Source organism: Ammospiza nelsoni, chromosome 6 (assembly GCF_027579445.1).
Source record: "Ammospiza nelsoni isolate bAmmNel1 chromosome 6, bAmmNel1.pri, whole genome shotgun sequence".
Classification (NCBI taxonomy): Eukaryota; Metazoa; Chordata; class Aves; order Passeriformes; family Passerellidae; genus Ammospiza; species Ammospiza nelsoni.
Genome location: NC_080638.1, coordinates 55868719 through 55940118, shown reverse-complemented (window position 1 = coordinate 55940118; position 71400 = coordinate 55868719). Strand labels below are relative to the sequence as shown.

General features: G+C 43.4%; 2 protein-coding genes across 4 annotated transcripts; one reads left to right on the top strand and one right to left on the bottom strand.

The window, feature by feature from the left end:
- Positions 1-21412: 21412 nt before the first annotated feature.
- On the top strand, positions 21413-36699 carry TMEM179 (transmembrane protein 179). The gene is made up of 4 exons (XM_059474749.1): positions 21413-21714; positions 25753-25890; positions 27407-27485; positions 28423-36699. Exons 1-4 carry the CDS (start codon positions 21413-21415, stop codon positions 28600-28602), a joined length of 699 nt encoding a protein of 232 aa, XP_059330732.1. The 3' UTR covers positions 28603-36699.
- A 2344-nt stretch (positions 36700-39043) lies between these two features.
- On the bottom strand, positions 39044-57357 carry C6H14orf180 (chromosome 6 C14orf180 homolog). Of its 3 annotated transcripts, XM_059475426.1 has the most exons (5): positions 57144-57357; positions 49139-49246; positions 45381-45507; positions 43629-43655; positions 39044-40915 (listed from the first exon to the last, which is right to left on the bottom strand). In XM_059475426.1, the coding sequence occupies exons 2-5, from the start codon at positions 49154-49156 to the stop codon at positions 40713-40715; spliced, it is 375 nt and encodes a 124-aa protein (XP_059331409.1). In that variant the 5' UTR covers positions 49157-49246; positions 57144-57357; the 3' UTR covers positions 39044-40712. The 3 variants fall into 3 exon arrangements, with proteins under 3 accessions (XP_059331409.1, XP_059331406.1, XP_059331408.1); XM_059475423.1 differs by lacking the exons at positions 49139-49246; positions 57144-57357 and adding an exon at positions 47779-48002; XM_059475425.1 differs by lacking the exons at positions 49139-49246; positions 57144-57357 and adding an exon at positions 47779-48002 and having other exon boundaries at positions 39044-40912.
- Positions 57358-71400: the final 14043 nt, after the last annotated feature.

Below are 71400 nucleotides of genomic sequence, written 5' to 3'. Positions count from 1 at the left end.
CTTTTCCCCTGGTGGGGTGTCGGGATCTCTGCTTGGTCAGAGTGACCCCGAGAAAAGTTGGAAAGTCTCTTTTCCCAGCCCGGCTTGAAGAAGGAGTCAGGGCTCTTCAGTTCTCGGTCTCAAGGTTGTTTATTGTATCTTATCTGTAAAAAAATTTCTCCTGTCCAGCTGAGGTCTGCTCAGCAGGACAGTTCCAGGCACTCTGCCTGCCCCCAGGGCAGGGTTATGTCTTTATACTAAAAACTACCTATACAATGTTTACAATTACTTCCCAATACCTATCACCTATGTCAGACAGTGAGCTTCTACTCTAAACCAATCTGTAAGTGCCAACATCACAGCAGAAGATGGAGGCCAAGAAGAAGAGGGAGAAAGGCTGGACACGCCCAGTCCCCTCCATCTTGCCTCCTGAACCCCCATACCAAAAACCCGAAAATCTACTTTTTCACCTCGTGATAACTTCACTACTATTCTACCTAAACTGTTGTGGCTTGCTGATTTTCATATAAAGTTGGTAACTTGCTCCACGGGTCATAATCAAACCCACAGGTGTTTTGGGCTCTGTGCCAGGGTCTCTGAGCCCCTGGCAGGGGTCCTGGCTGCTCAGGACAGCCAGAGGGATGTTCTTGGTTCTGACAGTGGGGAATTTGGTGCATTTATCCCAGTGCAGGGCTCCAGCCCCCAGGCTGGGCTGAGTGAGTCACACACAGGGCCAGGAGGTTGGGGTGTGGTGCAAGGGGGAGCTGCCTGCCAAGAGTAGGGAATCCACTTTTAGCCAATGCTTTATATCCTTGTGAACCTGTTTTTCTCACCTCCCACTCCTGTCTCTGTAAACCAACCTAAGGGAGAACCTTTTCTCTGTGGGTTACCAGCAGGATTGAACTGGCTGGCTGCTGTTGTTGCTGTTGCTGCTGCTGGTAGACCCAGAGCTTGATCCACTCATCCAGAAACCTCCAAATATTGATGTATATCTATAAATTACCCAGCTTGATTTTCTGCCTGTTGTGTGAGATCAGCAAGAGATCCTCCCTGGAGCAGGAGAAAGGAGTCATGGGGTAGACATTGCAGGATCACCCCTTCCCAAGTCAGTGAACCACTGATGCAGCCCATCTGTGCTTTTGAACTATTTCTTACCCACTTGGAGGGCTGGGACTCAGACCTAGACGGAAAAGTCAATTGATCAGGTTATGTTTCATTTTCTTTTCCATTAGTAACTACAAAATCTGCAGGAAAGGAGAAAAATGGCAATACAAACTCCTTCACAAGAGACCTTTCTGCATGGGCAATGCTCTGTGGTCACTCTATGCCTCTACTGACTGATCGTAGAGATAAATATTCACCTTTAGCTCCTTCGTGGCACACGCTGCTGTGAAGGGGGTGATACAACACTGTCACAGACATCTTTTATGGAAAATCCTTTCCTTAGGATTTTTCCTCCTGAGAAGCTGAGAGGCCTCAGGAACAAAATGTAAACATTGATTATCTGCTGCTGTGGAATGCAACAGGTGGATCTGGGATTGGCCCATGTTGGTTGTTTCTAATTAATGGCCAATCACAGTCAGCTGGCTCAGACAGAGAGTCCGAGACGCAAGTCTTTGTTATCATTCTTTCTTTTTCTATTTTTAGCTAACCTTCTGAAGAAATCCTTTCTTCTATTCTTTTAGTATAGTTTTAAGAAATAATAAACCAAGCTTTCTGAAACATGGAGTCAGATCCTCGTCTCTTCCCTCAACCTGAACACCATCACACAACACCACAACCTGAAGGGTTATATATTCCTCCTTTTACAGGAAAAGCCTGTAGGGTGCAAAAGAAAAATCATTCAGTGGCTCTGGACATCAGTAAATGATGTGTGTCAGTCAGTCAGGTGCTGCCCAGTGCTCAGAACAGGACCTGGGGTCTCTCAGATGTGCTTGAGGAGTCTGTCACAGCTGTCCTGTTGCAGCAGAGATAACCCTGACTCTCTCTGAGTGCCTCTCTTCATCCTTTACAGCTGGAAAGGCTCCCAGAGCTTTGAAATTTTGATCTACAGTTCTTTTTTCCAACTTTCATAACCCATGGAAATGAGGGGATATTCTGTGTGAAGGGAGGCTTGCAGAATTCACCTTTCTCCTGCCAAAGGTGCCCTGTGTGGTCTGCCCTGGGGGGGTTGAAGGTTTAACTCTCAGCAGAGCTGCAAGAAGCTCTTTGGCATCACACAGCAAAACAACAAATTGAACCTGCCCACCCTCTGACCTGTGCAGCTCTGCTGGAATGAGAAGCAGTCAAATTCAGCATGCTGCAACTTTATTATCAGAAAACAGAACGAAATCTCTTTAGCAACACATTATTTACTTCAGAAATAACCTTGAGTTGTCAGCTGGGGAGAAATATGCTGCTTTTCTGTATCCACTTCACATTTCCCTGGCTTCCAAGGTTCAAATCTGAGGCAGTTTCTGCTGCTGTGGGAGAAACAATAGCCTGTGCTGAGTGCCTGGTAAAGGTATTTATAGGTGTACATTATAGTCAAAGAAAGTGCTGTAGCATTATGTTTTCTAGACACAAAGAACAGCTCCATGTTTTCAGCTAAAATGTTTTTTATTTGAAATGAAGACAGCATCATAAAAAGTACAAAAATCCAACTCACGCTGAGGAAGCTTGCAGAGCATTTTTCTTGTGAGCTCTGCTGCAGGAACAATGACAGCAAAATTGTTTCTTTGCCAGGAGTACAGGGAGACACTTTAGGAACTCAGTCCCCAGCTAGCAAAGGTAGTTACCTCATGGCTGCTTGTTAGAGCAGGTTGGAAAAGATGCTTGCTGTCATCCATGACATTTCTATTTCAAAAGAGTAGGTAACAAAATATCCTGAAGTTTTCACTGAAAATGGGGGAGATGGGAGGGATTCTGAAAGTGCCATCCTCTTGTTCACATCTCTTCCCCTCCTCTGTCTCCCTGCTGCCACTGCTGGGGTATCTGGGGTGGAAATAACCTTCCAGGCTGTCTTACTTTGCATGAAAGGTTTTGCATTTGTGCCCTGCATCCTACAGAGTAAGGAAGATTTATACAAAGAAAAGGAGAGTAGAAAAACAACTAAATAGACTGGAATCTGCCTGGATTGCCTTATGTAAAACAAACAAAACCCAATATGTGTCAATTGGGAATATTCTAAATTTAATGCATCCTTATGTGGTTTGAGTAAAGTCAACACAAACAGTTGACTATGGAGATTAAAACTTATAAAACACAAACCTCAGCTAGCAGAAATAATCACAACATTATTTTAAATGCTTCATATGTCGGGCTGAAGTGCAGCCATGTACTGTTATGGAGAAAATAAAAACACTGTGAGGCAGGATGCTGGGGGAAGCCTAGCAAGGTTTTATAGCTTCTCTATATGGACAATATGATTTTATGAGGCAAATTTTCCATTGCACATCTCAGCAAGTTGCCCCTTAGCCACTGACAGTCCTTGTAGCTTATATATTTTTCTCTCCTTCCACTTTCTTCCCCTCTAGGGAGAAGAAAATGTGACCTCTGAGCAGTTTAGTTGAGAACAGAACTTTTGGGATGCTGAGAGGCAGCCTTGTGGTGGAGTTGTTTTGATGGCCAAGGAAATGCACTGGGAGAAGGGACTTTACTGAGCCTTGTGGCCCTTTCCAGTCCTGGTGAATCTCTCCTGGAAGTTCTTGGAAGGGAAGAACAAACTGTGCCCTAAGGGGCTGTATGGGACCAATCTGCCCAATATTCACTAGATACACTGGGGGAAAGTCAAAGTTTCTGAGCTCAGGCAAATGGTTTCTAGCCTATGATCATTGCCTGGAAATTAAAAGGTTACAAGACAAACAGTGGCTTTTGGAAAATAATGTCCTGTTAAATACTAAAAATTTGGGCTAATTAAAGCTACACCATCCTTTGGGAATGGGTCATTTGTATGTTTGTTCCAAGACTAAATTTGGATTTTGGTGGCTGTTTGCCAGCAGTGATGAGTATGTTTTATATTTGTTTTAAAACATCTTCAGGATTTCAGCTCACAAATGGAAATGGAGAAAAGAGGCAGATTTTACTGGAATAAATAAAACCCTGTGGTCTAATGTGACATTTGAATAAATTACATTAATTACATAATGTCTTGGAAATTTTTTGTGCTGGGTTTTGACAGGGTTGGCCTCCAAATGATAAACTACACTGGAAAAGTTATCACTAGATTGAAGACCCTGAGTCACATTAGCAAAGCAAGATTACCAGCATCACATTTTTGTTAATTTCTGGTGCAAAGTCAAACAAAGCAGTAAAATTGCAGCATGGCAGGGGAAAGAAAGGCAATGGGAACAATCTCTGCAGTACTCACAGTGTCCATTTAGAAAAATACCTTTGGGGAAGTGGGAGGCGTTTGCCATGCCAGGTAATTCTTCTCCCAGTGGTCAGGTATTGACACAAGAGCAATGAAGTGCAGGGTGTTTTAATTCAGTCAAACAGCTCAAAAAACTCAATGCTCTGAGCTTTCAGGCATCCCATTCCCCCCTGCTCAGAGGCAGCACAGCCCCTGCCATGGAGCAGGCAATCCCACTGCTGGCTGGGCATCCAACACCTCCCTCACACTGCCTGGATCACTGAACATTGCTCCTTTAGGTCCCTCTCTTGGTTTCCGTCTTGGTTTGGAAAGACAAGAGTCTGCTAAGGAAGGCAGGAGCCTCCCCTGAAATGGAGAATGTAAACCCTCCCCACCCCTCCCAATTGCTATAAATTTTAAATTAAGACCTCTCAGGTAAAAATATGGGAGTAGAAATAACAGTTCCTTAATAGGGAAGGAAAAAATAAAAGGATAAAATAAACAATGCAGTACACTAGAATAACACTGACAGAGTCAGAACCCAACCTGACACCCTGTGGGGTGTTGGTGGCAGTCCCATTGGAAATGTGGCTGCAGTCCTTCTGCAGTGTCAGGGGTGGTTCTGTTGGAGCAAGGGGGTCCTGTAGAGAAGGATGTATTCTTCCTCTGAAGATCCAGTGGAAGGAGAGACTGCTGCTGTTCCTCTGGGGAATCCCCTGGAGAAAGCTGTGCTGGTGTCTCAAAACCCTCTGGATTATATCTGGGTAGCAATGCTTGGCTCCTCCCTCTGGGCTCAAATCTCCCAATGGGATGCTGTAATTCTTATCAGTCATGCAGTGCCATTCAATAGTCTGTTATCAGCAAATGTCCCCTCCCGAGGGAGGTTTGAATGTGGTCACTCAAAGAGAGAGATAAAGCAAACTGCCCACTTGACAAAGGTAATCTGCCATACAGATGGTAATTGAAAACATCTTGCATTGCAATCTTCAAAATTTCTTTCCAAAAAAAGTATCCACAACCTGAAATCCTGAATTGCTTTAGCAGGACAGGAAGGAAGGTGAGGCTGCCTTGGTTTGAAGCTGCTCTCCTGGTGCACTGTGGGGAGCAGAGGGAAACTCATGCAGTGAGAGCATCCTCACCCACAGAGCTCTCAGAGAGCAGAGAGGCTGAATTAGAGAATCCTAGTTGCAAAGTGTCCTCAAATATCCACTGACCTGGGCCTGTTTTATGCTTGCCATCTCTTCAGAGTTTCCTGCCTCCATCCTGGCAGCAGAGGGGTGATGGTGCTGAGAGCTGGCATGTGCTGGGACACTGGCAGCCAGCTCAGGGAGGGGAGCTGGCAGCATCCTCCCTGCTCCAGGGTGATGAGGCTGGAGTCGTTGTCATGGGATAAATAAAATATTCACGTGTTTGAGAGATGTATTTCCCTCACACTTGGGCACTGCAGGTCAGAGCTTGTTCTCAGTGGTGAGGCACAAATCCCAAACATCTGCTTTGCCTGTGAATGTGTGCATGAGATTCTTTTTGCATCAGTGTGAGGGGTACCAGGGAATCTGATGCCTTCTACAAACTGTTTGGAAGATGTTGATTCAAGAGGAGAACCATTGCCAGGCTTTAGGGATTGCTGTTTATACAAGTATTTTAAATAGCAGTTGTTCTTGGAAAATCTGATTTAAAAATAGCATTATGCCTTTGTATTCCTCTGATTGCCAGATGAGATGCTCTGTGTTCCCAAGGATTTGTTTGGGTTTACTCCTCTCTAAGTGCCAACACTAGAAATTCAATCTCAGTTCTGAGAGCAAACCACGTCCTTCTCTTCTCACATATCCTCAGCAGTAATAAAATCCTAAAGATCAAAGCATGCCCTTGGTGGCACTTCTGCAACCTCTTTATTTGCAGTGATCAGCTCTCAGCTGGAATCCTGTCAGCACTTCTGTCCTGGGTGCCTGAGGAAGGGCAGGACCCAGATTGCTCCTTGTGTTTTGTCTTCCTTGACAGCCAAAGAAAACCAAGTGCAAGACAATATCAAAAGGATGGGGATGTGACTACACGTGCTATACCTCACTGTTACTGGGTGTAATATTATGTCAGTGTTGTTGACCTGCTGAGAAAGTGCTGATTTTGTCTTTAGGGAAAAATTTTGCATTTTAGTGCACCTTTAGTGAACTGACAAATGCCAAAGTTGCTGTTCCCAACAAATGTCATTTAAGCCCAGGGAGCAGAGGAAACAAACTCTGAAGCCTCCAATCCATGGCTTTAAACCCGAGGAATTCAAACTCCAGTGACACTCCCTTAGGCTGTAGCTCATTCTCTCCCCTCACACCACTTTCCTGGCCCCAGAAGGACACCCCTGATGCTGTGGAGTCAGGGATGGCAACAAAAGACTCCAGTCTTCAGAAGGTAAATCAGAAGGCTTTAATGAAAAGTAGCACATCTTTTTATAATGTGACTCATTAAGGTGAGACTTGATTGGTCTCAAAATAAAAACCTCTCACACTATTGGTGAACCATGAACTCTGGAGAATCATGTCTATCAACAATGGCTACAGAAAGAGAGATAATAATTGTTTTAATTCTTTTCTCTAAGTTTCCCAAGCTTGGCCTGGGAGAAATTATCTCTGTTTCTTTGATTGAACTGAGAATATCCACACACCCCTGTGGTGGTGTTCACAGGGGTCTCAGGAAGAGGGAAGAGATGAGGATCTGACTCCATGTTTCAGAAGGCTTGATTTATTATTTTATGTTGTATATTATATTAAAGCTATAATAAAAGAATAGAAGAAAAGATTTCATCAGAAGGCTAGCTAAGAATAGAAAAAGAATGATAACAAAATTCTGTGACTGAGACAGTCCGGACAGCTGGACTGTGATTGGCCATTAATTAGAAACAACCACATGAGGCCAATGACAGATCCACCTGTTGCATTCCACAGCAGCAGATAACCATTGTTTACATTTTGTTCCTGAGGCCTCCAGCTTCTTAGGAGAAAAAATCCCAAGGAAAGGATTTTTCATAAAACATGTCTGTGACACACCCCCACAGAAAACAGACTGAGACACCCCATTACACAGACTGCTCAAGCAGTTCATGAGCATTTCAGACATGACACGCTCAAATTTAATAACTTATTGAAACAGGTTCTGCTGGCATCCAGGTTGTGCTTTCTGCCCTGGGGGTGGCAGGGAGGGCTTGCAGTGCCCCGTGGCCCTGAGCCATGCCTGGAGAGCCCTGCAGCTCACAAGGATGCCCGTCCTGTGCTGGCTGCAGCTTCCAGCCCTCATCTTGCTGGCACCAAAGCTGTGCCCAGCCTGGGATGTAAATTGAATCTTGTGGGAGCTAATGGAGTGAGGAATTTGACACACCTTTTCCTTCTCTCTAGATGGGAGCCATATGGCTCCTGACTCTTACAGCGTTCCTCAAACTGAAGATGAATGAGCATTAACATATGTTCCCTGGAGTAATTAAAAATGTGATCATAAACAGAGCCTGACTCACTGAAGGCAGATTGTTGTTATCAGGGAAAAACTGAATTGAGGGCAGTGCTTCAGAGGTGAGCACCTACCTGGGGTCCCAGGTGCAGGTAAGGGTGCAGGAGTTTGCATTCAGCATCAGTAACAAAGACACTGGGAAAAAGGAGGGAGATGTGTTTGATGTAAAACCCATCAGCTTAAAGCACTCTCAAGGAAATTTGAATTAAAGCATTTCAAGGGTTTGGGCAGATGTGGCTGGTGCAGCTTAGTTTGGTGAGGCAACTCACTGAGCCAGAGGATTTTAGTTCTGTGCCCAAGTCTTAAGAAATTCCAGCTGCTAAATTTGAGGGATGTTTGAGAATTTCCCTGGAATGCACGTGAGGAGACAGAGAAGCAATCTCTAATGCTGGGGGAAGAGGTTTTATGTGTCTCCGAAATGAGCTGTATTCCACAGCCTGGCTCTATCAGCAATAGAGACACAGAAATATTCAAGGGAAATTCAAGTAACCCATCATGGAAAGCTCTCTGAAAAAGGAAGAAGTTTCCTATTTTCCATCTCTCCTGAGAGGAAGAAGTGACTGGGTGTGAGGAGAAACCAAAATAGTTAATGGCTTAAACACTGTTAAGGTCATTGGAAGACTTTAGAGCAGAGGACAAATTTTAGGAAACCAAACTATGAAAGGCTAATCTGAACCCAAGGAGAGGTTTGGCAGTGCTGGGTTAATGGTTGAGTTTCATGAATTTAGAGATCTTTCCCACCTAAACTGTTCTATGATTTTGTGAAGGTGGTAAGAAAACTAATAATATCAAATGTAGGAGAATTTCACCTCAGGAAATACAATATTAATAAGGGCATAGGGTATTTTAGAGGTTTCAAAGTGAAAATTTTCAGTTGGTGTTCATGAATATTGCAAAACAGATGTTCTTCAACTGATTCAAGGTTCTCCTTGCTTATGACTGGGAAATTATAGACAAGGTGTGTTGACTTCTCCAAATCAATGAGATCTATTAACAGGAAAAAAATAAAAAAAGAAAGAAACAGGCTATTAAAACCAAGATAACATCAATAACCCCCCCATGATCAAACATATATCTTTGAATTCAATGCTTTATCTGATGGCACCAGCTACTTTATTTCCTGTTTTAGAGAGCAGATATTTTTATTTGAATTACTTTTGTAGAGAATTTCCAAATGTATCATAGGTCAAAAGGCAAGCAGAATAAAAGGCAAATTTGATATAAATCATTTATTGCAAATACTTTGCTTAGTGAATGATGAACCAGAATAACAGAATGGATTTAGATCTTCTGCCCTTCTAGGTCATGATTTATTACTGCCTGCAGGTCTTTTCTCATTCTTCACCCACTCATGTCTCCATAAAATGTCTTGAAAAAAAAGTGAATAATATCCCAAGTCCTGTTGTCCAGGGACTGTCAAATGGGTGGAGAAAAAAATGCATCAAATGTAAATGTAAACTCCACTCTGCAATGTAATGGTAGGGCATGATTTGCATAAATATTGTTTGCAAAGAGCAATTAGCACTTCATTTACATTCAGTGAAGTAGCAATTTGCACATTTTCAGGAAACAATTTCTTTACCCATATGTGCAAATTTTGTGCACTGCAATTGACACGCTAATAAAAAGATCTTAATAGACCAATTTTTTCTGAAATATTGATTCACCCTCCTGAAATATTGATTCGGTGGGCTATTTGTAAAAACAGAAAAATGCAGATTTGAATTTTTAAAACTTGCTTTCTAGAAAAAAAATCAGAATTAATTTCAGATGTCTGCAATCTTCATGGTCTTTAAGTGGTATTTTAATGGGTATCTTTGTCAGAGAAATATAATAAGCATTATTAAAAAGCATTAGCAAATTCAGTCTCCTAATCTGCAATAACAATGAGTGTATTTGCATATTGCAGTATGGAAATAATACAGTCCATTTCCTAGTGTCAATGACAAACTCAATTCTCCATTAAATGTTAATAAAAATATTTCACATTTTCTCCAGAATGAAGAAACTTCCTAATTAAGAGACAAATTTCATACTTACAGCAAATGCAGAGAATTTTTATAAACAAAAATTTACTGGAAGTTGGACATGAAAAGAGCAACACAGTGAGTTCAGCCAGCTGTTGTCAATGGCCATTTCTGGCCTCTGCAGCAGGAGAAATTGATGTTAAGTGATTTATTTAGACCTCCTGCAGCTGTGTCACTAACAATTGCCCTGTTTGTACAGTTTCCTTCACTATTTTGTCATTTCTCCTATAGATGCACATTTGGAGAGAGGTAGGGATTGGGGTTCCCACAGAAGTTGGGTTGTGCTGTGCTTGGTAGCTTTTGGAGGAGAGAAATCTTTTGGGCCAAGATTGCTGATATTTGGAACATTGCATTTTTCCATTCTCAGTCTGAGTTTCCTAGAAGGGTTTATTTTTGGAGGTTGTTCAGTTGCCCATTCTGGAAGGGTAAGCATGAGGACACAGCAGCAGAGGATGCAGATGTTCATGGATTTCCCTGCCAAGCAGGCTGGACACAGGCTGCCCCTGCTCTGCAAGCCTTGTCCCGACATGTCCTGGATGGCAGGTCCTAGCAGGAGACCCTCAAATGGAAATATTTGCTAAATTGTCCCTAGTTATGAGTTCAGGCAGTCAAATGCTCAAAATTCTGCCTGTTACTCTTCAGAGGCAGTGCAAGAGAAACATCCAAACATCACAGGGCACCTTTGAAAACCTTCCTCATACTGTGCATTTTAATAAAAGGCATTGTGTATCAATCTTTGAACAATCACAAGGAGAATGAATAGCAAATATGCCAACAAACAGCAAAGCCTCCACAAAGTCCCAGTTTTATGTGCTTATTAAAGTAATTGTTACAATAATGATCTTGTATTCTTTGCCTTTTCATCTCTGTCACAAGAGAAGGGATCATTATGGTTGCACCCAGGAGTGTGACATCCAGATCTATTTTGAGGTCTCATTATTGTTGGTGTTGTCTTTTTACTTCACAAATCACATATTTATATTTCATCTCCTGTGTCAGGTATTCAAAGCTCTGCTTTGATCAGTGTAAATTGCATGTGCCCCTCACATAAGGTGGGACCTCTGTTTGAACCTACAGAGTAGTTAATTTTGAGATCTCATGTGAATCTCTGAGTTACTCATCATTGATTTACTCTATTTTTATTTAGCCTTTTTTTTTTCTTTTTTCTGTTTTTTCCTATTTTTATTCTTCTTCCTCCTATCTTTCTTTGTCTTATTTTTTTTTCTAGCATTCTACAGAGCCTCTGAGACCTTTAGCAATATTAACTCCTAATGCAGTCGTGTCCCAGCCATGCAATAACTTCTGGGGTGCTCAGGATTTACCCAAGCAGTGGGTGTTTTCCTCCCTGTACAGACCTTTAAACTAAAAGTCCACCACATCATTTTGTACATTACAGACAAAAAACACCCTAATGAGAAGGGGCATAAATACCTGAATCTTTAATGTTTCTATAGCCTCAGTGGGACTACATTTTTCAAATGCCTCATAACACTACAAGAGAGGCTAATGATAAGAATGCAGTAATGACTCAAGAAATTTAGGGGTCCTCTGACCTTCAGCAAGCCCATGGGTTTATTGTTTGCAAAACAAATAGATTTATCCAATTTTCTGTTGATTAACAATAACTAAATCCAGTGACAGCAACTGATCCATGAGCAGGAACAGCTGTGGCCAGCCTGTGTGGGTACCTGGCAGGTAGCTGGGGCTTGGGCTGAAAGATGGAAATTGATCTCTGCAAAACCTGGATTTTGTGGTTTCATCTGCTGAGTTGAAAACTGCACCAAGCCAAGAATGTGATGATCTGGGGCTATTTAAAAAGAAATAGAAATAAAATTCCCCTTCTTTCTCAGTAGCCTTGAGAGATGATGCTCCAGGTCAGACCTGCTGGCTGTTTTAAGTTGGTACCAGCACCTTCAGCTGGGAAGCTGAGCTGAGGAATGTCTGTCTCCATCTCCCATATGAGCAATGTCACTAGTGAAGCCACCATACAAGACAGAGCTGTTTGAGGGCCACACCCATCTGATTTCCCACTAAATCTTTGTATCTGCTGTTTTACTGGGGCTGGCTCTCAGTTTCCACAGCCACCTGCCTAATGGGCATTTTGGTGGTGGGACTGAAGTTGAAAGTCTTTAAAATGCTGAGTGTGGGCTGTGACAGGATTGCATGATAAAGAAGCCACAAGACCCTTGTACTTCAACCTTTAGCTATGGTTCCAGAATCAGTCTAAATCTAGTTTTCCCCATTACAGCTGCAGTGCCCCATCTACAACCAGTAGAAAAACCACAGTTTAATGTTTTGGGTTTTTTCTTGCCGCCTCATCAGAAGTAAACAGTCACCATGAAGTTCCTCCTGTCTCCAGGAATTAAGGATGTGCTTCTGTCCTGATTTATTCACTTTTGAGACAGAGTTTAATTTTGCAAAACGTCTCTCTCCTCAGTCTTTGCATTTATTTTTGGCAGGAGCAGTTGCCTGCGGCACGAGCACCGAAGACTGGCTCAGTGTTAATAGTTGTCAGGGAAAATGAAGAGGCTATTTCTCACAGCAGACTTTCACCCTGCATGACAAATGCTGGTATGAGCAGATTAAAAATCAGTGCATGGTACAATATGTCACACATAAAGCAGCTCCATGTTATTAATTGGCATGCTACCCATTAGCTGCCCTCAGTGTGTGCCTCTGTGAGTGGAACAGGAGCTGCTGAAATCAGGTGGGTCAGAACATCCTCTGGTATGAAGGTTTGCAGCACTGATGGAACTAATTGAGGTGTTCTGATTCATAGCACCCAGTTGCTTGGATAAGGGTTTGAGATGCTTTTCCCCCCTCTAAAATGTGATTCAAGCTGCATTTTATTACAATGAACAGCAGAGATACTCTGTGATATGTGTTCCCCTGAACCCTAAACCCTTTTTAACCACAATGGGCCATTTAAAACCTTGATGTGATTTAGACAGTTTTTTTTTTTTTCCTTCTTTTCTGCTGTTTTGTGACAAATCCTAATTATTGAACTTGAAAATTTCCCAAGGAAGTTATTTGGTCTTAGGACACAAATTAGTTGCTACACACAAAAATGGGTTTACAAAGCAAAGCAAATCAGCAAAGGCTGAAGCTCATTTTCCAAGTCATATTAGGGCTGGGAATTTTTTCAATAATCTTCAGGAAAAACCCCAAAAGCTAGAACATAATTTTCAACAGGTTCAGAGTTGGAGTAGCAGTCTTGCAAGTGCTGGGCACCCCCTACACCAGACTTGGCGCCAGCCTCCCTTCTGCCAAGTTTCCATCACAAGTAGAGGCCTCAGGATAAAACAGCTTGGAGGTCTAACCTAACGTTGCTCCTAGGGTTCTGCATGCTGGGAGAGTTACCCTGATTAAAGAAACTTTTCCGTGAGGGGGGATCAGGGACAGCCCAAGGGACTCTGTAGCCCTTTGTGTGGCTGGTGAGGCACAGCCTCGCCTGCTCCTTCTGCTCAGTGCCTCTCAGAGCAGCAGGGACATTGCAAAGGGGCACAGCACAGCCTTTTTCCAGGGGAAATAGTTCCTTTCCAGTGATTGCACAGGCAGGAAAAAGCAGTTCAGACAGAGCAGGACACTGGAACAAACTGTTGCAGCACACAGGGGCTTTTGGGTGTGAATGTCTGCAGGTACACAAGGCACAAGCTCTGAAGAGTTTTGAGCAGACACAGGGCTGCTCAGACACATGAGACCTCAGTGACTGCTTGACTTGTGGTTGTGGTGATGTTGGAGTCCTTGGCAGTCACAGGTTAAGCTGCAGATGTAGGATGTTGATGTCATATGTAATGACCCCATTTAATCTGAAGTGGGGCAGAGTTGTATTTACCCTCAGGCTGGGATTTCTTGCTTGGACACTGTGGGCTCCTAATTTGCTGATCTCTCTTCGGTTATTTTTTTCCCCCCTCCCTTTCATTCCTTTTATTCTTTTAAACAGTCTCCAACTCTCCCTTGCTTCTCTAACATCTCCTTGGTGCCAGAAGAAAATTCACATTCACTCCTGAAGCCTGTTTGCCTGATGCACTCTCCACCTGTGCAGAACCTGGGATCAGAACCTTACAAGAGTTTGTCCTACCCTTGTCATTACCTCTATCATCCTCCAGAGAACAGCAGAGGCAGCATGACCAACTCATGTACCCTTTTGGGGACACATTCCTGCCAGATGTCACAGCTCTCACAGGCTGTAGGGTGCTGTGGAGTCTGACATGCACAAGTCACTCAGATTTGCATTAATAATGCTCTGAAAATCTCAAGCACCCTTTTTTATTATTATTACTATTATTCATTATTACTATTATTTTATTTAATTAAATTTTAGTTTAATTTAATTTATCATTATTATTTTATTTAGTTTTATTATTATTACTACTATTTTTAAATTTTATTATTATTTTATTTAATTTTCTAAATTTATGTCTTAGCCACAGCCTGGGCTTGCTTAGTTCAGAATGTGAATATGTTTGTTTTTCCTTGGCTATCAAAATAGAGAGGTTATTCTGTCTGGACACATTCATGATAGTCAGTTGTTTCCTGATAACTGCTCCATTAACATCTGTCAGCATGGCCCCCTCTGCTCATAACCTCCACACAGACCAGACAGCTTTCCTAGCAGAAGGGACATACAAGAAAATAAAAGGCAAAATGTCAGCATGTTCCCAAATGAGGTGCCCTGGGAGATTCATGACACAGTGGTAGCTGTGAAGAAATGCAGATGTGACAGGTGGCTGACAGTTTGCTACTTTGTCTATAATCCTTCTGAACTAGTGGCAGAGATTTTCTTAAATACAGTGATTACCATGAGAAACCTCTCCCCAAAAGTGTTGTTTACATCAACAATCATAAGATGATAAGTGACAGGCCTGGGTCCTTTCCATTATTTTCAGAGGACAAATACCACCATGGGTCAAGACTTTTGGAGGAATAATAATAATAATAATAATAATAATAATAATAATAATAATAATAATAATAATAATAATAATAATAATAATAATAATAATAATCATCATCATCATCATCATCATCATCATCATCATCATCAGCAGCAGCAGCAGCAGCAGCAGCAGCAGCAGCAGCAGCAGCAGCAGCAGCAGCAGCAGCAGCAGCAGCAGCAATGGATTAATATAATAATAAAACAGACCAGCAAGCCTGAATAAAATAGAACAGAGTCTGAATAAAACAGACTCCAAAGCCTGGGGCAAACTGCATTTGCTAAACCATTTGGTAAAATGGGCTGAGGCAGATATTTGCGCTAAAGTAAATCAGGCAGAAGTTGCCTTTGAGTGATTGAAGGACAGGCTCAAAAGCATTTGGACGGCCCAGAATACAGACATATTGCTCCCTGGGCATCCTTCTGCAGAGGAACTGCTGTGGCTCTGTGCTTCTCTGCAGAAATAAGCAGAGCATTACTGGTAGCAAGGTGGTAGCCACCTTCTAGACATGCTGCTGCTATTTTTCTTGGACCACAGAAATGATATATCCAAGGTAGAGTAAATATAAAAACAAATAAAACTGCTCTCAAAAATGTTTTTGTCTCAATAATTAATTCCTCAGCAAATTTTCTCATCATAAAACATGTCCTAATGAGCTACCAGGAGGAGAGGAAATTCATCACTTACCTCACAAATATCAACTTGAGAGCACTGCTCATGTCAGATGGCATAATTAATGACTTGAGAGGGAGCATGGAGCAGCACAGCCAAAAACACCATCCCCATCAGTCATTCCACATCAGCCCAACTCATCCATGATGCTTGATCTACAGAGGATTAGCCAGGCAGCTAGAAGGAGATATGGGGCTGAAGGGAATGCAGGCAAATGTGGTATATCTAATCTTGATTTATCCTAGCTGGTTTCCTGCTTGTCACCGAGGTGCCATGGCAGTTGGTCGTGCATTGTGTTTTGTTTTTGTGGTTTTTCTTTTTTTTCCCAGAGAAATAAGATTTAAAAACTTTGAACTTCACCCTCCCTGATGCTGAGCAAGCCATCTTCAGCCCCCTGTCAGAACAAGGTCCTCTTGGGGTTCAGCTCCTGTTCAGCAGGCCTGGGGGGTGCACAGAGCAGGTGAGACCTCTCTGTGCTGTGGTGAGAGTGTCACAGACATCTTTTGTGAAAAATCCTTTCTTTAGGATTTTTCCCTCTTCTGGGAAGCTGAGGCCCCAGAGAAAGAATGTAAACAATGGTTATCTGCTGCTGTGGAGTGCAACAGGTGCACCTGTGATTGACCCATGTTGCGTGTGTACAACTAAGGGCCAATCAAAGACCAAGCTCTCTCTGAGAGAATCAGAGAGAGCTCCTTTGTTGATTGATTCCTTTTCTCTTCTTAGCTTAGCAGCTTCTGAACTTCTCTCTCTATTCCTTTTAGTATAGTCTTAACGCAACATATATCATAAATTAATAAATCCAGCCTTCTGATCATGGAGTCAAGATTCTCGTCTATCTCTTCACCCCTGAGGAACCCTTGCAAGCCTGGCAACAGTGAGAGGGGATGCTGTGGTCAGGTGGATCACAGAATGCCAGAATTTCTAGGTTGGAAGAGACCTTTAAGATCATCGAGTCCAACCCATGTTCTAACACCTCAGCTAGATCATGGCACCAAGTGCCACATCCAGTCTTTTTTTAAACACATCGAGGGATGGTGACTGCACCACCTCCCTGGGCAGATGATTCCAGTATTTGACCACTCTTTCTGTGAAAAGCTTCCTCCTTAATTCTAGCCTGTATCTCCCTTGGCGCAGCTTGAGACTGTGTCCTCTTGTTCTGTCTGTTGTTGCCCGGAGAAAGAGACCGACCCCCAGCTCACCACAGCCACCCTTCAGGGAGTTGAAGAGAGTGATGAGGTCACCCCTTAGTCTCCTTTTCTCCAGGCTGAACAACCCCAGCTCCCTCAGTCGTTCTTCATATGGCTTGTGCTCCAAGCCCCTCACCAGCCTCGTTGCTCTCCTCTGGACACACTCAAGCATCTCAACGTCCCTCCTAAAGTGAGGGGCCCAGAACTGGATGCAATCAGGGGGATGGTCATGGGGGGCTGCAGCGGGAGCACATCTGAACTGTTCTTCCTGTGGTGGCACCACCAGAGCTGGGGGAACGTGCAGCCTCCTCTCATCATGCTCATTGCTTCTCCCAGTGCTGTGCAGCTGCAAGAACTGCCCCACTGACTCCTGCAGTGTCTGCTCTGGGGCAGGTCCCTCCTGAGGGCATTCACAGGAGCCAGGGTGTGGGGGATGCTTTGGGGGAACAGCTCTCCCCACTTGGATGGGAAGGTGAGACACCAGGCTGGGGCTGCCAGTGTTGTAATGAGAGCCTGAACTGCCAAAGGGGGTCAGACCAAGGGTGATCTCCTTGGGCATCCTATCTCCAAGGCTGCCAGGAGCAGCTGCTTGCTTTAGGGAAGAATAGAGGATGCTGGAGATGCAGAGGGATCATTTTGTGACTCCACCTTCCCAGCAACCTGCTTTGAGGGAATCCTGAGCTGAAGTTTAATTCACCACTGTCACAGGGGCTCTTGGATGAGGGGAGAGACGAGAATGTTGACTCCATGTTAAGAAGGCTTGATTTACTATTTTATGATATATATATTACATTATAGCTAACTAAAAGGAATAGAAGGAAAGGTTTGGTCTCAGAAGGCTTGCTAAGCATAGAATAGAAAAGATGATAACAAAGGCAGCTGGCTTGGACAGAGAGCAGGAGCCAGCTCTGCCGTGACTGGTCACCAAATCCAAAAAATCCACAGGAGACCAATCACAGATGCACCTGTTGCATTCCACAGCAGCAGATAACCAATGTTTACATTTTGTTTCTGAGGCCTCAGCTCTTCAGAAGGGAAAAAATCCTAAGAAAGGATTTTTAGTGAAAAGATGTCTGTGACATTCCCCAGCTCTGCATTTCTCAGGTCTTTATGGAACTCTTTTTACCATTTATTTATCTAATATCTTTTGGCACCAGCATTTATTTTTTGCCCTCTGCAGTGTCCCATGATGTGTGCCACAGAACAATTATTGAAGTGAGAAAAATGTGCATCTTTTCCTGTGTTTCAGAGTTTCTGCTTGGCCAGTATATGTGGTGATGTTTGTAGGGGTCTCAGGACTAGGGAAGAGATGAGAATTTGACTCCATATTTCAGAAGGTTGATTTATTATTTCATTATATATATATATTACATTAAAACTATATTAAAAGAATAGAAGAAAGGATTTCATCAGAAGGCTTGAAAGGAAAGGAAAAGAATGGAAGGATTACAAAATCTTGTGACTGACCAGCGAGTTTGAGACAGCTGGACTGTGATTGACTATTAATTGAAAACAACTACATGAGACCAATCAAAGATCTACTTGTTGCATTCCACAGCATCAGATAATCATTGTTTACATTTTGTTCTTGAGGCCTCTCAGCTTCTCAGGAGAAAAAATCCTAAGGAAAGGATTTTTCATAAAACATGTCTGTGACAAGTATATCTCATGTTCTCCATTCCCTGTGATAAAAGAATGAATGAATGAATGAATCATCATTCACCTTGCCTTTCTCCCTCAGTTTCACCATGCTGAGAAACGTAAGCCTATCAGATTTACTCCACTGAAATGACTCCATGTTTCTGAAACCAATTCCAGCCTAGCAGGATTTTTTTTTAGGATTTACATGAGAGGCAGCTCCAAAGTGAAGGCTGACAGGTTTTATCTCCATCCCTTTGCTCACTCCAGTGTGTGCTCACTGCTTAAAACCAAGCTCCAGCAGCTGTCAGCCTGCTAAGTGCAGCTGTTTTACATGTCTGCTCACATTTGCAAATGCCTGGCTGTGCTTTCTGAAACTCTCCAATAAATGCTCTCTTGAGTTAGTTCATCAGCCAAGACAACTTTATCTGCTCTAGAAGTGGCCCCACATTCCCCTGTGCAAGCACCCTGGTGCAGCAGAGCCCTGTGGCTGCTGCTGGCAAGATCTGAGCACGGGGCTTGCCCCAGGCAAAGAGCCCTTGGCACCTGCTGGCCCCTTCTCTGGGCTCCAGTGTAAGCAGTAACTGGGCTTTTATGTCGGTGCTGACCTCCCAAGTTAAGTTCAGCAAACATTATCTGGCAAATCTGATGTGTCACATTTCAAAGGAAAGAGTTTCCCACCTCAATCCAGGTCTGATTTCTTTACAGGTAAAGGATAAAACCCTTTGGGAACCAAACACTTCTTGGAAGCAAGGTTAAGAGCAATAAACTTTCCTCCTTACCAATAGACTGAAATGTCTTTTCTGTTAGGAGCACACATCTATCCCCACAGGGCCAGGTCAGTGCTCTATAACTCATCTTACAAAACTGAAATACAATTTTTGATGATCAGAGCTGGGTAAGGATCAGAAAACTGGCCTGACACATTTCATTTGTAATGAAAAAAGTTTTTATTGAAGAGATGTGGCATTCACAAAGAAATGCTTTCCCTGCACAGATAGAGTGAGATTTCAAGATAATATGCATGACAAATGATTTGTAATGAAGCTGTGAATTAATGTCTTTTCTGAGAATTCCCTGAGTGCCCTCCTCTGTATCTGGACTGTATCTGTGACCTCTTACCAGCACACAGAAATAATTTTTGGTTGCCCAATGGAAACACCAGCCTGAATTCCCATGTGCATTATGTTTGGGGTCTCTGTCACTCATCTGTTTCTCTAAACACTGCCTGGGAAGTGGCACACTGATAAAATGAGCATAAACAGCCCTGGGATTGAGCAGTGATTTGAGACCTGCAGCTGATCTCAGATTGGATGTGGTTGGGAAATTAAATTAGGAAATTACCTGGAACTGGACATTAATTGTGGTGTCTTGTGCTGGACAGAGGATTCATGCCAAGATGGAAAAATGAAATTGGGATTGTGAGGAAACTATAACTTGAGGACAGTTTAATTTGGATTTCTGTGCCAGAGTGATCTGAGCACAACTCACATTTCCCTTTTTTGTGCCTTTTGCTTTCTGGCATCCTGGCCTTGCAGTTTTGGGCCCTACAGCAGAGGGGCTGCTCTGGTGTCTTCCCAAGCATGGTATGGGGCAGGCAGCTGCTCAGCCCCAGGAATGAAATGCCATCTGTTCCTGCCATGTATTGGACAGCAATGTCCCCTTGCTGTGCTGCTCTGTTCTCAGCTTGATGCCCAGCAGGAACCTGCTTAAGGTTATTTTCTTCCAGCCCTGCTCCTTCTGCCAGCCAGGGGATAACAGAGCTGATCCCAACCCCAGGCAGCCCCTAAATGACTTTTCCAACGCTCAGGAAAGTTATTCCAGTTCTGGTGAGCCTTTGGTCCCCTTGCAATAGCTTGGTAGGGGTGTGACAGCCTGGGCTAGGAACAAAACCACTGGGTCTGTAGGGGCTGGATGGAGTGCACCCTGTCTATTACTGCCACTGAGGCTGTTGGCCAGATTTTTACAAACTTGGGTCGAAATTTCCTGGGATCCAGCAGCTAGGATGAGGCCAGTCTGCTGGTTTGGGGTATTTGTGTGTGTGCGATGGCAATCAACAGGGTGTTGACATCAGTGACATCAGTGTCCTGTGTCATTTGGGGGATCCCCCACTGGCGGTCCCGGCCCTGCTGGAGACTCACGGACTGATTTAACCCCCTGGGCGCCAGAGGGTAGTGACAGCCAGATTTTCCCGAAGAGAAAACACAACAGCTGTTCCTCTCTCCTCTCCTCTCCTCTCCTCTCCTCTCCTCTCCTCTCCTCTCCTCTCCTCTCCTCTCCTCTCCTCTCCTCTCCTCTCCTCTCCTCTCCTCTCCTCTCCTCTCCTCTCCTCTCCTCTCCTCTCCTCTCCTCTCCTCTCCTCTCCTCTCCTCTCCTCTCCTCTCCTCTCCTCTCCTCTCCTCTCCTCTCCTCTCCTCTCCTCTCCTCTCCTCTCCTCTCCTCTCCTCTCCTCTCCTCTCCTCTCCTCTCCTCTCCTCTCCTCTCCTCTCCTCTCCTCTCCTCTCCTCTCCTCTCCTCTCCTCTCCTCTCCTCTCCTCTCCTCTCCTCTCCTCTCCTCTCCTCTCCTCTCCTCTCCTCTCCTCTCCTCTCCTCTCCTCTCCTCTCCTCTCCTCTCCTCTCCTCTCCTCTCCTCTCCTCTCCTCTCCTCTCCTCTCCTCTCCTCCCCTCCAAGCACTGAAACCATTCACAGGGGCAGCTCGGGCTGCGGGCGAGGGAGCAGCCGTGTCCGGAGGAGGCATCGGACCGCACCGCAATCCATTGCATTGCACTGCGCATCCTCCCTCCCTCCTTCCCTCCCCACCGCCTACTGCTGCAGCCTGCCTTCCTCCCTCCATCCCTCCATCCTCCCCGCTTCCCACCTCACATCGCTCCCTCGTGTATCCCTCCTCCTACATCCCTCCCTCCTGCATCCCTCCTCCAGCATCCCTCTCTCCACTCCTCCCTCCTGCATCCCTCCCTCCTACATCTCTCCCTCGTGTATCCCTCCTCCAGCATCCCTCCCTCCTGCATCCCTCTTTCCACCCCTCCCTCCTGCATCCCTCTTTCCACCCCTCCCTCCTGCATCCCTCTTTCCACCCCTCCCTCCTGCATCCCTCCTCCTCCATCCCTCTCTCCACCCTTCCCTCCTCCCTCTGCCTGCGCAGAGCCGCGGACATGGCGCTCAGCAATTTCCTCTTCGCTCAGTGCATCTGCTATTTCCTGGCCTTCCTCTTCAGCTTCATCGTGGTGGTGCCACTCTCCGAGAATGGCAACGACTTCCACGGCCGCTGCCTGCTCTTCACCGAGGGCATGTGGCTCAACGCCAACCTGACGGTGGAGCGGCAGCGCTTCACGGTGCAGGAGTGGGGGCCCGAGGCCGCCTGCCGCTTCAGCATCTTCACCGGGCTCCTGTCCCTGCTGCTGGCCACAGTGCAGGCCTGGAGGACCCTCTTCTTCCTCTGCAAAGGGCACGAGGAGTGAGTATCCCTGGGGCTCAGCCCGTCCCTGCTACAGCCCGGGGCATGTGGGAGCAGCCCGGGGGTGAAGCGCTGGGGTTTTCACCATCCAGGTTATCGGGCTGCCCAGAGGGGTTTGGGGAGAGCTGGTGTATCACCCATGTCTGTCTGTCTGTCTGTCACACACCAGGCACTCTCCCAGCCGTGTCCAGGACCTTCACCATGGGATGCTTCTGTGGGGTGAGGGGTCAGACCCACCCACAGGCCTTTGGCAGTCCAGTGTGGGCACCCAGCTGCAGTGGGCCTGGGAGGATTTGGGGGCTGTGGGGAGTGAGCCTGGGAGGATTTGGGGGCTGTGGGGAGTGGGCCTGGGAAGATTTGGGGGCTGTGGGGAGTGAGCCTGGGAGGATTTGGGGGCTGTGGGGAGTGGGCCTGGGAGGATTTGGGGGCTGTGGGGTGATGCTGGAGGCTGGGGCTCACAGGGGCCTCTTGACCACGGTCCCACAACACACCCGTGCCAAAGGAGGCCCTCCCCAGGTGTGCACTGGGCCTGTGAAAAACCTTGAAACAACATGGTTGTGTGTGGGGGGCCATGAGGGAGAAGTTGGTGCCTCCCCTCTCATTTTGGTGCTGCTTTTTCTGTGTACATGGCAGCTACTGCAGACAACAACTATTGCTTGGTTACAGCATGAGAGCAGTGCTGAGAGCTCCTGCAGCAGCTCAGGGTGGCACTGAGGGCTGGCTCCTGTGTCACACAAGCCAAGGGACAATCCTGTAGCAGTGTGGGGAAGGATTCCACAGCATCCCACCCCAGCAGGGGTGCTCAGAGGCTTGGTGGGCCAGGCATCAGCTCAGGAGCGCTGTGATGTTCTGTGCTTGCCTCTCTGGTGGCCTCAGAGGGCAGAGACCCAGGTGCAGGTAACCCAGGTGCTACAGCGCCAGGGCTGGACAATGCATTGGTGCCTGTCTAAACTAGGCAAATATTTTCCCCATGGTTTAGGAACCATGCCAAGGGTTAATCATTCCCATCCAAGTCTATTTGGACTAGAGGTTTCTTGAGTAAGGGACTGGTAACCCTGGAGACTGGGTAGCAGTGTTGTCTTTCTGGCTCTTTCCAACCACTCTCAATCTGTCTAATACTCAAACATGCTGCCGTAACTGAGGACCAGAAACTTATTCCATATTAAACATACCTTACACTAAATACAACCACAGAGTTCTTAATATCTTTGAGTTCAGCTTCCTCTGGTGATCCAATATCTGTAGAGGGTTAATTGCACATCAGTGCTTTGCAGGTCAGAGCTAGCTGATTTTTAGAAGAAACCAGCAGTGAAAACCCTGTTATGGTGACATTTGGATTAGATGTTTGGCCTGCTTCCAAAAGTGGCTGTTAACTTCAAAACTGTTGGGCAGGCCCCTGAAAAGTGTCCCTTCAGGAGCTCCTTCAGGCTCCTTTGAGAGTTGTGTAACTCTGTTGATAGCTGCTCCAGGCAAGAAAGGCAGAGGGCTGTGTGGTGATGGGGAACAAAGACAAAGCAAGTTGGGATAATGAGATACCCACACAAGGCCACAGGATGGTACAACATGGCAAGATGCTTGGGAACAGCATTTTCTTGGTAAGAAGGAAAGTCTGTCCTGTTCCACATCAGCCACCATATGAAAAGCAGGCCAGGCTCACACTGTCCTGATTTTAGACAGCCGTTTGTTAACAGTTCAAATGGGTGCAAAACCATTTCTGTTTGGATGGAGGGATAAATGTGAGCTCCTCACCACCCATGAAAATTGTCTGTTCTGATTAGAGGTTAGCTGAGGGGGAGCCAGAATGCCATAACTGATGATCCTGTTGAGGAGGATCACTGCTCCTGGGCCAGCTCCAGGGTGAGCCAGCCAAGGCAGTCAGGGTTAGTTAGCACCCTTTGCATCTTCCATGTCCAATGGCTTTGAATGATTGCTGACATGCAATCTAGCAGTTATGACTGCTAAAAAAACCTTAAAAGGGTCTAAGCACCCCTTGTCTCAGCAGCCTGGGACTCTTCAGCTCAGTTGGAGGATAAAGGAACAACTCAGATACTTCATTGCTAGGATTGCAAAGCAACTTCAGGTATAAACATTCATTATTAAAGGGCATTCACTCAATCTGTAATGCATAGCTTGAAGTTCTAATCTAAGGAGGAAAAATCAGGTAATCTAGAGATCCAAATAAGCAGTCTGTCAGGATGCCCTGGCACTGGTGATGGTTTTTCTTGCCAGATGCAAATCAGGTGCAAGGCTTAGCCCTGCTTTGTCAGTGTGAGGTCAGATCCTGGGCCATGGAACCTCTCTTGCTGCAGGGTAGGAAACAGAGGGAGAACTGCAGATCCTGGGCTCTGATGACCCGCTGAACAGTCCTGGTTACTGGTCCTTCTCTAGAGCTGTTACTAATTCTGGTGCCACTTCTGTTTTAAAACAATTTTGTTTTATTCTGTGAACAGCTCAAGTCTTTTCTGCCTCCCAGGCCAGCATTCCATGCTAAGGTGCACACAGAGGATATGATCTGACTTCAGCAACGCTTGGGATGAAATCCAGGCTAGGTGGAAGTCAGGGCAGAGAACCTGCAGAATTCTGGAACCTCAAGCAGCTCTCACTGTATGGGTGACCTCAGCACACAGCAGAGCTGAGCTGATCTACTTCACCAAGCCCAGCTAAACCAGAGCAGGATTCAGCTTATTGTTCATCCAGAAGTCAGGTGTCCTGGCATCCATCACCCATTACAGTCTCTAGGGGCACTTCTTGAAGGTGGTTTATTTCACTTTTCTATCAGTCTTGGCGTGGAACAGCTGTTACTTTGGAGAGAGCCTAGACAGTCCCTCTAGGGCCTCATCAACCCAGAGCAAACATCCTAACTCTGCTGATAATTGCTTCCTCATCTCATTTTAAAGAACTTCCCCTGCGGTCACAAGTGTATCATGTATAACCTGTAGAAATTAGGATTGTCCAGCCCAGAACCTTCCAGGACTCAGGCACTCATTTAAAAAGCCTCTTGGCTTTTCATTTGATGAGCAACCAGAGAAAAGAAATGACTGAGGCTTTTTTTTTCTTCTCTGGGGTAAGTAGAATCATTCTATCACCAGCACAATGGTGAGAAATTTGTCATATTCATCTTTACCACTCACTGAATAGGTTGACCTGCCTCCTGGAGCTGCCAGCCTTTCCCCAGCCTGGAGCAGATGCCCAGTTTTTACATAATGTCACATTCCAAGGTGTCCTATTGTAAACAGCCACTTAGAGAAGTTTCAAGTAGAGAAGGGCTTTGCTGGGTGACTGGGATTAGAAACTTTTCACAGCTAAAATTCAGGTGAGGAGTTAAAGAGTGAAAATGAGTGAGAGATTCCATGGCCTTATGGGAAATCTGTAAGCATCCCACCCATCCCTTTCCAAACACTGCTTGTGCTGAGGGCAGGCCCTGCTGGGGCAGATTTAATGGGGCTGAGATGATAAGTTGATATTCAGCAGGCAGACACAGCATACTGACACCAAAGCCAGAGAAATCCTGGGAGAATCTGGCCTGCTCTGCAAATTGCCCATAAAACTGAGATTCGTGTCCTATGATGGCAGTACCTTGTGTTACATTGCTTAAAGTGATTGTAGCTATCAGTTCTGTGTTTTTTATTTTTAGTTTCTCTCTTCTAGGCAATTTTTGTCCCAATTATCACTTAAGTAATGTAATAATTTTAGCTGCAGTTACTACATAACTTGAGCTAATGACATTTATTTTAACAATGGTGATTTTCATCATTACAGCTAATGAAAGCCACATTGTGTATGAACAATCACCACTCATTATACAAAGTCACATCTTCTTATGTTTAAAAAAGAAATCAAAATCAAAAGCATTTGCAAGCAAAGGTAGTGTGACTCAAAATCGAGCCCATAGTATTTCAATGTATTAGGTGTTGTTAATTAAAGATGTGTTTTAAATGGGAACTGATATCTTTGAGCCCACTCTGTGCTGCTTACAGAGACTGCTGATGTTGTGTTTCAGCTGTTTATGAGTTACATTTTTCTTCCCTTTTATTACAGCTCTTTCTTTTACGCCTTCCTGAATCTGCTGATCAGCGCCTTTGTGGTGTTCATCACATTTATTGCCAGCACTATAGTGAGTGTAGGATTTAACATGTGGTGTGATGCAATTACTGAAAAAGGAAGCATGCCAAATAGGTTAGTATTGAAGAATACATTTTATTCCTTTTATTTTTTTTCATATAGGCACAATTGAGCTGTGCTGTTACAAAATGTAGTTATTACACGCAAGGTGGGCAAGGGGGAGAAGGCATCTATAATATGAAAATCCAGAGTTTTTTCATGTGGAACAAAACAAAGCAAATCAAACTTCTTTTTGTTTGTTTATTTAGAAGCCCACAAAGAAAAGGGTGTTTCCATCATATTTTTTGGTCATGATAACATGAAAAACAAATCCATTGTGTTAAATTTTTTTGTTTCCAGAGGAATGCTAGACTTAGAGTTTTTCCAAGAATGGGGGGAGTGTGGCCTTGTGAGCAGGGCAGGGGGCTGGAGGCCAGGATTCCTGGCTTGCAGTCTTGGTTCTGCCCCCAACCCACTGTGTGACACCAGGCAAGTCACTTATCCTGCCTGTGCCACAGCTCATCATCAGACAAAACATTTGGGGTAGAGTTCCTTGCCTTGTAGTGATGCTCTGGATGCCCTGAGAGCCACAGGATGGAAAGCACATTGTAAGTGCCAAGTACAGATGGCTGATGCTTTGTTACAGTCACAAAATGCACAGCTCCTAAAATTGCCCAGTGTATCCCACAATGCTTATGCTCCTTATAGGGAACATGATAAGCCAAAGAAGATTTTCTCCTGTCAAAGAAATAATGACAAAAAGAGAGGAAAATGTGACATTTTATGTCATATGATATTGAATAAATGTACTACTTGAAGCATACATTTATGTTGCTGCACATTGTCATATGTTGTAAAATGCCATAGTGAATGTTCTGTTTAGGGCTGCAACGATTAATCGAATTACTCGAATATTCGGTTAAAAATTCAGTTCCAAAAAGCATCTAATCGAATATTCGGGTAAGAACCCGAGATGACCGACAGCACTGAAAAGGAGAGAGAAGAGGCTGCAGAAATCAACCAAGAGGTAGAATGACAATCTCAAAATCCTGGGATATTTTTCACACCAATAATGGTCCAAGTTATTTGTAAAATCTGTAGGCAGCCCCTATCTTACCATCAGACTATCGTCTCCTTGCTGGAGCATCCGAAACAAAAACACAATTCCTTCTTCTGAGGCTTTTCCTGATGAAGTCAAAAGGTAACAGAGGATCATACACTTTGTTTCATTGAGGGGTGAAACAACCAACCTGGGGTGATGCCAGGGGCAAATCTGTGGGAGGCGAGGGGGCAGTGGGAAAGAGGGGATTAAGGATGCTGTTCACAATAACTATCACAATTCCACTTATGAAAGATTTGTGTTATCACTTACAAGATTTTTTTTTTGTAAAAGAAAGTAATTCTTATCTTAGTTTTAGAGAAGATCAGCAAACAACCTGATGATTGCAATAACTTAATCATCTTTTGATAGAATGTGCCATTGTGACTGTTCAAAATACATTTAATATGTTTTTTCATTTTATATTTGGTTTACCTAGAATATTTTAAATTTTTTCTTTTGTTTTTCCCTTCCAAATGCCTTTCTGAGTAGCTGTGAAGAGTTGCAGGATATAGATCTTGAGCTGAACTTGGAAAACTCTGCTTTCTATGACCAGTTTGCTATTGCACAGGTAGGTCAGACTAAGTCATGGTTCTATTCCTGTTAATTTGCCATTTGCTTATTGACCTGGGATTGCTGGAGCTGAACTACCATTCTCAGAAATCAATGGGAATGTTTCCACTGACTTCAGTAAGTGCTGAATCAGAATGATAGTGATGGGCACATTTGCCTTTTAAGTTCAAAACAGACAGTTTTGAATACAGGTGTGTTAAAGCTTCACCCTACCACTAATCTTTGTTAATCATGACAAAAAATTCATTGTTCATCCAAAGGATGAGATCTGCAAGAGTTGCAGCACTTTGGTGTCCTGGATCTCTCAAATACTGTTCAAAATAACTTCTGACCTGCACCACATTGTTGGGTTCCTAGTTTTATCTTCCTTGACTTTGAGATCACGTAAGCTATATAAATATCAGACCATTGAAAATAATCAAAAATTGATTCATTCAGATAGGGCTGTTTTCTGATGGATCCATGAGAATTAGACCCCTAAGGCTGTCAGACCTTTCTGTTGAATATTCTAGCTCCAAGCCAATGATCAGCCAGTGAACACTGGGACATGAGCACATACTAATTTTGCAGGGATGACAGGCCCATCCCTGCAGGGCTGTACCCTTACAAAATCTTATGTTATCCCACATGGACAGAGGCATTAGCTTGTCTGGAACATTCCTTGAAGGTAACCCTGCCTCTTGGGCATGAGCCAGTTTTTTGTCTTTGTTGCCAACATTGGCATCTAGATGCCCAGCTCAGGCATAACTGCATTTAGGAATGAAATATGCCTTTGTATGAAGAACCCCAGACTCCCAGGATTTAGCTTGGCATGACTCCATGGGTTTTGGTGCAGCTGACGTTTGCATAATCACCTGGACAGCTGACTTTGTTTCCACAATACTGTGGAAACACAATACTGTACTGACCTCTTTATGATTTCTTTGCTTCTCCAGTTTGGTCTCTGGGCTGCCTGGCTGACTTGGCTGGCAATTACCATCCTGGCTTTCCTGAAGGTTTATCACAACTACAGGCAGGAGGATCTGCTAGACAGCCTGATCCATGAGAAGGAGCTGCTGCTAGGAAGATCCCCTTCACGATCCTCTTTGCAAGATGACAAAAGTGGCATGATCTAAAGTGTAAGCAAATTTCCAGGGCAGGATCTAGATTTTATTATTCAGTAATGTGAGCTGAAGTTGAGTCAGGGTATTGAGTGTGTGAGATCTTTTCTTTTCCTGAAATGAAACGTAATTGTGAATTACTCACTTCCCCCATGAGAAATTGTTGGCAGAAATACTGATATTAAGATAAAGAGAATGAACTACCCTATGTGCCTGTGGCACAGCAAAATTTCTGTCCTGTGCAGGCAAAATTTGTAACCTGCCCTTGTCAGCAGAGCTCCCACGTGCCATCGCTGGCTTTTGGGACAGGGGACATTTCTGAGGACTGAGCTGGCAAGACCAGGCTACAGCATCCAGGCTATTTCTTCAAACCATTCTTCAACAATAGATGTAACTGGAGCTGCATTCAGTCCCTGCTCTCTCCCTCTCCTCCCTTTTGCCAGTGGAGCTGCCCCTTGTGGTGTTTTTATCCTGGGAAGCTGCAGCTCTGGTTGGGATGCTCTCACTGTCTCTGCTTTTGCTGTGTGTGGATACAGTGCTGACAAACATGTTGCTCCTGCTCTGATTTTATTTCAAACATAGAGACCTATGTTCCAGACTTGATATTTAATATTGGACAGTGTTAATGAATTCCATGAAACCTGTGTATTATTATAGCACCTGTCAAAAACTGTGTATAATATGGAAGGATGAAGGAGAACATTTTTTTCTGGTTGTGGCTTTGTTTCTTCTTAGATTTTGGCATGAGCAGCATTTATTATGACTCCTGAAGTCAACTGTAGCTAGAAATTGCTGAAGCTTGCATACTAAGAAATTAAGCTGAATAGATAGTAATAATGCTTGTGCATTTATAAATGTAACTTGGTCCCTAACATTGTATACTATTCTGTTTTGAATATTAGAATTTATTTGTGATATTTATTTCATGTAGGGTGTGCAAAATTACTGTAAGCATTTGCATTGTAGGTTTCTATATATAAACATAGCAAGGAGTTCAAAGAGCTGAGTTATTTTATTGATAGTTCAGTGCTGAATGAGTCCATTCTCCCCACTCATGGGCAGGAGTTCCAGGGCAGATAAATTTTGCTGTGAAAAGGATAAAGAATTGCTGTTTACACAAAGCTCACTGGTGACTGTGTTGTTGCTTTCAGTTTTATTTGGCCAGTGCTTCAACAAATCAGGTGGATTGTTGAGATCAGAGGTAGCGCTGATAATTAAAAGAGTCACTCAGAGGAGTGTGGGATTTGCATGGCAGAGAAGTAAAGCTGTGCTAGGATTAAACATTTATCCCCAGGTACCATTGCACAGAAGGCCCCAAATCAGCAGAAAACTTAAGCAAACAACTAAGTTTGGACTGAAGATTTTTTTGGGAGTACACTGACACTGCCTGTGGTACCTGTGTTTGAGTTGAGACTGAATTTATTGTAACAGAAGTGCAAACCACACATGATTATATGACCTGGTAAATCAGAATGAGGGGAGAGAGGACAGCAGGCTTCTCCCACATCAGAGCTCAAGCCTGTGCTTAGCACAGCCATGCAGATTTACTGTTGGCTTCTAGGGACTCTCTGATGCTTAGCTAAGTACCAGCTTAAGCATTTCATTGAAACAGAATTTCATGTCTTGACAAATCCCTCAATTATGAAGCATTTTAGGGCATAAAATCTGACATTGTATTTAAGTGCCAAAATGTTCTCACAGGTTTAGAGAAAAAACCCTCCATGGGCCCTAAGCAGTAATCCAGCCCTGTGAATATTGCTTACAGCCCCAGCTGAACACTGCTTATAGCCACAGCTCTCTGTAGAGAGGCCTTGTTCTTCAGCATGATTTCTGCACTCAAGAAAATGCAATTCCTCTGAAAGCTTTGCAGCAGTGGCATATTTTTATTATTTTTTTTTTTTTTTGTAGTTGGGAGTTGACATCAGAGGAGGACTCCTGGAGAGGGAATCAGAGATCAAGTTAATTATTGCCAGTTTAAAATTCGGATATCAGGACTGTCAGAGTGCCTTTTTAAAAATTCATTTTGTCTAATAATTTGGATATTAAGAAAAGTCTCTTCACTGAAAGGGTTGTCAAGCACTGGAACAGGCTGCCCAGGGAAGTGGTGGAGTCGCCATCCCTGGGTGTATTTAAAGGAAAGGTGGATGTGGTACTGAGCGACATGGTTTAGTGCTGGCCTTTGCAGTGCCAGGTTAATGGTTTGACTGGATGATCCTAGAGGTCTTTTTCAACCTAAATTACTCTGTCTCTAGTAGGAGGTACACTCTTGCAAGCACCTGAGTCCCTTGCCAGGGAATGTTCTTCTTCATACCCTGAAGAAGAGCTTGGGTCTTGCAAGTTAGCCTGTTTTCCCAGTTTCCCCAGTTGCCCCAGTTTTTCCAGCTGTGAAAGGCAGTCTCACTTTCACTCAGCAGTGATGTCTCTTGCCACAAATTACCTCAGTGCTTGCCTTACTCCTTGTGTGGAACCATGATGCTGCTTTGTATAACATATTTTATGAATATGCAAAATCAGACTTAGGCTGAAGTGAGGGGTGGGTTGAGACCACTGTTCCTGGTGTTTCCTGAGGGTTTGAAGAACCATGAGACAGAAGATAACAGGTGTCTTCTTGTGGTTCTTGCTCTGAGGTACCAAGGCCCAAACTTTGCTTCTGAAAGAGAGGATGCTGCTTGTGGGTGAGGCTGTCTGGAGCTCGTGCTCTCTTCTACCTCTCCTGTCCCAAGGTCTTTTTCCTCCTTTCCACTTCCCTGAAGAACAGCAAATGCTGGTCCTGGGTTTGGAGTTGCCATGCAAAATGGAAAGAGGCTGAAGCTCTCCTATGAGTCCCATGTGAATGGGGCTGTTTTTCACAGCTTTCCCATACCAGTCTGGTTTTCACAGCTTCCCTGCCTTCACCAGAGCTGGTATCTCCTGACAAGATCAGTGATGCTTAAAAGCAGAACTGTTTTTGATGGAAGCACCTGTGTGAGTCAGAAGGCCGAGCATGTAGTGAGAAGGCTGACCCAAAGGGAGGAAGGGTATCCTGCAACTCCCAGTTTTTGGACACACTTGGTGTTTTTTTATTTGCACTAATTTTTCTGCAACCTCTTCTCCTAAAGCTTAGGCACTCAGGCCAAGCTGGTGGTGCCAAGCTGGAAATGTGTAAGAATTGTGGTGTAATTTATGCACACACACATACCTACCTGTGGTATAATTTATGCACACATCCATACCTACCTGTACTCTCTCTCATGCACTTCTCTCTTTTGCACATTTCTGACGCCTGATTTTAGTTACCCATTGCCAGCCAGCATATCGTGGGGCTGAATCAAATTTTGCATTTCTGTGACATTTCAATACCTTTAATTTGCCATGTCCAAAGGCAGGGAACGCTCTAGCAAGAGTTGTATTCAAAGAACTAGAACACTGTATGGTACTTATACTGTATTTATTTATTTATTGTCACATGGTGCAAGGGGAAAAAGCTTTGTGGCCTTTCCAAGGCACTGGGCTGTTGCCACACTATTACTCTGTTGTACCAAATAAATTTTCTGGCTACCATCTGTGGTTAAATTCCCCACCAATTCCCTGCCAACAGTCCTCATTGGGCTGGGAGAATCTGAGCTAACAAGTATCATCTGAGCTTTTAGACTAATGCTGTTTCTTATTATTTTTTATAATGGAGAAACAATTGGAGCCATCTTTTGGAACAGAACTTCCTCATGAGTGCATTCATGCTCAAAACATCTTATACCACTGACTCATGAGGCATCTTTGAGCTGGGAAATTTCAGTGGGAATCACAAAAATAAGAGCATGATGATTTACTGTAAAAACTGCAGGACACATTTGTACTATAGCAGTGATTCTATGGCCCCTTAAAAAAGGAGGTGTTATAAAAACCAGTGATGGATGATTGAGTGTACAGACCTTGTCATGAAAGCATTCTCTGTGTGTGTACAATGTACACAGATAAATGCCAGTTCCACTGCTCTTCTGTGATGTGGGTACAAGTTCTTCTCTGAACAAGCAGCTTTGGCTGGACTAGTTGCTAGAATGCCTTAAATTTCTACATTTCCTTTTACTCAGCACTGGGACTTGTGCAATGACAATGAAGAAAATGACAATAGTTATTATGATACCCAGAGGTGGAATTGATGTGGGCAGAGTAGGAAAGCACTGGCCAATGCATAACCTGCCAAAGGCTGAGATGAGTTTCTAATGCAGGTTTGCAGGTGTTTTAATTCTTCCCTTTTATCTGAATAACATCCTGCTGCTAGTCTAAATTAGTCCAGGTGGGAACAAAGTCAAATTTCCCTTCAAGGCCTTCACTCCCCAGCATGGAACATTGCTGATTTAACCTGTGTAGTGTTCAGGATGGAAGCAGAGTTGCAAGGAAGAGGAGCTGACACTTTACAGTCATGTTGCACACAAACCTGGTATTGGGTATATGTGGGTTTTGTCATCTCCCTTTTTCAAAGCCTTCTCAAACATATTGTATGTAAAATCACTTTTACCATTTAAATTATAACTTTAGCAAAAATTCAGGCAGTAATTTATACTGGAAAGACTGTCAGTACCTTGTGAAAAACCAATCTGGATTATGGCAAAATTTTGGGTTTTTTTCTGTATCAATGGCCTGAGTATCCTTGAGTGAATGAGCATCTTGGCTGTGTCCAGATCCTAAATCTGTGCCTCAGACCATTTCCTTTGCTGATGGAAAGAGCCCATTTTTATCTCTTGGAATCTTTGCTTAGGAGACCACAAATATCCTTTCCTTCTGGTTAGGCAATCTGGGAAAAGAGGAAGGCTTTACCTGCAGTGACAAAATGCTCATGTAACTCCTTAAGCACAGAAATTGTTTTCAAACTATTTCTGTCCATGGCACTAGTGCCTTGAATTACATATTTCTATTTTTGTCCTCCATAAGAAGGAGGAAAACTATCCTGAGTTGTATTTTAGTACTCACATACATGCACCTAAATGTTTGGTTTTTTTAAATGACAAAATTCAACTCTGTGATTTATGAAGTTAAGAACTGCACAGAAAACAGGACTTTGATGCTCTCTTGATGTAGAAGGGAACTGCACTCTCTCAGAAAAACTATCTTTGTTTCTGAACAAACAGGAGGTTAGAACTAGAATTTACTTAAGATATTGTAAATACTGCTTTATTTCAGTGCAGGCACTTTATGAATAATGTCTTTGCATCCTGTTGTTGGGAAGAGTATTAGCATAGCCATGCTTTCTCTTTAGTTTTTTGTTTTTTTTTCCATGCCAAAGAGTGTAATTGAACTGCTATTGTAAACATAAATTAATGTGAATATATGCACCCCAGTGCTTAAAGGTCTCTACCTCTCACAGCTACTGAAACTGCTTGAAAAAAAAAGAAAAAAAAACCCTGAATCCATGTGAGAGTTTAAATCCTATTTCCATAGACAGCTAAAGGATTTAGGATTTCATGCTTATTAGCTTGCTGTAAAATCCTCATTGCTAAAAACCAGGCATAAGTACCTGAGAAGTGCTTGTGAATAGCACTTTGCATTGGTCAAATAATGATATAATTTTAGTTTGGGATTTTTTAATTTATTTTTTTCTCACCAAAATAAAAAGACATCAACAGCAATTTGTTAGACATGAAAGGTTATCCTTGATCCCCCTTGAATCCTCCTGCTGGAGCTCTTCTACTTGGATTGAAATTCCTAAATAACAATTATTTAAAGTGCTGGCTCTGGTGTTTATCAAGGAGATAAACTACTTGGAAGCAAGAGCTGCTCACTGAAATAGCTGGAATTATTTGTATGTGGTGGAAGCCCAATATGAGAAGGTTTTGTTCCCCCTTGCTACTCGACTGTGTTGTAAAGTGAGGGTTGAGCCAACCTGCCAGGAGGTGAGAATGATGATTTGTAAGTACTGTTGGCATCTTGGATGATTTCTCACACAAGTGGGTAAACTGTCCTGAGACTAAACTACTCTTTATCTCTCCTTATTTTCTCCTTGTTTTCCCCTAGATTTGGGCAAATTTGACTCCACTGTGGATACAGACTCTGAAGTGTATTTATGAATGTGAGAAAAATCACAGTGTCTATGGAAAATTTTGTCAAAAAATTAAGAAAAGTAGTCAAGGATTTTCCCTGTTCTCATTCACCCTCTCTGGACTGTGCCACTGAACCCTTCCCTTTACAAAAGCCAGGCCTGATTTGGGTGATGTGTTGCCTTGGGAGGTTTCCAAGGCTGGTGCCACCAGTCTCTCCAGGAACCTGGTGGAATTAAATGAGTGCTATGTTAAACCATAAAAAAACTGTTTGAAAACTGTCATGGTATCCCACATTACACAGTCCAGACCTCTTCACCCCATCTCTCCTGCAGCAGAGAGAATTATTTCTCCCAATTAACACTGAAATCCAGCAGTCTGTGTCTGAAACACAGCACATCTTCCTGGAACACACAGGATCTGGGTTGCATCAGTGAATCCATTCTATTTTCTAGGCTGCTGCAACACTTTTAGCCATGGTTGTTGAAACAGGGTCCAGCATTTGCCTTCATAAGCTTCTGGCAGCCTCCTTATTAAACCCCATTCTTTGAGAGCAGCAGGCAGCCCCTTTGCTCTGGGGTGCTGAGAAGTTTTGTACTCAACAGAATCCTTCTGGGGGGCACCACTCCACTGGGGTCCACAGCCAGTGCACACTGATGGCATCAGAGCAACTCTGGTCAAACACACTCTAATTAAAACAGCCCAAGCTACACAACTGAGGAATCAATATATGGTGATCTGAAGTACACTCCAGAGAGGTTTTTGAATGTTTATAACCAAAACAAAAATAACAAAACACCCCAACAGTTCCACTGAACTTTCCTCCCTCTGCATCCTTTAATCTTCAAAAACATTTCTGCAAACTTCAGAGAGGATTTTATTGCTATCAAGCTGATTGGGTCTTGTCTCTCACATCCCTTCCTAACAGAGGTATGACAGGACAGTGGCATCAGTCTGAACAGTGCATTTCCTGTGAGGGATTTCAGCTTTTGGGCTGTGACAGGAGGGAGTGGTTTTGACACTTGTTTCAGCCTCTGCTTGGCCTGCTCAGCCCCTACCTGCCTGTGTGGCCTCACAAACTGCAGAGCATCCTCTTGAAGCATGTGCTGACCTTAAGTCAGCTTCTGGAGAGAGCCAGCTGTGCCAGCTGTGCAGGTATCTGGTGTGAAGGTGCTGACATTGCCACCAGGTTTGGAGGAAAGCAGATCCAGATACCCTGCTGCCCTTTGTCCAGTGCAGCTCTTGATTTGCCCAGGGAAGCACTGACGGTTCCCAAATCTCTGTAGAGTTGGCATTTGTGAGGACAGCTCATTAGCTCCCATAATTTTAAAAGGTTTTAAAATTTTAAAAGGTTTTGTGTGTACCACCTGCAAAGATCTGAAGCAGATCTTTCTTGCTTGTAAGTCAGTTCAGAGCCTGAAAGCATTTCAGCCTCTCTGAAATATGTGTCCTCTCATGTATGAACTCAAGAGCTCCTGTCTCTTACAGCCACCTGGGAAAAGCTTTGTAAGAGTCTAGATGATCCAATTTTAAATGTTTAAATTTTTTTTAATGCTGCTTAAGAAGTTCCTACAGTGGGTATTTGGGGAGAAAACAGAACACTTTTTCATAATTTGTTTAACCACTGAAAGCAGTTGAGGAGCAGATCCCTCACCAGTGTACATAGATTATCCTGTGAGCAGCTACTCCAGTCCACAGAAGGTGAGGGTAGAGCCTGGCCTGTTTTGAATATTATCTCTATTTGTATGGTGTTTTGCAGTGTAATGACTGCTTTAATTGCATGTGTTTGACAAAACCAGAAAGGGAGTGAGGTTTATTATTGTTTTGATACAGTCTCAAAAGGGAAGCTTTTTACTAGCATTTTAATACAGCCCTTTGTAAACACCCAGCAAAGAAAAATACTGAATCCAATCCTTCTGCTAGTGCAGTCACTGAGTTTCCTGTGGCTTTAGTAGGAGCTGGGCTGGGTTCAGTGTATGTGGTACTCTCCAGCATTACTGATGATGAGTTAATGTGTTTTATATATTGATGCTTTTTGCTGAACAGTGCATCGGCTTTTTATGATTTGGTGAAATACAAAAATAAATTATTTGAAAATTCATTGTTTCTGTGCCTGTTCTTTGAAGGTGAGTTTAAATTGTTACAATATAAGATTAAAAAAATGTTCTCAAAGTCAGTGGTAGAGTCTTTGTAGTCATTCCGCAGCCTCTCCATGCCACAACTTGTGTAGTTAAGGGTACGTCCAACCATCCTCAGCTGCCTGAGCCCTTTTGGATCCTCTTCCAGCAGTTCACCCTAATGCCATTGGAGACAAGGAGAAAATGGTCCTGTGTCAACACGCAGCTGGTTTGTTACCAAATGTAAGGGGAGACCACAGGCTGCATGGTCAGGCCATTTTTCCAAATGCCAGCTGGTTAATTTCCTTCATGTAGCATCAGTCTTTCTCTTCAGAGATGGGCATAAAGGTTCCCAACAGCTATCTTGGAGCAAAGAATTAACAAGAAACAAGTCCACACTATTATCTTAGAGGTTCCTGAGTTATTCCTTGAGGGCAGTTGGTAACTCTCATTTATAGTCACAAGTTGCCAGCTCTTCTGCTTGTTTCTAAGTGACAAAAGGCAGAAATGACAATTACAATTGCTGCTGTGGGCTCATTTCCAGACTATCAGGGTTGGAGAGATGAAGGGAAGGAAGGGGACCTTCACTGGTGCTAATGCTGAGTGCATCAAAAGGTTAATGCAAAACCATCCAGTGTCATCTCCCTGTGTCTTTTTCTGTCTCCTCTGATCCTGTGGGTATGGATCCTGCTGCTGCTGCAATCAGGTGCTGTCGATGTGCCTGGAGAGGGTGTTGGCAGCTGCCCTCCATCCGTTCACACTGCAGGAATGTGCTGAACACTGTCAAAACAACACTTACCCTTCTTCTGCTGTGGTCTGCTTGTTTCTGCTGTATGTTAGTTACATACTCTCTGCAACAGGGGATTTAAGCAGCACTTCTACCCCTAGGGACTGCAATTAGTCCATTGTCATGCACAGACCTGCTGCCCTTCCCTGGCCTTTTTTTGTCTACTGCCACCCTGACACTGCTCCTGGGAATGCCTCTACCACTGTCTGCTTCAAAAACTGCACCACAGGTCCTGTCCTACATCACTCCCTCTTTCAGCCCTTTCTATCTAAAACACAGCCATTTACAATTCATATATTTACAGTGCAATTGCATTCATTATACAATTGCCCAGAGCTGGTTGGCTGCAGCACTTTTGACTTCTGAAGCAATTCACCAGGGTGGCTCCAGTGTGAATTCAGGTGAGCATCTCCGCCTTTTGCAATAAATTATGAACTCTCTCTCTTTTTTACCCTCTATTGGGAAATTCTCAGGAGTTGTGCTGAAGGCAAATATTGCCCAGCATGGCCAGCAAGGGGATTATTACCCAACACAGATAATTTTATTTAACTTTAGAGAGCCAAACTCCCAAAGGTGTCATACCCAAAAAAAAACATTGTTTAACAAGAATAAGGAGATATCACATCCAGCTCACAGTGGTGAGGATAAAGCTGTGATGGCTAAAGAATTAAGGTGCAGAGAGGGAAAGGGGGTTATGTGTGTTTATACAGTATGGATGAATGGAAAAAGAGCTTCAGTGTGAGAAGGAAATAAAAGAGGTAAGTCCACAGTGAAGTTGTGCAGCAGTAAAGAAATGCAGGCCCAGGAATGGAATTTTTTTCTCCAATTCTCAGTCATGTTATTGACCCACTTCATTCACTCCCACATGCAGTGGCTTTCTTAACTTCAGTTTCTTCACCTACAGGATGCCACTGCTCTGCCAGAAACAGGTTTTAGCCTTCATTTTTTTCAAACCTTCTGGCTTCAAGGCAATTTTAGTTTGGCTTTCTGCTGCCTGCCAAGTATCTGACTGAGCACAGTAAACAATCCTGACCCAGGAGACCTTGTAAAGCCATGGTGAGACCTCAGCAGTGGTCTCAAGATAACTCGAGTGCTGCCTTTTCCCATGCCCAAAACCGTCCCAAACAGAGCCAACACAAAAGCCAAAAATAGCTGTTCCTCTGCTGAATATCCCTGACAGCCCAGATGTGATAGCAGTTCTCCCTCCCACCAACAAATTGTGCTCCAACAGGAAGAATGTGGACATTTTCCTTTTATAGCAGGCTCAGTGTAAATGTGGTCCTCTCTCCATGCGCTGGGGAGCTGTGCAGGAAGGTGAGCACATGGATGGTCCTCACACCACCTCCATGTTTTCCCTCACAGTCCTAAGAGGAGTCAGCCCAGACCCAGAAAGAAACACCACTGATTTGCCAAAGAGTTTCAACCTGGACATTAAAAAGATCACAAATATTCCAAAAATGCAAACAGAAGTCGAAATCACCCCCCTGCCCCATGCAGGTACCAATCAAAACCTTTTCCCCAGAGATTCACCAGCACACAGGTTTAGAACCATTCTTCTTTATTACCTAAACAGCAGGGCTGAGGCAGGGTAGAAGGGAGGGAGGCAGGGGTGGGATTCACCCTTTGAGCTGGGGTACCTGAGTGATCTGCACACAGCCCATGAGCCAAGCCCTGCTCCTCCTGCAGCACCCTCTGCTTCCCTGGCCAGAGCAATCCCTGCTTCCCAGGCCAGCTGTGCCCAATGCCTGCCTGGGGCTTTGACGGCTTAGGAGGGGCAGGAGAGCAGCCACTGAAGGCATTTCTTTCTTTCTGTCTTGGCTGCAATTTTTCTGACTTGTTTCAATCAAGCTGCTGCCCCCTCTGCTCCTGAGAGGAGGTTGCAGGTTGTGCTCCTGTTTATCCTCTGTTAAAGTTCTTGGACTGCTTGGGAGAAGGTGGCTGGGGCAGATGTATGGCCCTCAGTTAAAAAAAAAACAAAACCTAGAAATAAAGCACCATTTTTTCTTTTTGATGGTTGCAATGGCAGGGGGAATATAAGCCAAGGTCTTGCAGACATCTCTTCATCTTCTCTGCAGTGTTCCCTGCCTACACTTTTTTTCCCTTTTTCTTTTACTTACAGGTTCTGATGTCAATCTCACCATACAAAATAACCCCAAGCACACATCAGGTGCTAGCTGAGCAGAATCTAAGATCTAAAAGCTGGTCGAGCTGGTTCTTTGAAGCTCATGAACTTGCAGTCATTTGTTCCCCTCTCAGATACCCAGAGCAGCGTTTCACATGATCTCCATTAAAAGGATTCCTTCCAGAGAAATGCATAGTATGGTGGGACAATGATAAAGGAACTGTGCATCCAACACCTTCATAAGCAGTCCATATTATCATGACATAAGGCCTTGGATTCTCAGGCATAGCCTCTGTCTGAATACAAGCACTGTCATAAATCTTGCATGTCACCCTGTGGGGTTTATGAACTGAATCAAACCCAGAGGATTAAAACTGCTGTTGTGATTAACCTGGGTTTCAATGCTGCTATTTATTATGTTAGGCAAATAAACTATTTTCTGTTTAAATGAGTTTCCACGTTCTTTTCAAGACCTGGGAGTCAAGTGAAGCATTAAGAACCAGCTTTTGCCCGCGGATGAATAAAATGCGTGAAAGGAAACAAGAAAGCCATTTGCTGGGATTTTACTAATAATCATTTCAGGTGTATAAATATAGCAGCTTGCCAAGCCTTTGGCCACCAGAGCAGTGTCTGTGCAATGGCTCAGCTTTATTTTAATCTTTGCAGAGTAATTCTTTGGAGACTTGAGGAGAAAGATGGTTTGGTATCTAAAGTCTTGACCCAGAAGAATTTTCGTCTGAGTTTGCTGCTGCCGACACAGATCAATTTATTCCTCTTTCTGCTTTTGCTCCTCATATCAGCAGCTTATAAACTCTGGGTAACCAAATCCAGATACTTGTTTGCTGTTCAGGGTGGATGGAGCACGAGCTTGGTGGGACCTCAAGGCATTAGTATGAATGTTCATTGATGTGAAACAAAGAAAAACAACAAAGAAGGAAAAAGGAGAACAAGTGTTTGCTGGATGGTGCACAGCAGGGCTGATTTCCTTGCTCTTTGAGGTGGATGCTCATGTGTTCCTTGCACGTGGCTGCAGTAGGCTGGGAGCTTTGCATTGATGTTTCTCAGCAGTGCCAGGCTGCAGGATGCTGCTACTGCCTCAGAAACCAAGTCCAGCACCTCTGAGCAATGTGTCTTATGTGCAGAAAGAAGATGACAAGTCGGGATTGAAATTCCTCCAGGACTGTGACATCCTGCTTCATGCTGGCGTAGTAGAGACTCACAGCAAGGATCAGCAGTGCACAAAACAAGAGCCACAGGAGCACAGGCAATCCAGATGATGTCCTGTCATCTGCTGAATGGTGATGAGAAGAAAAAAAGGAAGCAGCATTATTTTAGTGCCATCTTAAATGCTTCCCAAATTTGATCCCCTGCTGATGCCTTTGTCCCAGTTTTGTGGCAGCAGCAGGGTACAGAGGGCTCTGGTGGTGAGCACTTCTCTAGGCATCAGTTAAGTGATAGTGAGTCACACCTCCTCATGGAAGGTGGTGAGTATGAAAGATATCATCTAATGGAGCATTTAGAGAGTTTAATTATATACAATAAGAACAGGATTAGCATAGCTAATGCATGATCTCAACTTCCCCTACAGCAATTATTTTTATACCTTTACCCTAAATGTTAAGTTGAATGATAGGAGAATATGAAGCTACTTGGTCTAATTATTTAATGTTCACAAATGCCCCATAAAAGAGAGAAGCTATAGATTTCTGTCCTTTTCCCTGGTAAGTCAGCTTGTTTGGGACTCCTACTAATTCTGGGAAGAACCCAAACGTGGCTCCATTAACCAAGAGGCATGTTCAGAAAGCTCTGGCAGTTTGAACCACTGTGTTTGAGTGCTATGTGTGTTAATTACACCACAACATCCTCTGCACTTCCTCTTCAGCAAGAGGACGCTGTGAAGATTTTTCCTGCCTTCAAAATATTTTTCAAACATGTTTAAAGGTTGGGCACAGCACACATGTGGAAACCAGAGGGCTGCATTCAACCTGCTGACTGCTGTGTCCCAGCCCTTGCCTGTGTATGCATCCTGGGCCTTGGGGACCCAGTTTTGATTCAGCCCTGGCTGCTCTGTCTGACTGCATGGCCATTGCACACTCGGCGCTATTTCATAAAGCACTTAGAGTATTAAACATGCAGTATAAAGCCAAATTCATGCCTGAATAAAACCCATAGTGTGCAGCTATTTTCTTGCCATATGCACATAATCAATAAGGAGATAAAAATGTGGAGTGTATTATTATGGGTAAAGGGCCAACATTAGCTGTAACATATTTAAATTAGCTTCCACTCCGAGCCCTGGAATACACACCAGTCAATTAAACTGTCACACAGATGTACAGAGAGGAAGGTAAAAGTCATAAAACCAAGCCAGAAACACATAATAATGTATCAAAAAGTGTATGGGGAAAAGGTAAAATGTTAATAGGCAGTCATTTTATAGCTAACCAGAAGCCAAATCAATGCCCCATAATAGACCTGAGTGAATTATTTGCAGCAAGTAATTTATTCATTTGAATTTAGCCCTTCTTTCTGTTTTCAAATTATCCATGTGCAGGCTTCAGATTTTATAAATTTGTTTATTTGGCATTATTCTATGCAGGGTTGATATGAAGGTGTTTAGCCAGGGAATTGCTCACCACTTTCTGGATTTGCAGAGATTTGTGAGTTGGGAATTGGTGTTTCCCTTTGTGAGATTTCCCACACCACAGGCTGCAGCTCCTGACTGGGTGCCCCACCTGCCTTTTCCAATGTGGGGCTTGGTTGATGAGCACATGTGGGAGCAGGGAAACCTTCCTGTGGAAGCTGAACAGCTTTTCGCATCAACCCTTTCATATGAAGTGCTTGTAACCTGTTTCAACTTTTTAAAAGTTACTTTCCATGTGAGATTTCTGGGCAATCTCAAATGTAAAATTGGGTTTTCCATATATCCTCTCAGTCATGAAATATGTTCTATCTATGAATGGAAGAAAATAATGCAGAAGGATAATTCCACTTGCAAAATTGTGATGAGTTAAGCTCACAACAGCTTCAGCCCATCACTACATTTAGGTGTTGAAAATCAAATTTGCTTTTCTGGATTACAATTAGAAATTTAATGCTTAAATTTGTTAGTTAAATTGCTTGTTGGAAGAGCACAGACCTGTGCCCAGTCTCATGGCAACTCATCTGAGAAGAGCACTGGACCTGAATATGGGAGATTTTGTTTCAGTTCCTGCTTTGGGTACACATTTCTGCCGTGCCCTGAAGAATATTTGATATTTGCTTTCCCCCAGGCCCTTTCTGGCTGTAGTACCCTGATTCCAGCCCAATAACAACCCTAGATGATGCCACCATTGTCATGAACACACAGCCCCCATTTCTGGACAAGAGCAAAAGCTGAGGGATATGGGGACATCTCCCTGAGAGGATTTTTGACCTCCCAAAAGTACAGCTCTGTGTATGTATATATACATGTGTATAGGTGCCCCTCTCCCCTTCACTGCCTACATGTTGCCCAGGCCCTCTAGAAGTTATCACCATCATCAGAATATCCACATACACTCATCTTGGGGGTCTGTGAGGCTGCCAGGCCTCAAAACCCGATTATTTTTATTATTTCTACCCTGCTGTTAGCATATAAATGAATTGTCTCTTCCCCTCATACAAAACTCAGCAGGGAGAGCTATTGTTTAGCTTGGGGTGCTTTTCCTGCATATCTTAGTGAGAAACCTGCACCTATTCGAATGCCATAAAATATATTAATTATATTTAAATTAAAAATAGCTTCAGGGATTTAATTTTTGTTTCCACTATTTGTCTTACTAGATGTCTTGTTTAAAATTGCACCAGACCTCATCAGCACCTTGTGCTGCTTATGCTGAGAAGAAAAAGCAGCAACCACTGACAGCACAAACTGCTGTGCATATGGAGGGTGTATTTGCACAGTGCATCCCACCAGCTGCAAAAGCAAACTCAGGTTAATGCTATGGATGGCTCACAGTTATAATGTGAAAAATTCAACTTACCCACTACGTAGTCACAGCAGGAAATTACTGGAAAACAAAATGAAAATGTTTTTACTTGCCTGGAAAGGTCTCTTGGCAGCGGGTGAACAAGAAAAGCCAGGACAAAGCAGTGTATCTGAAATTGCTGCCACCTTGGAGATGCTGGGCAACCTCTTACAACACTTTTGGCTCTGGGTGAGCACCTACCCAATCCATGCAAACATGCAGATGCACTTCAGGAAAGTGAGGAAAAATTATTGTATGAGAGAATTCAGAGGCAGGATTGCTGCTGTTGCAGAGCGGTCATGAAACAGCTCTGCTAAAACCCCTCCCTATTCTACATAATTCCTAGAAAGGAAAGGATTTAGACCAGCAGGCTGAAAGAATGAAAGTTAAGAAAGCACTGTCAGGCTAACTTTCATCAACAATATCCTGGAAATGTGTCTGCTTGGCAGCCAGGCCCAGACACAATCCAGGATGAAAAGTCCTGCATTGGAAATGGAAAAATTTCAGTGGTGCCAGAAACCTTCATTTTACCAGCCTTAATGTGAGTAATATTGTGTGGACAAACAGCAAACAATCTCAATCACAGACTGTTTGCAACACAGAATGCTAATTATGGGTTGGAACGTTTCTGATGTCTCCATGAAAAGGAGTCTCAGAGTTTTCTCCATGCTCACAGCTCCCTGCATGAGCGGCAGCTTTGCTGAACTCAGAGCCAGGGGGACACCAGCCTGGTCCCCTGGACTGACTGCAGGATTCCCAGTGCTGATGTGGGGCATGGACTCTGGCACAGAGCTGAGGGAGTTATTATTCCCATCAGAATCCTGCTCTTGAGCACTCAGATGAGCTTTGAGGAATTTAAGGCTGACTCACTGAGTCTCTCCAGGAGCTCAATTTTGATGGGAAAGCCCAGGCCATGTCAACAAGCTCATCAAGAAACAGCTTCCCCTTCATGCATCAGGAGGCATCCCAAACAATGCATTGCCAAACAAGTGAGAGTTCTGTTTATAGACACAGCAGATGCCAAGCCTTATTTTCAGAAGCTGCAGCAGTCCAAACAGGTGGCTGACAGAAATTTTACCATTCTGCCACCTGTGTTTTGACCAACTGACATATCAAACCCATATAATTTTAGTTCTCTACCAATAAATACAATTTTCTTGGCTGGATGGGTTTGGGAAAGTCAGAAGGTAACACCAATTATTATTTGGCATGGCATACAGCACGTGCAGAGGTGCAAACTGGAACCTTGTGCCAGACCTCTGCTGAAGGTCACTCCCAGCTGACCTAATTGCAATATTTTGGCTCATGAATGAAAGGTTTTGTTAGCTGTGTCAGTCCTTGGTTGCCTCTGTTGGCAGAAGTTATTATATCCTGACTGCTAGGCTCAGACCTCTGCTGCTGTATTCTGTGGCATCCTCATTATACACAGTGACATAATTATGTTTAAATTTGGTCTGAGTGGAAACATTGTTCTGGGGAAGCTCTGGGGCCCAGCCAGGTCCAGAGTGCACAATGACCCCTGTGGGGGCTGGCTCAGGAGTCACTGTGACAGCAGCTGAGGGTGAGGCAGGAGTCTGTCCATCCCAGGGCAGGCAGGCAAATGGACCAGATGCAGTTCTGCAGAGCACAGAGCAAACATCATCCATCCTCTGCTCTGTGCTGAGCTGAAAACCACAAATTATTACAGGGGGAAGCTGATGTGGACAGACAGGCTGGATGTTAAAAGCTGGAAAGATCATGCCAAAATTCCTGATAGCTTGAGCATACCATGTTCAATGACTTCTTCTGGCTCACGAAACCGAACCCTGCGCTCTGCTCTCCGCTTCTCCCCCACAGCTGGGTCCACAGGTGGCCTTTTCCTCAGTATGGAAGGAGGAGAGCTGCTGTCATCTGCCTAAAGAGTTGATCAAAACACAAAACATGTCACCATCCAACAGGGTGAAGCATTTGGGTGAAGTTTTGATCTTTGGTGGATGTGTTACTGTGTCCCTTGAAGGACATGATGTGTAACACCTCTTCTTGGACAGACCACTGTCATATTTACAGCCAAACAAAAGGGATATTCCTACATTGCCATAGATCTGCAGTACTTAAAGCTGTATTCTCAGGGAAAAGGATAGGTAAAGCAATGGACAGCAAAATATTCAGAAAAGATTTCTCTAAATTGTAACAAATATTTGCTGAAGGTGGCTGCTCAACAGCCTTGGGCTGTTCTTAGAAGAACATAAATGTGATATGAAATATATGAACCATATCATTTGGAGCACCTTTGAAATGTTCTGAGCTAAGCAGTTCCACTCAGAATGCAGCATTACAATTTCAACACCTGGGACTGTGCTGACTTGGGTTTGGACACTCCTGATGGGTACAAGAAGGTAATTTATTTGCATTTCAATATAACAATTATGATGTTGCTCTGGTTTTTGCTTGGAAACCACATTTAGTCTTTGACAACAGAATCATAGTGCTGTGGATTCTTTGAAATTACAATAAACAGAGCTGCAATAACATTAATAACTCACTGTTCTGCATGGGAGTGCTCCCACAGTCAACTGCCCAAAGTGAATCCAAAGAACCTTGATTCAGACACCCACTGTCCTCTGGCAGTAGAGAGCAGATGGCAAATTTTCTGCTTTTCAAAGTGAGGGCTAGAGATTCTTAACATTTTATTTTAAGACTGAAGTAATCTTCTCTAGCCCTTTCCATCTCTCCCCTCTGTTCCTCTGCTAGATAAAGGTTATTATTTCCTCTGGATTTCTCTCTGCTCCCTTTTCCCCCACTTTGTAGTTTGTTCCCCCACTCAGTGAATGCATGCTCCTTACTTCAATTCTTCTCCTTGCTTTAATCTTTCTACTCCTCAATTATCTACTTTTATCCTTTTTTTGACCCAAATGCCATTTCCTTTCCTTCTTGTTGGATGCTTTCCCCATGCTCACCATTTCACACACCCACTCCTTGGGCTGCAGGAGCAGGATTAGGTCCCAGTGACTGCAATTTGGGGGTGTCAGACCCCAGAGTAAAGGGGATAAATAGATTTTCTTACACATCACATTCTGGATAACCTCAAAAGACATTTTGCATAGCTAGCAGGAGCTGCCATAGGGTGAGGAATGTCTTTGATCCCTTCTCCTGAGCGATTAATGAATCCAACCTCATCACTGATAAGGATGATTTCTCTGATCCAGGGGTCATATCACCTCTGTCTCATGACTGGGGACAGTGTGTGTTGGAGCTCTGTGTTTTTCATTCAGCAGCTAAGAATCTGGAAGCTCCATTCAGGTTATGGGAAACCTGGATTTCACTTCTTTCTGAGTCCAAAGAAATACAAAGCTATGTCTATATACACGCCTTCATCATCAGGGTTATGGTGCACACATGGGAGCAGGGAATCTCAGTCTCTGCCACTGGAGCTGTCTTGTTTGGCCTTGAATAATTAAATATTCATTGAGCTAAAGAAAGAAAGAAAGAATGACTTTACAGCCTCGTGTTTTGGTGCTCCCTTGGGGGTGGCAGAAGCCTCCTCCTATCCTTGCTCCAATGAATACTTAATATGTGATACTTAAATATTCATTGGAGCGGTCACTGGGAACAGGGTCTCTCATCTGCCAGGTGAACACCCCAATCCCTCTGCAACAGCCACACACACACATTACTCACATAATGAATATTTGATTATTCTGTGTAAAATGAAGCAGGTTTAGGGAGACACAGCCTAGCTCAGGCTGGGGGTGGTTATAGCTATAAGGGCTTCTCCTGTGGCACGACCAAGGAAACTGAATCTTGTATTTGAAGAAATTTATAACTCCAAGTGCAGCTGTTGCCCATATGAGCTTTTCCAAACACTTAGCAGTGACAGCACATCAGAAGAGAAAAACATGAAACAGCTGGCTGGTTGGATAGTACCTAGCCAAGGCAGACCTTAAAAAGGAAGTGATTTCATGATATTCACTACTTTAATAGCTTACAGAAATCAAAGCTACGCATTGTCAGAATGAACAGAACACTGCCCCCTCAGACAGAAATCTGATGTTAGCATATTGTAACAAGAGTTAGAAACCTACCAAAGTGATAGCTGGGCAATTTTATGACCCTAAAAACAACCCATCTGTAACAAGCTGTAAGCACTGCACACAGGGACCTCATCCCCTATGAGAAGATGACTTACCTGCAGCTCTTTGGCACTAGGATCAGGAAGTGAGGCTGGACATACTTGGGACATGTACTCTGGATGCCAACATGAAGCCTCCCACATGAAGATTTGGATGGAAAGCCTCTTGCCCAGAAAGAGAGGGAGCAGGGAAAAGCTTCAGGAGCCCCCTGAGCAGGGGGATGGAGCCAGCAGTGACACCGTGCAGATGGGAGCGGAGAGGAGGATGAGGAGGGGGAAGAAGAGTTTGTGTCCTTTGTACCAGGGCTGGCGTGGGAAGGATGAGATGTACTCAGGAGCCAAAAATAGCACCCAGTGATAACACTGGCTGTGCAGCTGGAAGCAGGGCTGCTCTGGCAGCGGGAGAGGGCCTGAATGGAGCAAGTCACAGATAAACACCTACGTGTTTGTTCTGCCGGAATGTGAATTGGGGGTGGTTTTTTAATAGCAATTGCTGCATTTCTGTGATTATGTTGGATTCCTTTCCAGAATCCATTACCAATCACAAAAACCTTGCAAGTGGGATTGCTTTTAATCCTTCTTCTGTTCAAAAGATGTGGGTAAAGTCACCAGCAAATTATACAAATGTAGTGGGAAGACAGATATCTCCCTCCAGAACAATTATGGCCTCACTTTATATGTTTTACAAATTAAATCCGTTATTATAGTAATAAAGTGGGATTTAAACATTTGACATTTCTACTCATATTATAATAAGATTATTGATAGAAAGAGAGGTGATTTACTGTTCAAGAGACTTTAACAGTCCCTTGTCAAATACTGAAGGCTGGGCATCATCAAATATACAATTTCTAGTTAGAAATACCTGCCATGATTGCTGATATATACTGGTTTGTTGTCCCTGGAAGCACAACCTTGTGTTTTTATTTTGTTCTTTTCCTGGAGCTATTTATTTGCAGTGCCATGTGTAATGGACATGGTTTGGTTTTATAGCAGGTGGTTGGATGGCTATTTCCATGTCATGTTGAGGCTGGCCCTTGCTCTGCGGGGCAGAGAGGGTGGCAAGATGCTCATACTGGCACTGGTAACCAGAGGGCACAGCTGCTCTGTGGGTTTTACTACTTACTCACTTCCTTTCAGGGATTTGGGGAATGGGTGAGTAGATGGAAAGAGTTGGGATCCTCCTCCAGAGAAAACTGGGCCAGAGCAGCAGAGGTGGTTTCTGAGGCTGCTGTGGGGTCAGCAAACCCCTCAGGACTTGCTGCCCTCCTGCAGCTCAGCCTCTGCATGGGTGCACTGTCCTCAAGCCTGTCCTTGATGACATCAGCATCCACGTGGAAAGGAATAGATTTTGCTGGTCTAGGGCTCTCCACTGAATGCACCATATTAAAAAGTCCCCTGAAGAAAGTTACCTTACCTTCTCTTTCCTGTGCATTGGGGTGATGGAGGGCTTTTCCTCATGCTGAAACCAGCTCACAGCTGCAGGCCTTGTGAAATGCTTCCAAAATCCCCTCTCTGCTGTGTCCTGCAAGTGTTCCACAGAAGTTATTTCAGGAAATCTTTTGGTGGGGAAAAGACAGTCTTTTAAATTTTGTTCATAGTAGATCCTAGACAGAAAGGTGGCAAAACCTGTCAAACCATGGTCCCTGGCTTCTCTGGCTCCTCCTTCCTCCTGTTGTGATAATCACCTACTACTAATTCATGTAAGAAGGAATTTACCTGCCTGCTTTGGCCAGCAAAACTGATGAAGGTGGGGTTAGGGAAGTCAAAGTCTAGTAATCATCTAGCTTTGGCTTTGTCCATGGGAATTGTCTCATTTATTTTATTAGTGTCACCCAGCAAGGCACATAAAAAGGTCTTGTGCAGCCTCTTATTCCGCAGAGTGGGGCAATGCATTTGCCAGCTTTTACATCTGAATAAAAAACTTTGTTCATGTCTTCTTCACTGAACCTGACTTTGTTCAAAGGAAGGTTTTACAGTTTTCTAAGTATTTGGTCAAAGATATTTTGGTAATTAAAAAAAAAAAAAAAAACAACAAAAAACCCCAAATGGGATTTACTGTATTCAAGAAATGGACATAGGGAGACAACATTTATAATTTTTCATGCCAGAAATAATTTCTTTTCAATTCTAGATTCCCCTTAAATGTAAACATTTTTTTTTGTTCATTTGATTGAAAAATAATTGGGCAGCTTATAAATGTTTTCATGAAAGATTGCTATTTAAATGCCAGGGAGGATAATTTCATCATGGCATTCTCACTTTTATCTCAAGATGTGCTAATTATATTGATAGTAATGGTTGTAAATGCTTGAATAATTAGTAGTTACCTGGGCACTCAAGTTTCAGTGGATAAAGATGTCAGGAGTTCAAATCTCATGACAGGGACAGTTCCATTCCTACTAAGTAAGCTTTTGATTGTAGTTTAACAACCTAAAATTGGATATATGTTAGGAATAAAACACAGCCCAAATGCCTAAAGTAAAAGAATCCAGGAAAATAACTTCTCTAGCCTCTGAAATCACTGATAATAAATAATAGTTACTATAGTGGGATGATTTCTGCATTAAAAGCTGTAAGAATTTCCTTTAATATTGCCCTTCTTTTTAAAATAATTTTTCATCTAAGATTTGATCTCATTTCATGCAAAGTACGTCAGAAACAAAGCTGGACAAATAATTCATAAATGAATTATTTAGCTTGTGAGTGTCACCTCTATTTCTTTCAGCTAATTGTTCACAAATAGATAGTGACTTTTGTCAATGTATTCATTATTCAGATTTATTCAGTGGATAATTGCTGGGAGTAATTCTTTGTCTGTAGATTGCTTGGAATCATTTTGCTGTGAACATTTAATAGTAAAAATCTATCAAGGCTTTCAATAAAAGACAAACTAAAATTATCTATAACTACTGATGTAGCCCTTAAACACGAACAATATAATGCAGTTTTAAAGAGCAACAGCAACATTTTAATCAAGGAATCCACTACTTCCCATGCTACATAGAAGAGAAAGCAAAAACATTTCAACTCTCTGTATAGCACTGACATTGAATGGTGCACATTGTATATGCAAATAAGTTTTTACAAGAAAAGGGATGCTTAAGTGTTTGCTCAGCAGAAAAACAAAACATGCCTAAACAAAACATGATTGACTTCCCAGAGAATAAATATGAACAGTCCACACAAAAGAATTAACTGCACAGCCAGTATATTTTTCTGCAATACCTCAGTGGAAGATGTCTAGGAAATGAACATAACATGATAAAACAATTTTGCACTCAGAGGATAGCCGTGTAACCATATGAACTCTTTTTCCATTTCCTTCTGTGGGAATAAATATTTTAGACAAGCAAAGTACTTTGTAAATGATGCCTTTGTGGGGATTCGTCTGGCCTGGTTCAATTATTCTGAAACCCGGCAATTTTCTCATATCATTGAATCTGCTTTTATTGCAAATAGGGTCATAGAAATAGTCACTCATTGCAATAATGGACTTCGTTTATCTTAACTATTAACACTTGCAGTAGGTTTACACACACACACACGTATATATTCAATATTTATGGATATGCACAGTGCATATATATTAATAATGAAGTAACTTTATCTCCAACAATCTGAAAACAAAATCACGTAATCCCATACAGTGTGGGGTGCAGTGGTAACTGGAAGCAGCATATCAGGATAACAGAACAGAAAGGAATAAATAAATTAGAGGGGAGTCTTCCATATCTTCCTCAACTTCCAGGGTGTCAATTGAGCCTTTGTTCAGTATTCCACCTTTCGCGGTTCTGTGTAATCTTGATTAATAATTTAGAGGTGCACTTTTTGGAAGCAGGGTAAATTTTGTGTTTGCCAAGAGTGATTTTCCACTAGTCAGCAAGTACATCAGGAAATAAAACAGCAAATTGCCCCACAGAGTATAATTGGCTGTTGCCTCCTTCCTTTTTCTGCCTCTGGAGAAACAGATTTACTGCTAAGAGTTCTGGGACACCCACGAGATATCATACAGAACCATTTCTTCTCCTCAACCTTCCAGTAAAGAAAGCATTGTGTAAATCCCAGCCTCAAGACAAAAATCAGTTCTTTGGATTGCATGTTTCCATTCCACATCCAGAAGGATCATGATTAATCTGTTGTCTGTTGGTCAATCCAAAATGGGGTTTTTTCATGGAGTTGGTGAAAAAAAATCAACAGCAAAGCATAATGGAAACAGAGCACTGAATGGGAAGATGATCTGGTAACACTTGGTGTGTGTAGCCAGCCAGGATGAAAGCAATCAGTTTTGCTTCCTGTATATCTGCTAGTTCCTGTGATGGCCAGAGAGCTGTGAATCCAGGAGTGTTTTTTCCCAGGGAAGTGCAGTTGTGATCAGTGCAAAGTGCAGCACCAACAATCCCTGTGGTGATCCATGAAGGACCCACAGGATTACCCTCCCAGTGGGATCTTTTTGCCCTTCAGTTATTACTGCTCTGTGCTGGAAGTTTTCATGTTCTGTAAGTACCCCTTGGATGGAAGTGGGCAGACCTGGGCCATTCACCCAGGACGTGTGGGCCTGGATTGCTAAACTTTGTAAAAATTGGGTTGGGGTCGTGGTGCTGCATGTGGCCATCTGATCCATCACAGCAGAACTCACTTCTGAAGGCAGAGTCATGGCCCTATTTGCAGATGTAGCATCTCAGGATAGTTTTTGTTGGAAAAGATCTTTAAGGTCAATGAGTCCAAGTGTTAATCCAGCCCTGCCAAGGCCACCACTAAACCACATCCCCAAGTGCCACATCAAAATGTCTTTGAAATATCTTCAGGGGCTGTGACCCAACAGCTTCTGTGGGCAGTCTATTCCAGTGTTTAACAACTTTTTGGTGAAGAAATTTTTCCTTACATCCAATCTAAACCTTCCCTGGTGCAATCTGAGGCCTTTTCCTCTTGTTCTATTTGTTGTTAATTGGGAGAAGAGGCTGACATCCCCCATCTACAATATTTTTCCAGGTAGTTGTAGGGTGTGAGATGGTTTCTCCTGAGCCTAATTTTCTCCAGTCAAAACTGGAGCTGCTTCCTCAGCATAAATCTTGTGCTCCAGACCCCTCCTCAGCTCCATTGTCCTTCTCTGGACCTGTTCCAGCACCTCAATGCCTTTCTTGTAGTGAGGGGCCTAAAACTGAAACAGGATTCAAGGTGCAGCCTCACCAGCACTGAGTACAGGGGGACCATGCAGCAAATTCTTCAAAGTGATGATCATGCTCCTGGAGCTGTGGCACCAGTTTAAAATCCATATTGTGCACAGGTTTTTCCTTGTTTTAAACTGGGCTCTTTTTTAAGACAAAGACAGAAGCACTGAGGAGAAGTGTTGCAGGGTTTTGCATTATGGTGAGAAGATCCCTGCTGCAGGGCAGAGCAAACTCTGCTCTGTTTGGACTGACTGGAAGTGATTTAACTCTGTTGAGGAATTTGGTCTCAACTTATTCCTGGCATGAGTTCATTGACTTATAAAAGGCATGAATCTGTCTCCATTTCTTAAAATTGCCTCTCTTATTCATGTGTCTTTCCGGGTAGATGTTACAAATAACCACAGAGGACTTGTGATGATGTATAGTAAATATAGAGAGAATTTCTGGCTGCTGAAATGAACTTTCTAAATAATTACAGAATGATTCCACATCCATTTCATAATTAGACTCCTGAGATTGCAGCCAAGCTATTATTTGTGATTGAACATGCATTTTTATTTTAGAAATGTCCCACAGCCATTAGGTTTATTCCACCTGAGATTTTCTAATTTGTTCTGATCATCCTGTCACTGGGACCTATAATGTAAAATATGTATTGATCGAGTAAGAGTTACCAAGGAACAAAATGCTAATTTCTGCTGTTGGCTCACTGATTTCAAATCAGTCAGTCCTGTTGATGTGGGATGTGGGAGATGAACAGGGCTGGAGTGAGTGAGGTCATTCTTAGTCAGCTTTTGTTACACACTCTTTGTATTTTAGGAATGAAATCTAGTGGAGCTGTAACTTCTGCCCACAGCATGTGGGCTGCTGTTGTTGGCAGGGCTGCCATCAGCCATGAGATGAATTAGGAGAAACCACTGCCAGCAGGAGGACGTCTGAGCTGGCATAAAAGAGAAAAGGCATGCAAAGAAAACTCCTTAAAAACAGGGAAAGTGGAATTATCTTCAGGAGTTGTATTTTAGCAGTAATCACTCTGTGCTTGATGTTGTGTTCACTGCCCACATTCCTTGGTGAGCTTTGACCTGAGGAGAAATCCAGCAAGGATGACTGCAGGTTACAGCCTGAAAAGGGGATTAGTGGTTTTGTCTTAATCCCAGGTATCAAAAGACTCCAATTGACTTCTGTGAGCCACTGTGCCTCCCCTAAAAAAGGATTTTAGAAACCTGGCAGCCATTAATGCCAAACTGTCCCTAAGAGGGGCAACAAGCAGGGCTGACAGCAATGGGAAGGGAAGGAGCCAAGGGAATCACAAAGCACCAAGACACAGGCAACTGCATAACATGATTTGAGGGCACTGATGTAAATGCACTTGAGCTCCATTTGTAGTGTCACCTTGGAAGAGGATTAGATTAGATTAATGACATGAAAGAGCAGAAAAATGGAGAAAAGAGCAGATTGAAGTGTAACGAAACCCCAAATGAGTAAAAAACCCCCGTGAATTGGAAAGCATTTGGATGATGATATTGGATGATAAAAATGATAAAAAGAAAGTGGCAAATTCCTCTGTCATTGGCAGCTGCTTTACATTAATGTTAAGTCTATTAATGATGATATTTGTTTTTCTAATTAGCATGTAAGTCTCTCTTCTCCACCTCTCCAAGCCCTGGAGACTGGTGATTTCAGAGAAAAACAAATAGGTTTAACAAAAAGTAATTGGTACAATTTTCAAAACTGGCTGAGAGCTTCTGGAGTTTATATTCAATTTCGTCTCAGTTTAAGCTGAGGCAAAGAAAATAAGCAAGGGAAAATTCAGGCAGAACATCAAAGTGCACTTGTTGGCATCAGGCTATACAGATAAGTCAGGTTGAAAGCCAGTTATGTTTTGCAGAGGCAAACTGAATATTTAAGTTGTGCTTTCATCCCAAAGCAGAGCATCCTTTGGCATCCCTGCAAGAGATTGTAGGATCCTGCTCACACCAAGAAAATTTGTGTCTTACAATGGGGTAGCTGAGAGCAGGATGTGCTTTGAGAGCAGAGTGGTCCTGCTTTGACCCCTGGCAGATTTGAATCAGAACCTTCAAGTGCAATGCCCCTAAGATGCAGTTTCTTGTTAGCTGCCTGCTAACAGCTCAGCTGTCTCTCTCTTTCCCCCATTCCCTCCTTCATTCTTATCAGAAATTTGGTCCAGGACCAGGAAACCTCTCAGCTTAAATTAATATGCTGCTCAGAATCATCTCTGCCTCAACAAATGCATATTTTTTTCTAATGTGGAGCATTTTCATGGCTATATTTTTCATCATCTCAAATGTATGAGCCTTTAAATCAGTCTCCTCAATGAAACAATGGAAATGACTTTGCTTTTTCTTTTAAAGGCAGAGAAATGCAAAGGCAAGGAATGAAGCTTCGTGGGGCTGCTGTGGAGATGCTGAAATCAGGGTGTCTGAAGGGAGAAGCATGGAAGCTGAGCTCTTGGTCTGTTATGTGATTCTGACTACATGGCTGTTCCCTGACAAAGACAAAACTTCTGGGTACACTGAGCTGGCGCAGTGTCTTGCATTCTCTCTTTCATGCATTATACCCACTCCAGAAAGTGTTTCTGGGGGAAGTTTTGAGACTGGAGTGTTCCTATACTTCCAACCTGTAGTTGGAAGCGTTTCTTCCAATGTTTGGAAATCTGGGAAAATATTAGATTCTTTCCAGAGCATACTGGGCCAAAATGCTCTTTGAAACTTAAAAGTGAAGATGATGGAGAAGTGACACCACCACTCCTTCTTCCCAGAAGTTCTCTCCTGACTTTGTGACACCTCTGTAGATAAGAAACATATTTTCCTGACACTCCTGCTTCTGGCAAGGTTTGTTACTTGCTGTGTGGATAATGCCAGAACTGGGAAATAGTATTAGTTTCTTCAGTGGTACATTTGACAGCCCAAATCAAAAGGTTCTTAGCAAGGGATGCTCCAGAAGCCACCACTGTCCTGTCTTTCAGGAGGATCCAGTGTGAGCCAGCATCAGTGTCAGTGATTTAGACTAAGAAGTGCCAGGTTAATCAAAGCTGGTGGGTTTGCTCTTTTCTGTGCTCTCCATTGCCATTTCAGAAAGGAGACCTTCAGCTCTTTTGCCTTTACCAGATACAAATCAAATAACTGCAAGGCAGAAAAATGACACTATAACACTCCTTTTTTTTTTCTTTTTTTTTTTCTATGAAATATAATTTTTAAAATATGAAAAATAAATTAAAAATACAGAGGACGAAAAAGTGAATTTGGAGAATTTAGAGCAGGTGGCATTGGTAACTGCCACCTTTACTTGTCAGTTCAGAGTTTGATTTTGGGGCAGCATGTGGTAGAAATGGGCTGGCACTGGAGAGAAGTTGGTGCTCTATGTAGCAAACACCTCACAGCACTCCAAGCTATCTACTTATCTCTTTTACAAAACCAAGGCTGAAAATGTCTTGAGGATGATTTCTTCTAAATCTTGGCACTGTCCCAGCTCATGCAGTAGTAGTTCTGGCCTCTCTATCTGAAATCTTTACTTTATTTGTTCCCCAAAAGGTAAAGTAGCTGCTCCAGGATGAATATCTAGAACATTGTAAATTCAGATACTTCTCAAAATCTTTTATTGCAAAACATGCTCATCTGAATCATGATCCATTCATTCTAGGTACTTTATCTAAGCAAAATAGAGTTTAATTCCCAGGTTTGGGTATGCCATTAGGAAGGGAACATGGAGCTTTCCTGATCGGCACCATGTTAAGCAGATCAGACCTCCTTTCTGGAGGAAAAAATGAGTTATTTGGGATTTGAAATGTTGGTAATCTTCTTTTCAACATCCATAAAAAAAAACAGGCTCCAGAGAAACTGATTACCATATTGCTTTTATACTGATTCAACTCTAAAAATCTGATGAGTTATTTTATTACAGCTCCTAACAAGGGTTACTATTGTTCATAAACAATTTGCTCAATTTCATCAGCCTTGTTTAAGACCAGAGCTGTACAAGAGCTGCAGACACTGGCAAAGAGGCTGCTCCTACCCTGCAGTCTGTATAAACTGAAGGAGCAATGCCACATTTTTTTTACACCAGCACAAAGATCTGGCCCACAGCTTTCAGAGAGGCTGAATATAGAACATTAGGGAAAAGAAGTCAAGAAGCTGCAGTATTTTGACAGGAACAGGTTAAGCAGTTCAACAACAGAGGCTCTCTCTACACTGGCCTGTGCAGCCTAGAACACACAACCTTTTTTGGACGTACCTGTTGGTCAGGATGAAAAATGTAGGCAGCATCTCACACTGACGTGTCTGGCTTGGGAGGCCTGCTCAGAAAAATCCCTCATCAGGGCAGCAGCTGTCTTCTTCCCCAGGGCAAATTCCTTTAAAGCTGTCAAAGATGCTGTAATCAGACTAGGTCATCAAAACCGGTCCTCCTGAGGACTGGAAATAAGATCCAGAGATGAGCATTCAGCTCCATGGGTAAGGTCTAAAACACTAAAGTTTCCATTGAAATTAAATGAAGAGACTGTAATTGCTGTGAAAGAAAAGAGAGGCAATCATTGGGAGAGCCAGAAAGCTTTCAGAGCACCTCCTGAAACGATGCTTGCTGGAAAGGAGGGATCTGTGTACTGGATAACAGAATCTGATAACTGAGCACTGCTTTTACAGGGAAACAACTTTGATAACTGCTGGAGCATTTGACTGTGGCTCTTGGAGACGCAAATTTGAATTGAGATTTCACCACACAGCTGAGTAGTTTTATTATCAGGTTAAATAAAAAAGGTTAATAAAGTAATAAATATGGATTCTTTGGATTCTTGGCTTCAAAACACGGAGCCATGGTCAATATGCTTAATAATTTGTAAATAGAGTGAAACAAAGCACAAATAGCCATGGTGACCATGGAGAGAGGATTGCTGTGAGCTTGTACCCTCCCTTGCACTTTTGCTTGCATTAGCAGTGTTTCAGTTTCCATAAATAAGGTAAGGTAAAGAAAATGAACTGAGTTGCTCTCTGTCCAATGTTTACTGCTGTTACTGGAGTTACATCTGGGACAAATTTGTCTTGGATTTGACTAAACCCTATCTTGGATAAAATAAAAATGTATCAGTGTATTTGATTTTAGCTATATTTACTGTAAATTATTTACAGTGTCTCTGATTTTAAGTGATTGATCCCTGCCTGAGGAATAGTATCAGAGTAAACAGATCAAAACAGATCAAAACTTGTCCTTTATGCTTCTCCAGTGCTCTGGCATTACACCAGATACTGGCTGCCAGCTCTTTCCTACTTTTTAAATTTAAAAAAAGCAACAACAAAACACCACCATACATGATGTGAGTGTTCATGTAACTACAGAAAAAATGGGAAATAAACAACCTCTCTGCTGAGCAGGAATAGCTGAGGGAAATCACTGACTGAGCTACCCATGGGGGAGCAGGCAGAGCCTTGGCTGCTGTGGTGGGCACGGGAGAGGGGATGGGGAGCTGCAGGAGCTGAAGTAATTAACAGGAGGGATCCCAGGAGAAGGGGAGAAAGAAAATGGAGGTAATATGCTCCACTGGAGCTTGTGAAGAAGGATAGTTGGAGGAGAGGTTGCTGAAGCACAGGAGAGGTGGAGGTGTGCCAGGGAGGCAGGAGGATCTCTGAGATGGAAGAGCTGGAAAAGCAAGGCATGGAAAGCTGGGGCAGACAGGCAGGCAGCAGTCCCAGGGGTGGATTGGGAGTGATGTCATGGAATCTATTTCCCATTTCTGATTGCTGTATTGTTCAGAGTGCCCAAGAATATGTTATGCCTCTGTACTGATTTTTCCATCTGTCTGAATGGGAAGCAGAGGCACCAGGTTGCAAAGTGACCCTTCCTCTCAAAAAGACAAAAGCAGAGCTGAGTGCTGGGGTCAGTTTACTGCTCATCCCACCTCCCAAACCTCCCCTGCTGCCAGGGGCAGTGACTGCTCTGAGACACTTAAAGCAAAGGCTTCTGCAGGCTCTGCGGCTCACAACTATCCAGGGAAAGCACCCTGAGAATAAACAGATCATAAAACCTGTGGGAAATGCTGCTGTAAATCCTGTAACACTGAAGAACATCCCTGTGAAAATTTTGCAGAGCAGAGTGTGGAGCAGGAGCAAAGAGGAGTAGTGCAATAGATATAAAGCCATGTACTTGCCTGAGCACTCACCAAAGGCTCTGTGTCAGTGAGCAGCAGGGCTTCCTCAGCTGTTTATGCTGCTGAAGGGTATTTAACCACCCAGTCAACTGGCTGGAGCTCAGCTGGAAACACACAGTGCCAAAAGCACAGGAGATGGAGCCAGTGCAATAAACACAAGGCTGCCTTGATTTTTTTTTCCCTGTCTAATTATATATCTATGTTCAGTGTTCCTGGGACTGAATTATAACCTTAAATTTGCTTTTCCTTCCTCAAAGGTTTTGTCCCTGAGTTAAGTGACCAAGAACAAAACAAGAAGTGTCTTTACTCTGCAATCTCCTTGTTGCATTATTCCCATATCAAACCTGGCAGCTTCCAGCCCTCCCAACACTATAATTAGAGCATCTCTAGCCATTGGAATAGCCCTCACCCTGCCTGCTTTGCAGCTCTCATCTGTCACACACAGCAGCTCCTTCCACACACAAAGCAAGTGTGTGCAGGGGACAGGGATTTTGCATTTTGGCACCCTGAGCCTGCACATCATCCTGCACACCCTGCCCTGTGTTAGGGCGAGCAGTGCCCCAGTTCGCCACTGAAATGGGGGAGCTGGAGGAATTAAATTTGACATTTGACATCTCTTCAACCAGGCTGCTTCTTGAATTAGTGCATGAAATTCAGCTCTTCTGTCAGCATTTCATTCTTGTTTGATATATAGGAACATGCAAGCAGGCTGTGGCTGGCTGTACAGACTGCTGATGTAGGGAGAGCTGAGACTCCAGGATAAATTAACACAGCCTGGTTTTCTTCAGTCTGTTCTGTTTGTTGGGCTTCCAGCTCCACACTCTCAGACTCCCTGCAAGGTCTGGGATAAGAGGAAAGAGCAGAGGGTTTCCCCATCCAGCAAGGATTGCCATCTTGTGTGTGGATGGGCTAAATTTGCCCTCAATCTGCTTTCTCCAGGGGGCATTCAGAGTGCTCTCAGTATTTTGCTGAGTTTCATTTAGAGGCATTTATCCTCCTTAACAAATGGAATAATCAGCCAGGAGAGGTGCAGGCAGTCACAGAGAGCACCATGCTCATCCCATTCCCAGAGCTGTAAACCAGATGAGCTGATAACCCCTGCCCTGGGCTAGGGGGGAGCTAAAAGCTTTCTGCAGGGAGCCACCATGTCTGCCTTGGGTCAAATATCCAAGTTTTATGGAACTGGGAGCACACATGGGCTGGGTTCCACTCTGAGTGGGAATGAGCCAGTGGGAATGGGCCAGAGCAGGAGCCAGGGTCAGGGGTTTCACTGCTGGGCTCACACTGTTCAGCTGCCTTGGGGACTGCAGGCTGTGAGGGTTCCAGTGCTCTGCTGAAATGGCCAGGACTTCTGCATCTTTCCCAAAATTCTTACCCCAAATGAGCTCGCATGCCTTAAGCACATGTCCTAGGGTGACATTATGATGCTTGTATCCCCCATTCATGTGCTCTGTTTACGCTGGATATTATGTTCTGTGCTTTTAAGACTGGCTCTGAAGAGTGAAAGTTTTGTTTGGGTTTTCTTATCAGCCTGGCGAAACACAGAGACAGGGCAGTACATGGGGCTGCTTTTGCTTTTAGCTTTGCTCCCTTGCTCTTGCTTCTGCTTGCTCTTGCTTCTGCTCATTAGTTAGTTTAGCTAAACAGTCCAAATTTCTTCCTGGACTGTTTTACCTTTCCTTTTTTTGGAACTACTCGAGCCTGCTCCGGGCTGGGGCCTGGCAAACCCCGAGAGTTTGCACCTTGTGGCCCAGCGGGGCCTACTCTGGGCAGCAGCTGCCCCAGCGCCAGAGGGACTGAGAACAGAGCGAGCACCCCCAGAGAGACTTTCTGAATTTGTCATCTTTTTCAGAGTGGTGTCACCCAGTATTGTTCATTTTGTGTGCTGGGGGTGCTGTGCCTGTTAAATAAACAGGTTCTTTCTACTTCTCTCCGAGGAATCTTTCCCAAACTGGTTGTGGGGAGGAGCCGTGTGGGTTTGCTTACTGGAAGGGTCCTTTGGAGATTCTCTACCAAAGCCGGGACAGCACAGCACCCCCTTCCTTTCTCTCCTGATTCAACCCAGCAAAAAGTGGAAAAGATGCCAAAAGAAAGTGCGGCTCCCCTTCATATCAGCTGATTGGCAAATCCTTGCTTATCTGGATGGAGCAAAAACAGGAGTACCTGCACCCTGTGTGGGATTTCCCCCGCCTCAGGAAACACTTTCTCTCACTGACTGGAAGGTCAGGACTCAGCTGCTCAGATATCTGCTGCTATGCAGGTGCCCCACAGCTCAGAACATCACCCCAGACTGCAGTCAAGGGAGACAAACAAGACTTTTAGGGGCAGTTCATCCACACTAATTAAAAACCCTAAAATAAATAAGCTGTGAGTGAATCCTATCCTGCAGGTGCCTTTTCCTCTCTCCATAGCAGGGAGGACTGGCTCTGATGCTGATGTCTCCATCCAGAATGGTGGATCAAACCTGCCCTGCACTAAGGCAGAGAAAATTGCTTTTCCTGAAGGCCAGAATGACATTTTAATACATATTGCTTGAGGCAGGGGAGGGGGAGATCTTCCCAGGGTGACCTTGCACTGAATGTGAGCTCTCTGTGGTGTCTTCTGGGCTGCAAGGGGAAAAGCAAGGAGGGGTTACCAAAGGGAAAACTGACCCCAAACTAAAGCCTCAGTGCAGAACTACCCAGGTGAGCTGATGTGCCCTGCACCAGCACCTCTTTCTCTTTCAATCTCTCTGTTACTGTGTTTCAGAGAGTTAATTTTAAATGTAAACCAAGGCTTTTACCCCTATTCTGAAGTCTTTCTTTGTGTGTCACAACATAACTTACATTTTCTTTTACTTTTACGGGAGGTTTGCATTTCCACATATGTCAGCAGTGCACAGAACCAGCATCTGAGTGGGTGAAGTGGAATCTTGATTTATTGGAGGAGAGTGCATTATCAGTAAATTCAAGAGACTAAATCTGCCATGGAGAGGACTTCTTTTGTTTCCATCATCAAGTCAGACACTATATCCTGTCAAACATCCCAGGGGGCACTTTTGCTCCAGGCACCAGAGGTAATAACTCAGCTCAGAAATGTATGCTGTGTGCTGAGCCCTTCATCTTACCAAGCATCCAACTCTTGTTAAAATGCAGGACACAAGTGAAAGAGAATAAAAATAGGAATTAATCCTTAGTCTTACCAGCTCAGTGATACCTCTGCTTTTTTCAGTGCAGACTGTGAAGTTCTTAATCTGAACTTCTTCTCCTGGTATGACCCATGGCCGAGGGTGGTGTTGTGTGGTGAAATTTTTAGGTTTGGATGAACTGTCACAGCATGGCAAACATCATCTGGCAGTGTCTTGTCACTACTGGGATGACTTTATCACCTGCCAGCCCTCAGAGCAGCTACAATGCTTGTAATTAAAAGATGGATGGGTTCTCCTTCTTCCTTTAATCCCCTTGCCTGATAGTGATGAAATGGAGAGGTGGCCTCTTGCTCTCATGCCCCTTGGCATTGCCCCTGGTCCTTGCACAGAGGGAGGTCATGGTCAGATCCCCTGTCCCAGTCTCTGTTTCACTGATACCAGTGCTGACTACAGCACCCACACCATGTGGGCCCCTTGTGCTGTGATAGAACACTTGTTCGGTTCAATACTGTTCTGTATTGAGCATTAGCTCAATAAGCTCAGCTCTGGTGGCATCTGTGGACAGCCACCAGGTCACCTCTGCAGCTCATCTTCACCAGAATGTTCCTTTGCCAAAAGCATCCTTTATTTCCTTTTTTTTTTTTTTTTTTAATTTTTTAAAGAAGTCAATGGGACCTGTGGTGCAGGAAAATACCTCAGATATCAGCATTTTGCAGCATGCGACAAACACAGTTGAGTTTTAACCCTTCTGCTTCTTCTAATGCCTTTATGGAGCCATTCTGCTCTTGACAGATGTCTGGTGACCAGCAGCAAAATTTAGTGACAGAATTTTGACCCTATTTCAGGCTTCACAGGTCACTGAGTCACAGAAAGGCTTGGGTTGGAAGAGACCTTAAACCCCATTCAATTTCCACCTCTCCATCATGGGTAGTGGTCCCTTCCACCAACCTTCCAGATTGTTCAGAGCCCCATCCAACCTGGCCTCACACACTTGCAGGGCTTGACATTCACAGCTTCTCTGGGCAACCTGTTCAACAGCCTCACCACCCCCTGAGTGAAGAACTCCCTCCTAAAATCTAATCTGAATGGTGACCCAGTGCTGGCTCACTGAATGAAGCTCACAGCAGCTCATGGAGGGATTGTTTAGTGCAAATTGACTGAGGAAATGTATGGTTTAGTGAGTTCCACAAAGCAGAGGGAGACTCACTGAACAGCCAGCTATTTATGAATAAATATATCTATTCAGAGGGGGAATCTCATAAAACAATGGGCTGGCAGTGGCTGGTAATTTAAAATGCAGCAGGCAGCCTGTTGCTGGCATTAGTAACCTGAAAGACACATAGTTTAAATAGCACAATCAACACCAACCAGCTCCTTGGGAATTACTGAACCATTTGTGCTTCTGTGCCTCTACTTATTCTTAGAGAAACTTGCTCTTCAGTCTCTATTGCATCTGTTTTCTTTATTTACATAAACTTGCTAACTTTATGTGACTATGGTTTCCTTTAAACCATATGCTATTATTATACAGAAAGCCACATTTAGTCAACCCTCAGTATTACTTACTTTGGGTTCTTGGTAGGATAATAATATTTAATAGTCCAGTACTATGCAATTTGTTTATTTTTGTAATTTCTTTTCATCTTTGAAGTGCATCATATTCTTCTCACCTCCAAATTTGCAGCTACACTCTATGCATCTCCCATGAATTGTTTGTGCCTTTTCCTAATCATTTCATATCATAACATTTCCTTGATTTTTACAAATACCATCTGCTGTACCACAGACACTGTAATGATGGGCTGTGTTTATCTGGTGGCCTTTTCTCTACCCAAGGGCTGTGAGGAACATGGAGGTGAGGTCATATGTTTGATGTGAGAGGTGGATTTTTGAGAAGCAGCTCTGTAGATCCTCACCTGGCCTCAACTCTAAATGGAATTAGCTCTGCTAAATGCAATGAAAGGTGCTGATTTGGCCCAAGTTGTCCAAGCATGAACTTGGATAGGATCATAAAGCAGAATAATCATTGCTGGGATCACCACTGGTGATGTTGATCCTGCTCAGCCTTTCCTTTCTTTCCATTAATTGTTCACTCACACTTTTTCCATCAACTATATCAGGCTGAGCTGAGCTGAAAAATAGCAACAAAAAAAATAACAACGCAGGAGTTCACCCAAGTGAAAGAAAAAGAAGTAAAAGCTTGTTTTAGTTCTGGTCCTCAAACATTTTAGTGACCTTTTTTCCCTTGTTTTACCAGACAAGATATTGACATCATTAATGGAGATTGTATTGTCTCAAAATGACAGTCCTTAAAATCAACAATGAAGAAATGAATTTAGAGACTTTCTAAATGCTGACTGAGAAGGAAAAAGATGCAGTAGGCATTAAATCCAATCCCCTATTATAGGCAATCATATCATACAATTCCATTTCTAAATGTGCTAGACTTCACACAGTGGAGCAACTCTCAGTGCCCAGAGTCCTTCAGAAGCCCTTTTTAGACTTTCCTGCATCCTAATCATCATGTTTAAAGTTATTGATGGCTAATTTATAGTAATTTATTCTCATGGCAACATCCTTTAGCTTCCACAACTACTCCACAAAAAAAAAAAAAAAGAAACCTGCAGCACCATTTTACTTTAATTTTTAATTATTCACATTAGAAATAAATGCAGTTAAGTGCTAAAGATCAGGATGAGACCTAATGTGCAGCTGTGAAGGGGGAAATCATTCCCAGATATCCTGCTGAGCCCATATGGTAATTTCTATGTTTGGGAATGCTTGTAAATGTCTGATTCAGCATCATGGGGGAGTGACAAAGTACTGAGGGAACAAGAGAAAAGACATAGCTGAAGACATTTTCCCTCCTTCCCTCCCCCTTGGCTCTCCTCCTCTGAACAGGGAGCCTCTTGCACGCCACCCTTCAGCAGTAATAGCTGGAACTGAGATTTTTATCTCCCGAGGCATCATTTCAGAAAGTCCCTCTGCTGCACTCTGGGCAGCTCCTGTGATGTGCCAGCAGACAAAGGTGCTGTGGCAGCTCTTGCTCACCAGCACAGCTCCATCCCAGCCCATCCCAGAAGCTGAGACAGAAGCTGATTTTACTGCTTCTTCCACATCCAATTTCATCTCACTCTTGTGAGTGACAAGGCTTAGGATATGTTCATTATGCAAAACTGAATTTGTGCTCCAGCCTGCTTTTTTGGAGAGGGTTTGGCCAATACAGAGTCTTTGTGGTCCAGGAATTTTCACACTGGCTCTCTTATTCCACACAAGGCTGCTGTAAATGATGATTCTTCAATTTCACTTTCCTCAGTAAACAGATGCTTAGATATTTAATTAGGAAGCAAACCATATAATCAACCTTCTGCAGATAGAGCTGCACACTGTAATCAGTCCTGTTCAGCTTCTTTGCATGCTGCTGGAGTACCAGCAGCTCCTGAATTTATCAACACTGAGGCTTGAGTGGCAATTTGCCCAAGGATTTCTCAATTAATAAATATGAAGCAGCAGGGAGTTTGAGCACTACACAGGCTATGCTGCACATCTAACATCGTGGTTTCACTCTATTTTTGCTGGGAAAAACAGCTCCAAAAAAAAAAAAAAAATCAGGCAGAAACAGAAGTTGTATAATAGCAAGCTGTGTTTATCATATTGTGGTTTGGTTTTTTTTTTTTGGTACTATTTCATCTTCCAATTCTCCCAAAATGCTTGTCTCAGTGCTAAGCTATCTCAGCTAGCATACAAGGCTATCACATTCTTGGTGAATGGTCCAGAGCCTGCATGCTAGGCAGGTAAAAATATGGAAAACAAGAGCAGGATGCACGGCAGACACCAGACATGCAGCAGAGATAGAGATTGCCCGTGTCAAACTCAGCCCATGGCTCCACAGGTCTTAGACCAAGGAGTAAAAAGAAATAATTCTGGGTCAAAGCTGATGCAGGATGGAAGTAGAATTCCTGTCAGGGTGGTGAACTGGAGGGAACAGGAATGGATGAGCATTTCTGTATGCTCAGACTGGAAATTTCTTTTTCTGGTACTTCCCATGTAAGCATGGAAGGAAAGGGTTGAATTCCGAGGGTGAATTGAATTGAAGGTGTCTTCTGAATAAAACCTTCCTTCTTCTTCAGCAGCTAATGGATGAATACTGACCTCTAGCAAGTGCCTGTGCTGGGTCTCTGAGCTCCCAGCAAAAGTGTCCAAATTTGCAATCTGTGACTGTCCAGAGAGTGCAGACACTCCAGCAGTGGGATAGTCTGGATTCTCATGCTGAAGGCCACCAAATCACTGATACCCACCACACTTGGGTCCTGCTAAAGTCTAAAACCACAAAAGGTGTGTTCTGTGCTCATATGCTCAGCACCATTTATTTTCTTTGCAATGGTGCAGCAGCAGAAATGTCTCTGATCTGACCAAATCAGCTGGTTTTGAATAAAATGCCTGCAGGATCCATCCCAAATCTCCTCCTGTCCCAGGCCAGAGGAGCCTGCTCTCCACTGGCTGCTGCAGTTAGTGAGGAGCTGCACATCTGTCAGAGCAATGCATCAGAAGAGCCTTCACAGACACTTTCTTGTTATTTTGGTTTTGTCAGCCCTCAGACCCTTCATGCCACAACCATTTTAACCACTGACACATTAATCCATTTTGACACTTCCACTTCTTTCTGCAGTCAGGCTCCAATGAAACATGAAGTGCGTCCCATGTTCCCACCTCAGCCTGCTCAGAAGTACTTGCCTGATGTCCTGGAGGAGGCAGAGCTGCTCCATCTCTGCAGGAGAATGCTCTGAAGCATCTGGGCTTTGTGCACCTGTGTGACACCAGCATGGGCAGCAGTGGGACAAACTGGGACAACCTCCCGTGGCTCCTTGCCACCCAAGGGATGTTTGGTGCAGGAAACTAAGGGCAGTAGATGATGCAAAAGGCTCAGATAAACCATGCAACTCTGAGAGTATAAGAAGTGATTGCACATCAGCAGGTCCAGAGCAAACTGGAGCCTGCGTGTGCTCACACTGATCATGGCAAATGGGTGGGATTCAATTTATCATGGAATCAAAGAATGGTGTGGGTTGTAAGGGGCTTTAAAGACTCTCTGGTTCCAACCCCTTGCCATGGGCAGGGGCACCTTCTACCCAGACCAGCTTGCTCAAAGCCCCACCCAGCCTGGCCTTGAACACTTCCAAAGATGGAGCATCCAAAACTTCTCTGGGCAACCTGCGCCATGGTCTCAGCACCCTCACAGTAGAGACTTCTTTCTAACATCTAACTTAAATCTCACCTCTTTTAGCTTAAGATTATTTTCCCTAGTCCTGTCACTATTTAACCATGTAAAATGTCACTGTCCTATTGGATGCTGCTCTGAGAGATCCACACTATTGTCCTTTTTTTCTGCCAGTTAGGAAGACTTATTTTAAATTGCTACCAGAGTGCCCCTGATCTGCAGTAGGTTTTTTAGATGTAATTGAAGTGCACATATATCTGTGTAGCTCTGGAATACAGAAGGATTAATTAAGTTTACATGTTCTATGGAAAAAAGAGCTGGACACTGACTTTGAAAGCAGGCAAACTACACACTGAAAAGTCTGCATTGAATTTGATGTTCAGGGCTATGCCTGAACACTCACAACAACATGACTTTTCCAGCCAGATGATGTTCAGGCTGTGTAATAAGCCAATGATTTTTTTATTTTGGCTTTGACTCAGAAATGGAGGCTTAGAGATTGATAGACTTTTTAAGCCCAGAAAAATTCATATTATTTGATTACCTCCATAACACTGACTCACACTGAGCAAATATGTAGTGTTTGACCAAAACATGATTTCCCAAAAGGTGCCTGTACATCATTTGCAACAGAAAATAATTGAAAAGTCCCAAGGCCCAATTCCCCACTGCTATGTAATTACTGATGCCTATGTAATACACTATTGATTTGCCCATGTTTTCCTACACTCATTTTGCAGTTGCTAATGACTTACAAAACATAAAATGTTGACAAAAACACCCCCAAAGTCTTAGCAATAATAAATCACAGTTCAGAGGCCCTTAATTCCCTTTTTTTTTTGTGGTCTGCATCCCTCAGCAGTCACCTGGAGGTTAAAGTGACCTGAGCATGGTAATGTTCCCTGTTTATGGCCTTTCACCTGTAAATGTAGGCCCACACCCTTCCTTGCTTGCTGCCAGCAGTTTTCCTGCTGTTTTTGTGGACCAAAAACAACAAACAATGTCTGCTGCTCTGGAGATCAGGAATGCAGGGATTCTTCATGACTTCACAGCCCTTTTAAGGATCCCAGTGGTCCTGGCAATCAATGTTTACTTTTAATGAGCCCAATTAAGTGCATCTCTCCAGTGCAGGATTATGAGGATTAGAAAAGGGTCAATTTGTAATTGTTCTTGTGGTGGTCACTGCTACTTGCCACATTAATGAAGATTTATTAAATTAACAACACATGTTTTTTTCAGCAATTCAAAGTTCACACACACACACACACACACACACAGACAGAGTTAATTAGTGTTGGATTCTATACATGCACCAACTTGGTGAGCTGCTTGTACCTTATTTGTGCAGAATTTATTAGCTCTGGTCTTGGAAAATACATCCAGAACTTTTGCTATACCTGTTTATCATTTGTTTTGTTCCTCACAGAACTATTTGAAACCCACTGGAGTGCTGCCTTATTTTAACCAGAGACTCCCACAAAATGTTTTTTCCTCAGCATATTGCAGAGTTCTAAGAAAGTAGGTAAGGTTGCTGCAGAAAGGTCTGGATGGGAAATTGATTTATTTTTTTAACATTTCCTTTCCCCTCCTCAAATTTCTAATTAATGCATAAGACAATATTCAACAACTTCAACAAAATCACTGAGGTATTAAGAGAAGAAATGTCACCATAATACTTCAGGGAGGAATATTCATGTAACTAACCAGCCCATTAATTTTTTGCTCACATTTTATCACCTTAAACAATATCACTCGGTCAAGGAGACCGAAGTATTTTTGGGACAATCAAGGTTAGCTTCAAGGGAAATGTTCAGGCCAGATTTGTGATCTGGATGGGATATCTAGTAAATACTTAATCATTAAAAATCAGACTTAATTCAGCAAGGAGAATTCAAAACATCTGACACAAGAGTTTTGGACTTCTTATCTCCAAATGGAAATGGATGGGAGTTTGTCTAGTCCTGCTCAGGTGCAGGAGGTGCCCAGGTATTTTGGAAGCTTTGAGAACTATTCTCCAATTTATTGACAATTTTCCTTCTGTCCTGGGCAAGCTGCTGTCTCCACTCAGCCAGAGGGGGATTAGGGTTGTGTAAATAGATTTAATCTGGTTTGGTGGCCCTAGCAGAACGGGCTGGACTAATCACATTCCTGCTGGAAAGGAGACTCTTCCAACATTCATCCAGCTAAGATATTTCCATGCTTCTCGCATTACTGGCATTACATCCAAGCATAAATCTTAATGTATTTTCCACCTGGAGTACTGGGTAGGCTTTCAGTAAATAAAATCTAAATAAAATCCTCCACATCTGAGATTATAGTTATAAGTGTCTGACTTAGAAAATTCAGACTTGCTTGTGTGTTGAATTGGTTGCTGGGGACATACTCTAATATCTTTTATCCTTGGTGCCCTTCCCATGAAACAAGGCATAATTAAACACCTTAACCTGGCTGATATATGGACAAATAAATACATGAAAGATCATGAGGCTTCTCAGTTACTGTTACAATGGATTCCAGGCAAATAATTGAGATGGACACCCAGCTACTCTGCCACGGCACTGTATGCAAACCATGACAGCAGCTCCTGCCTAGGGGTTAAGGTGGCTCTGGTGTCCCATTAGATGGGTGCTCTGCTGCCTTTCATTTATAGGAATGAAGAGCTGGACTCCTGTTTCAGGTTTGACCCACTGAACCTGCTTCCCCTGTGCCCCTCTGCCCTGGGAGTTGCTTAGTTGCTTCACATTAAAAACCAGATGCTCCCAGAAGAGTGGCAAGGGGGGAACGTGGCAAGGCCAGCATGGCAATGCATGGCTCTGGGAAAGTTGGGAAGAGACTTTTAAAATAATGGTGACAAATGCTGACAATCCTGAAATTTCCTCTGTTTCCCCAGAATTCCACACAAGCAAAAATGTTAACTGGGCAAAAAGAGATCATCAGTTGTGACGGTGTTCAAAGGGGTCCGAGGATGAGGGAAGAGACCAGGATCTGACTCCATGTTTCAGAAGGCTTGATTTATTATTTTAAGATATATATTATATTAGAACTATACCAAAAGAATAGAAGAAAGGATTTCATCAAAAGGCTAGCTAAGAATAGAATAGGAAAAAATGATAACAAAGGCTTTTGGCTCAGCTCTGTCCAAGCCAGCTGACTGTGATTGGCCATTAATTAGAAACAACCACATGAGACCAATCACAGATGCACCTGTTGCATTCCACAGCAGCAGATAACCAATGTTTACATTTTGTTCCTGAGGCCTCTCAGCTTCTCAGGAGGAAAAATCCTAAGGAAAGGATTTTCCATAAAAGATGTCTGTGACAATCAGTCTTTGATTAAAATAATTGGCAATATTTGTACTGCTTCAATTCTGGGTGTCTCCAGCAGTAAAGTAAATTCCATATCCCCTCTCCTCCACACTGGAGCATTTTGCTAACCCTGCCTTCTGAAGATGGTTTGGTGGACAGGACACTGACCTGGAGCCTGGCACTGGGCTGAGTGATGGCTCCCACAGAGACTCCAGGCCATGCTGAGGCCTGGAGAAGTTGCGTCCATCTACAGCTACAAGTGTGCTCAGCTCCCTGACTTCCACTTGAGAAAATAAGTCTCACTGATGTCCCTATGCTGATGGTATTTTATTTGCCATGTCTGGGAATTAGCTGTAAGGTTTAATGGTTTGAAATGGCTTTGGTAAATAAAAAACTTTGTTTCTTGTGCTTGGTCTTCTAATGGGAATAATAATATTGTCACACCTCACTGGCCTATTGTAAGAAGTCTTAGAGATTATGAGATACTCACAGGCTGTTGTTATGAGACATCTGAAAGCATTGGGGGGAGATGAAGTGATACCATTGTGAAAAAGGGAAGAAAGATATAGAATTAGCTGATTGATTTTTTTTTTTTTTTGTCTTGTAATAATGCACACAATCAGTTCTGATCAAACAATGAAGATGTGGAAGCTGACCAGGAGTTCAATAATTTTACAGTGCAACTCTGATATAAAGGATTG

Bases quoted from the DNA above. Each gene is read 5' to 3' on its own strand.
- TMEM179 (XM_059474749.1), top strand. From the start codon at position 21,413: ATGGCGCTCAGCAATTTCCTCTTCGCTCAGTGCATCTGCTATTTCCTG. The intron at 21,715-25,752 runs GTGAGTATCCCT...CTTTTATTACAG, and splicing joins CTCTGCAAAGGGCACGAGGA to CTCTTTCTTTTACGCCTTCC. The intron at 25,891-27,406 runs GTTAGTATTGAA...CTTTCTGAGTAG, and splicing joins AAAGGAAGCATGCCAAATAG to CTGTGAAGAGTTGCAGGATA.
- C6H14orf180 (XM_059475423.1), bottom strand. From the start codon at position 47,865: ATGTGGGAGGCTTCATGTTGGCATCCAGAGTACATGTCCCAAGTATGT. The intron at 45,508-47,778 runs GTAAGTCATCTT...TCAACTCTTTAG, and splicing joins CTAGTGCCAAAGAGCTGCAG to GCAGATGACAGCAGCTCTCC. The intron at 40,916-43,628 runs GTAAGTTGAATT...ATCACCATTCAG, and splicing joins CTGCTGTGACTACGTAGTGG to CAGATGACAGGACATCATCT.